The 72,089-nt window shown below is 38.8% G+C and overlaps 1 protein-coding gene, 2 long non-coding RNA genes, 1 other non-coding gene and 1 pseudogene across 24 annotated transcripts in view; 4 read left to right on the top strand and 1 right to left on the bottom strand.

The window, feature by feature from the left end:
• The window catches only part of LOC121744416, a 2,440-nt gene extending 81 nt beyond the window's left edge, over positions 1–2,359 (top strand). Inside the window, exons 1-3 of the long non-coding RNA XR_006038598.1 lie at positions 1–82; positions 1,178–1,250; positions 2,225–2,359. The exon at positions 1–82 is cut by the window's left edge and continues 81 nt beyond it. This is a non-coding gene — a long non-coding RNA (uncharacterized LOC121744416). The remainder of the gene's footprint in view (positions 83–1,177; positions 1,251–2,224) is intronic.
• A 9,580-nt stretch (positions 2,360–11,939) lies between these two features.
• On the top strand, positions 11,940–15,841 carry LOC121744796. 21 transcript variants are annotated; one of them, XR_006038675.1, is made up of 7 exons: positions 11,940–12,287; positions 12,382–12,488; positions 13,007–13,174; positions 13,549–14,409; positions 14,490–14,577; positions 14,656–15,086; positions 15,155–15,841. It is a non-coding gene; the product is annotated as an uncharacterized LOC121744796 (long non-coding RNA). The 21 variants fall into 21 exon arrangements; XR_006038672.1 differs by having other exon boundaries at positions 11,941–12,287; positions 12,387–12,488; XR_006038681.1 differs by having other exon boundaries at positions 11,941–12,287; positions 13,080–13,174.
• Positions 15,842–26,391: 10,550 nt separating this feature from the next.
• Positions 26,392–26,498, top strand: LOC121746308. Its single transcript, XR_006039008.1, has one exon. It is a non-coding gene; the product is annotated as a small nucleolar RNA R71 (small nucleolar RNA).
• Positions 26,499–35,723: 9,225 nt separating this feature from the next.
• On the top strand, positions 35,724–45,783 carry LOC121745405 (serine/threonine protein phosphatase 2A regulatory subunit B''beta-like). The gene is made up of 13 exons (XM_042139299.1): positions 35,724–36,117; positions 39,942–40,175; positions 40,295–40,400; positions 40,506–40,605; positions 41,989–42,091; positions 42,196–42,286; positions 43,023–43,164; positions 43,462–43,609; positions 43,728–43,837; positions 44,398–44,554; positions 44,638–44,763; positions 44,872–45,022; positions 45,309–45,783. Exons 1-12 carry the CDS (start codon positions 35,968–35,970, stop codon positions 45,010–45,012), a joined length of 1,608 nt encoding a protein of 535 aa, XP_041995233.1. The 5' UTR covers positions 35,724–35,967; the 3' UTR covers positions 45,013–45,022; positions 45,309–45,783.
• A 4,562-nt stretch (positions 45,784–50,345) lies between these two features.
• Positions 50,346–50,480, bottom strand: LOC121746243 (annotated as a pseudogene).
• Positions 50,481–72,089: the final 21,609 nt, after the last annotated feature.

The following is a 72,089-nucleotide window of genomic DNA, read 5'->3' as shown; positions in this document are numbered from 1 at the left end:
CATCCATTGGAGTTGTAATTTCAAGAGTTTCTGAGGAATCGCATCAATCCGTGTTTCTACCGTTTGATTTTGATTCAAGAAGGTATAAATTAAAATATTTTCCTCATCCTTTACATTGAATCGTTGTTCTTGAATCCCTCATGCATATAGTGAGTGTAGGAATCATAGATCGCAAAATTAATCGGTGGGAATTTATGTTTGTGTGAGAAAATTTGTGGATGTGCGATTTTGAATGAATATGTGTGAAGTTTGGATGATTTATTGGTGAATGATGTGTGAATATATGAGAACATGATTGTGAGAACTTTTTGAAGCAAGATTGTGTGTTGGAAGCATGAATAATTGTGTTTGGATGAATGAGGAATAAACCCTAATTTCGAAATTGTGAAGCCTGAAAACTGTGGCGTTTGGACAGTGGATTCCGACGTGTGTTTGACCAGCCAAATGCTCATATTTTGATACGAATTTTTAACTGAGTAAATTGTGAGATGTTTTCTGGGTTGTGTGTGAATTTCAGCCCCTTTTGACAAAAGATGAAGTTTTAATGAATTTTTGAAGTTGACTGTGCTATTCTGGCAGAAACTTGTATTCTCACCTAGAGAGTTTTGTTTTTTATTTGACTTACCAAATGGCCTTATCTTGATGTGAATTTCTGATGGGATGAAATTTGAAGAGTCTTCTGTGTTTTGTGAAAATTTCAGCCTCATTGAACATCGGATGAAGTTTTGGTAAATTTTTCAATCGAACCGCGCAGTACTGCCAGAATTTTTATATTCCGACCAGAGGGTTGCATTGTTGTTTTGACTGACCAAATGATATGATTTCGGTGTGAAATTTTAACTGGACGTGCTTGAATGTATCTACTGTGTAGTGACAAAAATTTAGCATCATATGAGGTCGGATGGAGTTTTGGTGATTTTTAAAAAACGACTGCGCAGTTCTGCCAGATTTTTGTTATGTCAAAATAATACTTGTTGTCATGTTTGGGTGAATTATATGATGCATGTATGATCAAGGAATGTATCTTATGACGTGATTATTTGTGATAAGTTGAGAAATATTATGGCATGTTTTTCCTTATGTTGATGAATGTTGGGGTGGGTAATTTAAGAGAACGATAGGACATGCATGATAATTTGTATTGATGGAAGACTGATTGTGTTGTGGTGTTGGCAAGGGGATTGTGTGTACGTGAGCACAAGGAACGAGGGTTGCTTTGAGTTGGGTATTGTGTTGTTTAAGCAAACGAGGTGGGCTTTCTTTTACAAATCTTTTTATTTTCCGAAAATATGATGTGGTGTTATAAGGGTGGTTTAACTTGTTATGTCATGCCATGTTGTTTTTGTTTGTGAGATTGTTGCCTGATGCCTAGTTCGTCTGAGCTTGCTCCGTTGGGCTATATGGCTGTGTTGTGAAACGAATTTGGGTCTGAGTAGGGCCGCAAACCCTATCAGGCTATGTACACTGGTGGGATCGTGAGCCGTCCTTGCTAGTCGGCCGGTCTCGTGGGCGAATAGTGTTGCCACACTTTCGTCGCACTGTGATATGATGACTATGATTGATGGATTTATGAGAAAGTGGGGAGATTGACTGTCTGACCAGACTTTGAAATATTTTTATGTTCTCATAATACTTTTTAACTACATGTAAAACACGAGATCACTGGTATGGATGACATAACTGTATAAAATGTTTTCGGCATGAGCCCATTGAGTACAACAAGTACTCAGCCCTGCATGTGTTTTCCCTATGTGCATGTTGAGCGGGATGTTGCGATGGATGTTGAGAGTCATAGGCGTCATCCTATGACTCTCTTGATAACCTATTTCCACTGCTATTATTGAAACTGTGTCGCAAGAATTTATTTTATTTCGTACGATTTTTGTCCTGTCAAATACTTTGAGACTTTAACCCGCTGCTTACTTCGTTACTCAAATGGTTTTCGTAAACTAAAACAAATGTTCTTTTAGGAGTTAATTGGATTTTTGATATTTATTTTTCCGCTGTTTTCTTTGAAAAATTGTTTGCTAGAAATCTCCGCACTATTTGATATTGTAATTATGACATTAAGTATTTTGAACTAAAATCTGTTGCTTAACTTTTTAATGAACTAAAATATTCTCCTTCTTAATTTAATTGGGTCTTTCATATGAACTGTCGTCCTTTAAATGTTGTCCTTTATTGCTTTCCCGTGGTCACGACCTCCTCGTTTTATTATCCCTAGTATGGGCGGTCGTGACAATGAGCATCAGTGAGTGGTCCGTGAGACTTGGCCTGTATACTCCAAAGGATGTTCCGGGATTTAACGAATAAGCTGCTTGGGAAGAGTTGGTTCCAAGGAGAACTGAAGCTTTTCGACCGACAGAATCCAGAGCCGACTGCATCAAATATCCCATCCTCAGATTAGCGCAAGCCTTTGTGGGCGCCAATCTGTTGGCCCAAGCCAACACGGTCGCCTCCGTCACAGAGGCCGAGTGGTACTTAATGTGGTGTATGCTAAAACAGAGGAAGGTACATCTGGGGTATTGGATCGCTAGGACCTGTCAGTCTATATCCAGCCGCGCCTCCGGCAACTTAAATTGTTGTCATGTACTGGGAGCTATCATTGCAAATTGTGTAGATATGACGTTGGTCGGAAGGATACCCAGGATGACTTACTGCCCTGATCAGGAGCTGTTTGGTACAGCCCCCTGGCGTGCGTAGTAGGTGGCCACATGGACGAGACGACTTCCACCCCATACCTACTAGCTTCAGGAGGGATCAGCCTAGGCGATGACCGCCCCTCCCCCAATGACCAAGTATTTTTAATTCTGTGTGTATATACTATTCTGTTGTTTTGTCTATCTTCTCCACACTTAGCCTGGTGTCCAGTCTATGTGTGAGATGTTTATACGTGCTTTGAGTGTCTTCTTTTGTGTTTTGGTGGTATCTTCTCCCACTTAGCCCGATGCTCGGTCTAAGTGTGAGAAGTTTGTTTTTGTGAATATAGTTGCCTATTATGTGTGTCGGCAACACTTACTCCTTTTCTTTCCACTTTATCGGGCGAGCTTGAGGGAAAGCTTTGATAAAGTGAGGGGGGGAGTAGTGTGGGGTATGTGGTCATATGCATGACTTAACTTGTTTGTTTTTACCTTTTGAGCCTGATAATCATCTGAATCAACTAAGCGAAATATGTCAAATCATAACTTGATTAGTTGATAGGTCAGTTGATAGGACAGTGAGTCATTAAAACAGAAAGCTTGAATGAAACAATATATGTGTTCGTCCATGTTATGTCAGGAAAACATGAATGATCTGGTAAAACAGAAAGCATAAAACCCTTAGTGAGAATGAATGAAGAAGAAAATGCATGTTGAATTGTGAGACCCCTATTTCTTAAAGTAAGTTGAAGTCAGGCTAGAAGAAGTAAGAACGATGGAAAAGCCTATACATTAAACCAACTGTGAAAGCCCTCCAAATGTGAGTTATAAGCCAGAGTAGAACACTTTCTACTGATACAAAAAAAGAATGAGAGAGGCTGCCACTTGATGCTGAAAGAGAAATGACACCGGATAGTGAGGACTAAAGGCAATAGGATATAGCCAGTTGGGCCTTTCTTCTTTCGAACCAGATAAACTTGCCTCATTGTAAGGGTGTCCCTTAGTTACCCCTTTTGAGCCTACATTTCAAAGTTCATCTTCCTTTTGGAAACCATTAGCCTTCATGCCATGTGAGTTAGGGGATAGAATGAAACAGCTAACTAATTGGGGTAGAGGGGACAAAAAGGAAGAGTTACAGCCGAGCTAAATATAAAAAAAGAAAAAAAGAAAAAAAAGTGAAAAAAAATAAGAAAGAGTGAAAGAGAAAAGGGCATGAAGTTATAACCTAACCTAGAAAAAGATATAGAGTTGAATGAAGGGCAGGAAAAAATGTAACCTGGCCCTCATAACAAAGAAAAAAAATACATATCAGCTAGATAGGGCAGGAAATAATGTAACATGGCCCTGTGGGAAAGGTTAGGCCAAAATAACCAAGGGATACTATTTGATTTTGGGAAATTTTGAAGATATAATAGGGAGGCTGCTCCAATTTTGTTCCCAAGTTCACATGTCCATTGTTGTCTTGAAGATTTCTCTGAACTTAGAAACTATAGGACCCTTACCTATTTACATCATAACCTCTGGCCCCATTACAACCTCAAGAAAGACCTTAAGGAACTAGCATATGTGAATGGAACTAAAGCATCGGTGGTATGGCAAAATGAATGAGTGAATGGTCCTAACATCTCTGGTGAAGAATGAGAGACCGAGTGAATCCAACAGTTGGCTAGAGTAGGGGCTATCTTGATGAACTAATAGGTTGATCAGACTGAAAAAAAAAGGGGGATGGGAGGAATTTGAGACTGCAAAATATTTGCCCGAAGTTGAGCCTGTTTCAAACATGGAAATGTAAATATTTGCTTAAGTGTTGCTTGTGTGTCTCTATCTGTGTTGTCTTTTGTTGAGTCAGTTTCGATTGTTTCTACTTTTCTTTAGGAGTCGGTCAGGGACCCATGCATGTAACTTGCCCCTTGTTTTCTTGTTGTTCTTTCATACTTGAGGACAAGCATGGGTTAAGTGTGAGCAGTTTAATAGGGCTCGTTACAAACATGGTTTTATAAGTGTGTGAAAAAATGTGTATTCGAGTATGCAAGGGCTGGAAAAGCGCTGAAGTAGTAGAGCGCATGGACGACTTGATCAACTTGGGAAAGAAGCAATGAAAAGTCAAAACTGAAAGCAATGGAGCTTGCCCGACCAGCGAGTTGATCAGGTGGAGTTCATCGCATAAGAGGATGAGTCATAGGAGAGAGAAAAGAAGATGTCGTCTCAAGGGCATTGTTGTCAAGACAGGATGAGCTTAACCTAGGGATTTGGGCCAAGGCCATCCTATAAATAGTACAGATAATACACATAGAGAGAGAGAGTTCTTTTGGGGGGTCCAGATTATCATCTCAGTTACAACACAGTCCATATTACACTTTACGCATGGAGCGCAGGAGCTAGGAGTCATCGTAGTCGCTGTACTACCTCAATCTTCCTCTCTTCTTCCTCATCAAGGAAGAAGAGACTCAGATCCATATCGAAGTCTTCATAGTTATTTTTCCTTAAACCCCGATGGGTCAAAACAGTTGTTTTTCAGTCCCGAGTTCATTATTTTTCTTATTTCAATTGTTATTCTGTTTTTCTCTTAGTTGCTACTCTAGTACCTTCGGTTGTTACTCGATCTTTCGAATCTGAATTTTGAATTCTATGTTATTTGGTTTATCGAACCATAGTCTATGAATTGTGAGTTGTTTTGGATCTAATGTTCTCCGATCTCGTTTCCTTTGTTTAGTTTAATTCCGTTATGGTTGGGAAGTTAACTCTGCGTATTTCAGTTGTTCGCGTTTAGATCTGAGCTTTAGTTTGTCAACTTGCATAAAATTAGGAGATATGCTTAGATTTGTTTTCTTTCTGTTAGAATCGCATGGATCCGTGTTCTAATTTGTTGTTTTCTCGCTTTTCCGTTATATGCTCTATTTTCATCTAACGTGCGTACTTTATTAGTTGCTTAATGAAGAAGAAGGTTGTAGTTCGTTAGGTTTGCGTTCTCTGTCACCTTTTCGTTATTTGCAGCTTTTGGTAGTGCGCAATTTTTCCTTCAGTGGTCCCAAGTACTTTATGTGCTGAGTCGTTTTACTTGAAGTTGCTCAGTTTGAGATATGTTGTTTCCATTTTATTAGTTGATCAAGTTGATTTGCGACTTGAGTAGTCTAGGTCTTAGTTAACCCACTTTAGTAAAGCGTGGCAGCAGCCAACCCCAATATGTCTCATTCACAACTCTACCTGCCTCTGTCCCTGTGGGATTCGACCCTTACTTCCCTACTAGTCTATAGTATTGTGGGTTAAGATTATTGAAGGCACTAAGTCTCTCCGTTTGCATACCAACAACCGGATACTCGCCAACTTGATCGTTTCATCATCTGACTTGATCAATTGTGCGACGTTTGCATGTTTTTAACTTGTTTGCGAACTAGAGTGCTTAGAGAATGACCTCTTCACTAAGCATGCTAAACCTCCCTTGCAGGCGAAGCCCACAAAGAAGAAGAAGGCCAAGAAGGAGCCTCAAACTCTAGTCGACCCCAAAATTTACGTGATCAAGACCTCGAACGGAAAATACAAGTGGTGGAGGGAGGTTTGCAACAAAATGGTCCAGTTCGCGGTCTTCAGCACTAGGGTCGTTGATCCGCCCACTTAGTTGGGTCACATCAAGTCGAGCCAACGACTTTAAACAAGGCGCTTGTTGGGAGGCAACCCAACTTTCTTTTCTTTTAGTTCCCTTATTTTTTCTTTTTCTGTTTCCGTGGTTTTTCTGTGCACATAAAAAAAGAAAAAAGATTTAATCGTAGCGACCGCTGCATAATCCACAGCGGTTGCTGCCAAATGTTCAGTGTGCAGGAATAGGTCGGGATCTAGGGCGGGCTGTAGCGGTCGCTCTGCGGGCCGCAGCGGCCCGTTGGAGATGCGCCGTTTTCACAACATGTGCAGCGGTTGCTGCACGTTGCGTAGTGGTCGCCACGGGGAGGTTAGAGAACATCACCAAATTCACGCATCATCTTCTCTAATTCTCCCTTGCACATGACCCCAACTACAAAACATCACCAAATTCACGCACCCACACTCTCATTCTCCCCTTCCACTCCTAAATTCAAGCTTTCATCGTTCAAATTCTCTCCAACTCAAAGTATGTATCCTACTTTTAATTTTTGAGTTTTCATTGAATTTTTCCATGGATTTTGTTCATTCTTGATGAATTTTTCGGTTGAATAGCATGCTTTAATATGGGGGATGAGTGTGATGATGTTTCTACTTGTGTTTCACGGTTAGATTTTGCATAAGGTGGTGGATTGTTGATTGTTGTTGGTAAATTCCCTCTTGTTCTTAGTTATTTATATGTTGTAATCATGTTCATAGCATTGTGAGGTTATTATTACTTCCATGAATTGTAATACATGTGTAGTCATAGAGATTGTTGATTTATGTTGATTATGTTGATATGTCTCTGCATGGGGAATGAATTCACGTTTAGGATACTTGTTACAGATTGTTGATAGTATTCTAAATTGTTGGTTTTGTTTTACATGATCACATGCTACAATTTAGGATGCTTGTTACAAACTTGCACATATTTTTTGATTTATGATGTATACTTAGTTGAGTGCAAGTTTGGGGGAACCCCGTGTTTGTCTATTATTTGGTGCTCTTTTAAGAGTTTGAATCTTCTTTTGTAGGACAATGACAACAAGAGGAAAGCCCGAGAATGCAAAGAGATACGGAGTTAGCCTTCCGACAGATGAGCACAAAGCTATGTGGAAGAGAGTCTCGGCAAGAGACACGGTGCCCTCACGATATCCCCACGAGCTTCCCCTGGGTACTTTGGAGATTTTAGAGGACTTTTGGGCATTGTGCAACATCGGGGAAGGGAATGGCCTCATCCCCATGTTTCAAGGAAGGTGGCCATCATATAGGAGACTCACTCTGGAGTTCCTAAGCACCCACAAGGTGCACAAGAACCGCCGTTCCCGCACCCCCGACTTCCGCCTTGGCAACCGCAACCATTCTCTTTCCATGGAGGACCTTTGTGAGGTGGTCCATTGCTTCGACCCCAACCCCGATGAAGAGGTCGACTATGAGTACTCCGATGTTTGGGGTGCGTTGACTACGGAAGGAGAAGATCATGAGTCGGGCTATGCCAAGTCCTTGTCCATCCGCAACCCCGTTCTACGGTACCTCCACCGGGCTATGACACAATTGATGTTTACAAGAGTAGATGGTGGGAGTGTGTCCCAAACGGAGATCCATGTCATGTGGTGTCTTCTCACCAAAAGGGGGTTCAATTATGGGATCCTCTTCACACCCTATGTTGACCAGATTTCCAAGAAGGACGAGAGTGATATTTGTTGCGGGGGATTGATCATGGCGCTTCTCGAACACCTTAGTATCTCGACTGTGGGGTTCGCCGAGGATATGGGGGACCGATTTATCACTTATGAGGTGCTCTTCTCGGTTGGGCTATTGAAGACTAATTCTAGAGGTCAAGCATTTTTCATGCAAGTGGATCGGGATCACTTTTCCGTTCTCATTCCTCATTTGACCAAGGTCGACATGTGAGAAAACCAAGTCATTTGGAAGCTCAACACTTCGGCCCACAAAAGAGCCATCGAAGCAACCGTCAATGGGGAGTTTAGGAGGAGAAACATTCCTTCTCGCATCCCCGCCTTCAACCCCGAAGATGACTCCACCTTCGACGCCATCGAAAACTATCGTTAGCTCGGACTCACTCATGCTTCTATTCTCTTATCGTTCTTGAGTTGCTCAAGTCAATTGTCAAACTGATCTGGATGCCCATGTGTACGCTTTCTTCCTGCAGATGCGGATGATTGGTTCCAGTGGAAATTCTGACTAATTAGCTTGATCCAGGTTCAACTTGAGTGAGAGATCGAAGCGCTTTCAAAACCTTAACCCACAATACTATTAACTAGTACAGGGAAGTAAGGATCGATCTCATAGAGATGATGTGTTTAACATTGTTTGCGGACACATTGGGGCTGGCTGCTGCCACGCTTCACTACGGTGGGTTAAGTTGGGACACTTGACTTGAAAACTAAACTAACTAAACTGAACTTCTCCATTTGCTAGACAAAATAAATCTACTTGATCAACTCATCTTATCATTTCCTGAAATGGACAAACAAAATAAAGCGATGATTGTCAGTCTCTTGCAAAATGTACGATAAAGTGAAACCTTCCCAACAACTTCATCTTCTTCGTAGGATTAACATGAAAAAGAGAGTAAAAGTAGATCTGAACATTTACAAGCAAGAAAACGTCATAGCAACTCATAAATTGAAATCTACTTCTCAGAATTAAACTTCATCACATGAACAACAAACTAACCTATGATAATGCAAAATTATCGACTAAGCTATCAGATCTAAACATCCTAAACATTTCTGCCATAGTTTCTTTCCTTGCAGTGAAACAAACATGAGTCGAACTCAGATCTAAACATCAACAAGACAATTTAGTGAGAATATGCATCGCAAAAAGAAAATCAGAACAGATCTGAAAGATCATGCATAACAACAGAGAAATCCAACAAGGTAACGAAAGCAGAATACTGAGATTACTGAATCTGAAGATCATAAATAGCAACAAAGCATAAACTAGAAATAACTAAGAAAACATGAAATTGTTTCATTGCTTCTTCTCGAAGCGGAATTACAGAGAAAAAGTTACTGACACCAAAGACTGCTACTAAACTAAACTAAGATAAGAACCAAGTGTGCGTGTGTGTGATTGAGATCGTGAAACGAAGTAAAACAGCTTCCACTTCAACTCTAGAAGAGAGCTGAATTCCTAAGATATTTCTTCATGTCGATTTGTGGAAAAGAGAAGAACCATCTCCTACTCGCGCTGGGCTTCCTATTTATAGAGAGGCGTAGGGCTCTGATCCTTAGGGTACCATCCTCTCGAATTGTCACTCCTGCCCACTGGCTTTTGGTGGGGTCCTCAGCTCAATCTTCTTGTTGCAGAAAACTCTTGCTGGCTCCAGTCAACTTCTGGCTTGCTTAGCTCAGTCTAGCAGGTTTTCAGCTCGTTTCTTGATCCATTCGTCCGCCCAGTTAATCAACTCATTTTCTAAAAATGGCGCACTTACACACATAACTGGCTCAAAATTAGACGTTAGTTCACAGAATTTGATGTAGTTTCAAGAGAGAAAACATGCATGAAACGAGCCTCATTAAGGAGGCGGAGAATTCTCAAGCTCAAGGGACTGTGCCGCTACCGCCACAACATGAAGAAGAAGAAGAAGAAGAAGAAGAAGTTGAAGCCCACCGCCACCGCACTAGAGCCAACTACCGTCGCGGAAGGCCTAATGCCAATGAAGAGTTTCAAGCCAACACCTCTGCCCAATTAGGAGATATGTTCTCCTATATGCAAAACATGTCCAACACTAGGGACAATAGATGGGCGGAGTAACAACAAGAGAATGCCTTCAACCGCCAAGGATAGACGGCACAAGGTGATTGGCGGATGGCGGAACAAGACTTTTGGGAGCGTCAAAGGCCAGAAAATGTTCATCAATGTCAACGAATCACCGAGCTCCAAAGGATGGCCGTCGAGGCTCGCGAGGAGCGCCAAACCATGAGTGGCTACATCACCTATCTCATTGGCGCTTTCGACGACCTCAACGCTCGCTTCCCTCCTCCTCAAGAATGAAGAAGTCAAGCTCATGACTTTGAATGAGCACTTGTATCATTATTTGTTTTGTTTTGGATTGAGACAATTTTTATTTTTTTCTTTTGAACATCTTTTTGAAGTAGTTTTTAGTTTAGTTTTCTTGTTTGAAATTTTTTTGCAGGTACTGGACTCTTCCCAGCGACCGCTGGCACTTGCGCAGCGGCCCGCTGGGAACGCACAGAAAGTCTCTGGACTCTACCCATCGACCGCTGGCGGTTCCACAGCTGTCCACTGGCCGATCACAGTTGTGACGACCGCCCTTTCTAGGGTTAATTTGACTTCAAGAAGGGAAATTATACTAGGGTTTCAATAAAGAGTTTGACTAAATAATTAATAGTGAAATAACGGAGGGAAAATCAGAGTAAATGCTTAAAATTTGAATCCAAGATCAACAACTTATCATCATTTATGATTCAAGAGTAAAAGGGTTTAAAACATAGTTGTGAAAAATAGTACTATCTCAGCGGAAGCGTTCAAGAGGAAGAGTGATGTCATGTGTGAAGACACAACGATAGTCAAAGTGCAAGGACAACCAATAAGACTTCAATTTATTTGCTCAACACCATCAATGCTCGTCGCCGCTCAACCTGCACATAAGGAAAACACATGCAGCGCTAAGTACTATAAAATACTCAGTGGACTTATGCCGAAAACAATTTATCAAAATATTTATATTTATCATGTCATTTTCAAGTAACCATCGGGGTTTTAGCTTTAGAAAGGCCGAGGCACCAAAATATTTCATCATTCAAAAATCGCGGTCGGCCGACCATTTTCCCATAGACATCAACCATATCTACTCATACATGACTTGGAATATGGCCACAAATCAAGTCACTAGACCGGCCAACCCGTACGCTGGAACATGGTCTACCATAGGTGTACACTAATCCAAGTAGGGTTTGTAGTCCTACAAGGACCCGAATTCGAATTATATAATAAATGGCAAAAGTCATTTTAGATAGGCACGTTAAAAACAAAACGCAGCGTGATAAACTAAATTTCATTCTCATAAATAAAATATTTAGGACGATGTCTTTATTTAAAGAGAACCCACCTCGAGTGCTTATTCCACAAATATATTCTTCCATTGCGATCACGATTCACTTGCGAGATATTACCTTTATAATTTAAATAACGCATAGATCAACACAAGGAATCAAGCAATAAAATAAGATGCATGCATCATATGTCTCCAATTATTTTCTCGATCAAGATTACAAATTCCTCTCAATTATAAGCTTAGGTAATTCGATTAATTCCGGCCACTCACGCCCCAACAAAAAGCAAAGAGATAACTTGACCCACAAGGATTTAATTAACTTCATTCCAACCTCAAGTAATTAATTTAAAACAGTCCTACTTAAATAAAATTGGCCCAAAAATAGTTACTAAATTAGTCCAACAATATAAACACTCCTAACCATATTAAATCAAAGTACTGACCCAATATACCAGTTAAAAAAACGTAGAGCCTCACTTCCATTCTTAATCAAATAACCAAAATTTTTTTTAAAGAAATAGGATATATATATATGTATATAAAATACTCTCATTCCAACCACACGTATTCTGCCATTCCATTTTAAATCAACCCCAAAATAATGTACATTACATAAACTAAAATAAAGAGTAAAATGTTTGCATACGGATTTTAAAATAAAAGAGGCAGAAGCTCCCACTCCAGAAACGAGCACCAATCTTCTCTCCTTTCTCTCTGAACCCCTCTTTCTTTTTCCCCGAAATGAAACTCAAGCATACAGCTTCAGAAAGAAACTTCCGTCGGCTCTCTCTCAAAATCAAAACACAAAATTGAAGAGAAATTAGGGCTCCGTCGCCCTACCCAAAGTCGACTCCGCTGTTGTCGTGCGTTGCCGGTCAGCCGTGGTCGGAGTCGAGAACCGCTATCAGAGCCGTCCGTCGGCTCGGCGGTTCCGATTGCTTACTCGGCAGCCCCGATTCCACCCCGAACAATCCCACGGATAAGTTATTAACTTTTCGATTAAAAGTTTGACCTTTCACTTGGTTTGCTTTGATTACGCGATAAATCGATTTGATTTCAGATTGTGTTAATCGGTAGTGTAGGATGTATGAATGCAGTAGCAAGAATTTGAAATTGGGTGAGGGATTTGATTCCGAACAAGATGCCTCTAACCTCCGGTCTCTTAGTCGGATTGGAAAGAAAAGGTATTGAACCAGCGTCTCCTTCTCTCACTCTCTTCTCTGTTGTATTTCTCTCAATAAGGGTGTTTAAGATTGGGAAAATCGGGTTTATGGGAGACTTTGCCACTAAAATAACGAAAATATACCCATTTTGTTATCTATTCCATATATGGGAAAAACGCCAATGAAACTGGCGTGTCTATAAGTAAAAACGCCAATGGTATTGGCCTGTCTACATAAAGACGCCAACAACGTTGGCGTTTTACACTTCCGTCGTATTTTACTCGTATTTTCTCCAAATACAGTTAACTTAAAACACGCCAATTTGGTTAGCGTTTTACGTGTTAACACGCCCACTTTGTTGGCGTGTTTAAAGTTATAGACGCCTATGTAATTGGCGTGTATACGTAAAAAACGCCTTTTAAGTTGACGTGTTTATGAAAAGTAAAAACGCCGAAATGAATGGCGTGTTTAGGAAAAGCCGCCAACAAGGTTGGCGTGTTTTACTGAAAGACGCCAATATGACTGGCGTGTTTATACAGATCTGATATACCAGCCTCTCCTCCCCCAAATCGCGAAAAACTCACGCCACACACTTTGCGATTTTATCCAAAGCAGGCTGCTCCACGCGAATTCGCCCTCCTCTCTAGGATTTCGCCCTCCATTCAACTATCGGACCTATTCTTCCCCAAATTCGTATATTTTTTTCGGTTAGTTTGCTTATATTTTACATTATTAGAGTAATTGTTGTATAGTAGCTAGGGTTTGTAATGAGTTGTGAATTGAGTTGAAATATTGTGTTGAATTGTTGCTTAGCATATTGGATTGTTAGAATGACCTTATTGTTGCTTAATAGTGGAGATATTAGTGTTTAATTAGGGTATAAATATGGATTTAAAACCTAAACCCTAGTGGGGATGTTGCTTAAAATTTGGCAACTTATTTTGCTTTATATGAGTTTTAAAGTGTATTGCATTATTTGGGTTCAATGGTGACAAATTATTGAAATTGTTTATGTTTTGTTTAGGTATTGAAATTGTTTAGGTTTGTAGATTGTTTCATTTGAATTGTGAATGTTGTGTAGGTGAACTATGACATCATCTTCTAGTGCTTGCAGAAGACTCTTATGTGGTCCTGAGGACCCCTTTGTATTATATTTTCAGAGATAACACGTCTCTAACAACATATGGGTTGGAGTTCCATCGGAAGACGTACGCTGCAGAAGGTACGAAGGTATCATTTGGGATGTTCCCATACATCCTCGTGTCCTGGCGGTTGTAGACATGATGGGGTTTGGGGGGATGTTGAGGTGTGGTAAATCGAAAGACATTGACCACCATCTCATCACCGCATTGATTGACCGCTGGAGGCCAGAGACTCACACGTTTCACTTTCCAGTCGGTGAAGCGACTGTGACATTAGAAGACGTGGAGGTCTTGTGGGGCCTCAACACTGACGGTGATGCTCTGACAGGTTTCATCCCCACTAAGGATGTAAGCTATTGGAAGGATGTTTGTCTGGATTTTCTTGGCTTTATTCCAGATGCTGTTGATTTGAAAGAGCTCAACTGGAAGCAGACAGCCTTATCAGCTCAACTGAGGATTGAGTTGGGTGATGACCACGACCAGTACGAATACGAGCAACGCGCCCGTGTGTATTGTCTGTTGTTACTTGGTGGTCTGCTGATCCCTAACGCATCAGGTAATAAAATTTCATTCTTCTACATTCAATTTTTCATGGATTTAGAACGATGTAGCAGCTATAGCTGGGGTGGTGCGACTCTTGCATGCTTGTACCACAATCTATGTGAAGTTGCACTTGCAAAGAGGACCGATGTCGGGGGAGCTCTTACATTGTTACGGTTGTGGGCTTGAGAGAGAATCCCAATTATTAGACCGAAGATGCTAAATCCTGTGCCTGTAGACTACCTACCATGTGCAATCGCGTAAGTTGTTCACTAATTAATTTTTAAAGCATATTTTTTATTAATTTCCGCATTATTCAGTCATAATTTATTTTTTGTAGATGGACTGGCCCGACCTCTTATGTAAAAGCACCCGGGCATTGCATTGAAACTTTCAGAGATCAGTTCTCTAGAATGCACGCCAACCAAGTAATTTACGTAACCTAAATTGGTGTTTGTATGATGTTTTGGTTGAACTTGTTTTGACTAAATTTGTTTCTTATGTAGTTTATTTGAGGCCATATGTCCATCGAAGCCTGCCGGATGCTTGTGTTGCCGGTCGTTCTATATGGACGTCGAGCACAACCCTTATTTGCTGGAATCTGGTTGAGCCACACGTGCCAGAGTGAGTGTTGCGACAATTTGGGATTGTCCAACCCTATATCCCGCTTGTCAACAGGTTCCACGGTGCTGATTTTTTGAAACAGGATCGACGTGGCAAAGCTGGACGGAATTGGGTTGACTGGCACTCCAATCATTTACAGGCTTGGGATAATAGGCACGACACGGTGTACGTGGATTTGGAGTACTCAATGGAGCCTATTGCACTTGATGAGTACATGGATTGGTTTCGCCGGATAACCGTGGTGTACATAACAAAACCTGGCGTGCATGCTCAGGAGGGCTTCCAGGAAACGGCAGCCTCTCGTAACTACGCGGTAAATTGAAACAAGTATTCATTATTTTATTTCATATGATGAAATGTATTTAACTTTGAAAATTGTAGGTGGAGACGCTTCACAAAATACGCCACTATCTTAGTGAGCAAGACATGTCAGGACATCAGCTTTGTACACAATTTCGAGTATGGTTGAAGACGGCCTGCACATATCTGGGGAACCTGAGATGATGGACTGCCGTCCTTCCCAGCGGTCTGAGATGGACATTGACATGCCCGTTAGGCAAAAAGGGAAGCGGCGTGGTAAGAAGGAAGCGGGTGAAGAGTCGTCATCCGCAAGGATGGTAGTGGATTCCGATGACGACTTTATGCCTCCACCTCCACCAAGCTCCGTCGTTCGAGGACGGCATTCAATTAGCCACACTGGTGGAACCGGTGAAGATATCGGTCTCAGTGATGTCCCCCAATCTCCACCTCATTCTTCTGTGCGAGGCGACTTCTTTGGGGTTGATGTAGAGAACACGGTTGTGCAAGATACTCCTTCGTCTCGTCTCCCTACCTCCAAAATCGGGAAGGGAATCTGTGGTCTGTTTATGCGGAAAAGGTGAGACGAGTGAACATTAACAAGTATTTAGTTGAATTGATCATTATAGCGTTTTAACAATTTTTGTGTTCATTTCTCCAGTTGAACATTGTTATGTTTTATTAGGAATTTGATACATCCTCTTGATATTGGTGTTTTTTCATTGATTTGAACTCTTTATATTAGTAATTTGATACATCCTCTTTATAAAACATGATAACTTGTTTTGGATAAATGAAATTAGTAGTTCCTAATTAAAATGGAAAAACGCCACTTTCACTGGCGTCTTTAAGATGGAGAAATTTTGGCCAATTTTTCCCACGAAGGAATCGGACATTCTGTAAAGACTCGCCAGCGCCATTGGCGTGTTTCATAACACGCCAACAACGTTGGCGTTTTCAATAACACGCCAACAACGTTGGCGTTTTTCTGAAAAACGCCACTCTGATTGGCGTTTCTAAGATGGAGAAATTTTGGCCAATTTTTCCCACGAAGGAATCGGACATTCTGTAAAGACTCGCCAGCGCCATTGGCGTGTTTCATAACACGCCAACAACGTTGGCGTTTTCCTGAAAAATGCCAATCTGATTGGCGTCTCTAAGATGGAGAAATTTTGTCTAATTTTTCCCACGAAGGAAGCGGACATTCTGTAAAAACTCGCCAGCGCTATTGGCGTGTTTTATCAAAAAACGCCAAACAAGTTGGCGTTTTTAGTGAAAAACGACAATCAAGTTGTCGTTTCATATAAAAAAACGCCAGCCATAAATACAGAAGTCCAAATATTACATAATGCATAAGTCCAAACAAAAAAAATTGTTAAAACGTTACAATGTTCAACTCAATAAATAACTAGGATTATAAACAAAATAATGTTCAATTCAACTAAATAGTTGTTAAACGTTCAATTGTCTCGCCTTTTTCGCGTAAAAAAGCTACGGATACCCTTCCCGATTCTGGCGATTGAGAGTCTAAACGGAGGAGTATCTTGCACAACGACATTCTCTAAATCAACCCCAAAAAAAGCGTCTCGCACAGAAGACCAAGGTGGAGAATGTGGGACATCACTGAGACCGATGTCTTCGCCTGTACCACCAGTGTGGCTGACAGAATGACGACCTTGAACTGCAGATCTTGGTGGAGGTGGAGGCATAAAATCGTGATCGGCATCATCAGTGTGGCTGACAGAATGACGACCTCGAACTGCAGATCTTGGTCGAGGTGGAGGCATAAAATCGTCAGCGGCATCATCTACCAACTGAGTATCCATCCTTGAAAGAGCATTCGGGCAGTTGCGCCTGTCGTGACCTGGTTGACGGCAATGTTTACATCGGCGTCGGGCTCGTGGCTGGTCAGCTTCACGGAAATCCATCTAATTAGGAATCCTAGTAGTACGGTATCGACCGCGACTTTTAGACATTAACTGAGCTCGTGAACATTGCAAAATCCATTCAGGCACGACCCAATAATCTTGGTGTCTGAGTGGATTGAACACCATAGAATATTGGTGTACCCAAACACTTGTGCGGTATACGGGATCAACAAGCGACAACATGTTTTCGTTTCTAAACCGTGCAACTGCCACTGCATGTGAACATGGAAGTCTCCACATCTGCCACTTTTGACATTTGCATTTCGACTCCAAGTACTTTATCTTCCACTTGTTATCACCCTTTCCACCAAGTCGACGTTTTGTTCAAACCACATAAATCCCTGCAATTGCGTTTGATGCTCTGACATTATGTAACTGACCTTTTACATCATGTTTGCACACTTTCTCATGCGCCCACGGGGTAAGTGGCATGAGGTTGTTGCAATTGACCTCTCATTGAACCATTCTATAGTCCTCCAAAATATCATGTCAATGCAAGCTTTGATTGGGAGTTGTCTTGCGCCTCTCAACACATTGTTGTAAGATTCCACAATATTAGTGGACATCTCACCCCATCTTTTGTGTTTGTCGTACGCCAAATTCCATTTTTCTAACTCCACGGCATCAAGGTACTGCAAAGCCTCGTTGTCGATGTCTCGAAGTAAACGACGTCTTTTCTTAAACTTGCGCTTTTTGGTAGCTATACCAATTTTTCAAACAAGTCTTTTAATCATGATACCTTTGTGACTCTGCATAACATTCTTTCTAACATGTACCAAGCAAAACCTGTGATGACTTAAAGGTTCTTCTTTCCATATGGGAGAATTCATTGCATCTATGATTCTCACATGCCTATCAGATATGACACTTATTTCATGCTTTGCTACATGAAATCTAATGCGTTCCATAAACCAATTCCAACTTTCTTTGGTTTCATCATCAACAATGGCACATGCAACAGGCAAACATTTCTTATTAGCATCAAATCCAACGGCAATAAGAATTTTACCGCAACATCGTATGAGTTCCATCAACCGTTAAAACTGGTTTGCATAGTTGAAAAACCTCCACAGCTGGTCCAAAAGCCCAGAATACTTACTTGAATACCTTGTTCATACCATTGCTTAATATGTCATCGTGCAACCATTCCACAATCGTGCCATGATTTTGTCTTTGCATTTCATTCAAATAAGCTGGTAAAACTTTGAATGACCACTCCCATCCACCGTATACAAGCTCAATTGCTGTCCTCCGAGCATACCATGCTTTCTTGTAACTAATTGTTCATCATCCGACGGATCACCATCTGAGTCTGTACTAACCGGGTCAGAATCTTCAGAATAATAAGGTGATTGTGGATCAAGAAAGTCGGCTTTATCAGGACCTATTATGTCCTCAACCACATCACAATTGTCACTTTCCCCTAAATGCACGCCTCCAGCTTCAAAATCTTGTGTTGCAACAAAATATGGTTCTTGGGCTCTTGTAGACGTCCCAACATCATAACTTATGACATGATGACTATGATGTTGAGTAATTGCCGAATACTCAACATATAATTCAATTAGACCTCCAATAACCATACTCTCACTAAACATTGATTGCATGCATACTTCTTCTAGTAGAACACCTATAAACGTGACTCTGGATCCAAAGCATATAGTACGTTTCCATATTATTTGAATTTTGTTTTCATATATGCTTATCCCCATCCTTTCACAAATTTTTTTCACAAGCTCATCGTACGAAATTGTTTCATCCAACATAATGAATCCTTTAGCAAAAGGAGGATCAAACGAAATAACTGCTCCGGGAATTATCTTTCCACCCCAATATAAATTGACACACCACGTCATACTATCAGCAATAATGTAAAACACAAATAAATATGTATTATTTTTACATTCATCATTATGTAGAAGTGAGCCAAAAATTTGACAAAATATTTCTATTAAATACACTACAATATATATTATCATAACAATCCATTAAATATTTGTAACAAAATTAGATATACTACAACATATAATAGCATAACAATTGGTCAAAATATTTCTATTAAAATATATACTATCATAATAATCCATCAAAATATTAGTGTGCCCATAACAATTGGTCAAAATATTATATTAATTACACTACAATATATATTATCACAACAATCCATCAAATATTGGAAGACTAATGTTTGGAAGAATGAGTCTAAAATTTGATATACTAACCGATAAGAAGGACTAATGTTTGGAAGAATGAGCCAAAATCGAAATCTCCACGCTCAAATCCACCACCGGGTCGACCCGAGCAAGGGTTTCCTTAAGGTTTTTCCGCCTTGGGAAGGGTTTTCGCGTTTTGGGGAGGGAAAGTGTTTAGGGTTCTCGATGTTGGGGGAGATCTGATTGGTATATGGCTCAATAGAAACACGCCGACCAGGGTGGCGTGTTTATGTTAAAAACGCCAACCTCATTAGCGTTTTTTAGTTAAACACGCCAACTACATTGGCGTTTTTAAAATTGAACATGCTAATTAAGTTGGCGTTTTTTCTTGTAACACGCCAATTAAGTTGGCGTTTTTAAACGTAGCTGTACTTGGAGAAAATACAGCTAAAATACGATGAAATTATAAAACGCCAATGCTGTTGGTGTCTTTACTTAAAGAAACGTAAATGTTGTTGGCGTTTTTCCCATATATGGAAGAGATAACAAAATGAGTACATTTACGTTATTTTAAACGTGAACTAGCCTAGATACCCGATTTTCCCTTTAAGATTTGTGAAAGAATTGTGGAAGCGGTGGGAGATTAGGGTAGAAAGACTAGGATTTATAAGAGAAATTGCGGTGATTGGTTCTCAAATAATTGGAATTAAAGGCTGATTGGTGGTTTAATTTTGGAAAAGGATTTGCAGATCATGGGAGGGGAGGAAGACGCGTGAAGATGGAGGAGAAAACTTCGCTAATTTAATTATTTTCTTCTTTTCACAATTGTAATCAAGGAAAGTCTTTCGGCTCAACACAAAGATCCAATGATTTTATTTAAAGTAATTTGGGGCCCAAACGCTTGTATTTTATTTAAATTGTGTAGCTACTGTTTATATTTCATAAAATTGGACTTGCTTTATTTATTTAATCTATTGTACTCAATACGGAATTGAGTCCAATATATATTACTCACGGGAGAGATTACTTTACTTCACCATCGCGATTACAACTTGTAAAACACATTCTCGTGCCTTGCCAAGAATTCTAAATATCCAAATAATAATTAAATCACAAATCATCAATTACTCAAAAAGCCACGTCATGAAAATGATATTAATTCAGTCGACGCACAGTCAAAAATTCGAAATCTCAATTAGGTCACTGAAATATCAAATTACAATTTCACTCGTCATTTAATTCACAGGCTTCACGGCATTAAAAGCATTAAATGCAAAAATTTTAGGATTCGAAAATTAGGGTTCAAAAAGTGGGGCGTTACAACAGTGCCCAGCCGTGAATTTTTGAAATTTTTCGAATTTTCACCATCCAACGTCTACGCCAAAAATTTCAAGGTATCTTTATTGCTTTCCTTAGTTTACTTACGTCCCTACCGACTCTACAAACTTATTTTACACTTTGTTGTAAATAAGTTTGGGGGGATGAAGTGGTGGACCGATGTAGCACCCTGAAAATTTGTGACTTATTTTGTTTTATTAATGGGGATGTCGATTGGGAAAATTCATTTGTGGAATTTGATTTCTATGTGATAAAGTTAATTATGTGAAATTAGTTGTTGTGAGTTATGTGGAATAATGTGATATATTTTCCAATGTGTGAATTAAATTAAATAGGATCATGCATAATTATTCTAGCCATTTTATTGGAATTTTCGGCCCTCCTATTTATTAGAAATAATATTATATTTCTTAGATTTAATTAATTATTTTGGGATATTTATCCAAATTAAATCCAAACCAAATTGTCCCTATGTTATTCTACATGATTTTCGACCCCTTATCCATCCCTTGAAATTTTCGAAATTCTCCTATTAATTAGGAGAATGAATTATTTTGTAGATTTAATTGGTATTTTGTTTATTTCCTTCCTTGAATTAAAATCCAATTAAATCTTACCATATCTTGCCAAATCTTTCTTTATCCTATTTTTGGTCCACCCCATTTTTCTAAAGGGGTTAATATTTTGTTCCTATTTTGTGGGATTCATTCTCTCCAAATAAATTTGATTTGAACTATATCTCCATTTAATTAGTCAAAAAAATCCCACAACCTTTTTATTTCTCAAAATTACACGCCTGCTTTCCCTATTTTTTTTCTCTCCACAATTTTTAATTGTTTTATTTAAGTGGGGGAAATAAATCCTTGAATATAAATAGAAAAAAAAAACTAACCCTAATCCCTCCCACAATTCACACGCCTCCCTAATTCTCTCCCTCTCCTCCGACACGTCTCCCTCCCCCTCCTTCTCCCTCTCAATCAATCCTTCACAAATTCTTCGTTCTTGCTTCGTTTTGGAGTTGGAAACTCAAGATCCATTGAAGAATTGAACCACTCGTCGTTTCTACCGATTGTTTTTCAAGAGAAAGGTATACTTTGATTCATCCTTCTCATTCTTACCATTGAATCCAGTTTTTTGAACCCCTCATGCACATAGTTGAGTGGAGAATCGTAAATCTAAGAATTAATTAGTTGGGAAGGATGGTTGCACAAGAATGTGTGTGTGCGTGTATGTACGTGTGTGTGTAAGTGTGTGGATGAATCAATTGTGAATGTTATGTGTGTTTAGGAAAGCATGGTTGTAATTTCATTTTTTAAGCATGAATATGTATTGCAAGCATGAGTATGTATGTGTGAATGTATGATAGACAAACTAGGGTTTGTGAATGTTGAGCATGAAAACTGTTGTGTACGGGCAGTAGGTTCCGACGTCTGTTTGACCAATCAAACGATCTCTTTTCGACACAAATTTTTAACTGGATGAAGTTTTGGATGTCTTCTGTGTTGTGTCAAAATTTCAACTTCAATTGATAACGGATGAAGTTTTAACGAATTTTTCAATTGAACTGCGCAGTCCTGCCAGAATTTGTTTTCCGTCCAGTGGGTATAGTTTTTGTTTTGATTGATCAAAAGATATGATTTTGGTGTGAAATTTTAACTGGATAAACCTTTATGTGTCTACTGTGTGGTGACTGAATTTTAGCTTCAAAGGATATCGGATGGAATTTTCATGATTTTTACAAAAAGACTGCGTTGTTCTGCCAGATTCATGTTTTGTTGAAATAGTCTTTGTTGACAAGTTTTGAATGAAGTACATGATACATGTGAGTAAGGAACTTATCCTATGATGTGATTATGTTATGTGTTGCACATTGATGTATGCTAAAGGGAACGTTTCGGTTATGATGGTGAACGATTAGGATGGGCAATGTTAGAAAACAATGAAAGGAACGATAGAGCATGCAGGATTAATATGTTGGTAGAAAACTGATTGTATTATGTGTTATGTTGTTGACAAGGGTTGTTGTGCGTACATGGGTACAAAGAGCAAGGGTTGCATTTAAGTTGTGAACTGTGTGGTATAAGTGAGCGAGGTGGGCTTTCTTTTACTAAACTCTTTTACGCTCTCAAAAGTATGATTATGGTGAAATAAGAGTGGTTTAAAGTGTTATGTCATGTCATGTTTGTTTTGATGATGAGATTGTTGTCTGATGCCTAGTTTGTTGAGCTTGCTCCATTAGGATATAGGGTTATGTTAGACTAATTCGGGTCTGAGTAGGGCCGCAAACCCTATCAGGCTGTGTACACAGAGGGGATCGTGAGCCCTCCTTGCTAGTCGGCCGGTCTCGTGGGCGAAAAGTGTGGCCACACTTTCGTCGCACTATGGAAAGAGGATGTGATTGAATGATTGTTGAGAAAGTGGGGAGATTGTTTTGACTGGTCAGTCTATGAAATTATTTTTGTGATACTCGATGATATTTATTTTCTAAATGTAAAACTCGAGTTCACTATGGTATGGATGACATAACCTTTATCAAATGTGTTCGGCATGAGCCCACTTAGTATATTAAGTACTCTGCCCTGCATGTATTTTCCCTATGTGCAGGTTGAGTAGTGATGTTGCGATGGATGTTGAGTCGGGCTTTAAGAATTTATGGATGCGTCGTGTCTGCATACATAGGCGTCATCCTATGACTCACTTTAGATAACTTATTTCCGCTGCCTCGTTTGAATTTGTTTTTCTAAAAGTCTTCCGTTTTACCCCATACTGTTTTATGACATTAAATACCTTGAGACATTAATCTGCTGTTAAACTTTTTAAATGATTAAAATATTTCTTTTGAAGTTTGATCGATTTTCTTGTTAAATATTGCCTTTTTATTGTTTCCCCCATTTCTTCCCCGCTTCTTAGTTCCTCTCCTAGTCACGAGTTCCCCGTCCTTACTATCCCTAGTAAGGGCGGTCGTGACAACCGTGAGTTTAGGTTTTTGAGTTTGTTTTTGTTTTTGAAAATTCCCGAAGGTGAATCCTTGACATGAACTCAACATGAAGAACTTAGAAACACGCATGCTTAGGGACACTTTAGACCGAGTTGCCTATGATATAAAGATCTCTCATCCTTGATTAAGTATGGCTTGACGTTTTGATTTGATAGTTTGGTTAAAAGGTGCATAATTAGTAGATTGCTTGTTCGCCTTGAATCATGCTTATACCTTGTGAGACTTGAGCCTTAATTTCTTTCATGTGTGATTTATCTGCATTCATGTATATGTTTCTAGAACTTGCTCCTAGTTTGCCTAAGTTTACTTAGTGTTTAAGTTGATTAAGGAGGATGTTAGGCCATCTTTTCATACCTACTTTTATATCCAAAATTTTGACCCTTTTTGAAAAATTTCTTTATCCATTTGAAGTCAGTTTTGAGCCTTTTAAGCCTATTCTTTGGAAGCCAAATCAACGAGGACAATTTCTTGAGTTAGTATAGTTATTTTTATCTTTTGTAAAGGAATTGGAGAGATAAGGGGAAATTGTGAAAAGTTAAATGTAGTGTGCTTAATGTTATAAAAGTGCATGTTGTGAAATAGAAAAATTCAAAAGTGTGCTTAATCTAGAAAGGATGCATATGAAAGATAAGAAAAAGAAAGAAAGGATAGAAAAAAAAGAGAAAGAAAGGTTGTGAAGAAAATAAATATAAAAAAAATTGGGAATGTGAGCTGAAGAATGAATAATTATCAAAAGTGTCTTGGGTTTATATGAAAAGTGGAGTCTACTTTACTCTACTTGGGATTTTTTATTTCTAGCCACTTTTTAGCCAAATATTCTTCACCTACCAAAGAGCCTACTTTACAACCAAAATTAAAGACCTTTCGGACTTTTGATGCTTAATCACATATAGTAGAGGAGGGATTAGACTTTGAGCAAGCTTATGGTAAACTTTGTATGATGCATGATTTGAGTACTTAAATACTTTACCTTATACACTTTGAGAGTGAGAGAACACTTCCCATCTTTGGAAGTTAGCCACATGTGAGTGCATGAATTCAAGGTGTTCCACGAGTTAGTAATGTAAGTGCACTAATAAGTCTTGCTTGATTTGATTGCGCCAATACATGCTTGATCTATCTATTCCATACTTTGAGGCAAGTATGACGTCTAGTCCTTGTGCATTTCGTGCGTCTATTCTTGTGTTTTCTATGTTTTGTCGAGGACAAACAAAAATGTAGTTTGGGGGGTTGATACACTAGGATCTTGCACGGTTTTAAGGCCATCTTTTGGTTCGTTTTCAATGTCAAAGTTGCATTACCATTATTTACATATTTTATCTATTTTGGTATTTTGACATGTTTTGTGAGAAATGTGCATATTTGAGCCTAAAAAGGGAGTCAAAATGCAAAGTTGGAAATTTGGAGATGTTCTGCATGTCAAGTGGTCAGCTACAACACAGGCGGCGACCGCTGGCGCCCAACGACCGCTAAGTCAGTACTGGCCTGCTCCGGGAAAGTAGTGCATAAAGTCAAGACACGCCCAGCGACCCCTGGGGAGTGCGTGGCGACCGCTACCGAGAGTCCAGAGAGTTACAAGATGATGGCTAGTGACCGCTGAAACAAGTGCAGCGGCCCGCCAGCCAAGAGACATAAGCCTCGGACCAACCCACAGCGACCGCGGGCCAAGGTGCAGCGGCTCGCTGGGAAAAAGCGGCGAGCAGAATATGCCCTACTTTCTCTCCAAGATTTACCATATTTTGCAACCCTTTTCCTTATATGATAAGGGCGATTTTTCCCCTATAAATACCCCCCAAGCTTCATCAAAAATAGATCTTCTCTTTGCCAAATATTTTCAGAGCTTAAAAGTTAGAGTGCTTCATTGTGCAAGGAGTTGAAGAAGGATTCAAGATCATCAAGGCTACAAGGATTCAACCTTTGGGTTTTATTGCTTTAGTTCTTATGTTTTCATTGTGTTCCCTTCAATTTATGTTTTTAGCTTATTCTATCATGTGTAACTACACTCACAGGATTCTAGGGATGTGTTAGTAACTTCTATTGGTTTATACAATTCCTACTTCTATTTAACATCCGTTTGTTCTTACTTTGTTTCCTCCTTAAGTTAATGGATAATGCTTCACGCTTGAGTGACACATTCAGTGATGATGTAATATAACTTGCTACATAATCGTTAGAGGAGGTTGGCGAGTTAGATCCACTTAATAGACACTACAATTAGCTTCCTTTAAAACGACACTGTTAATTGAGAGTGAGGACTTTTCAAGGGTATTAGGAGATTTTAGGAGCTACGTATTTAGGATTGACAACCCTAATGTTTGTAATCAACGTTTGCATTGTATGAGCATAACCTAGGTGACTCGTTCTATCAAAGTAAGAACTGTGCTAGGATGTTGTAGTTGGAATTTGTATAACCATAACTGTGAAAGCACATCCCGGGAATTCTCTAATCTCTATACTTTTATCTCCGTGCTTATTTGCAATAGTTGTTTCTTTGCTTTTAACTATTCTTTGTTTTCAAAAATTCCCAAAACTTTCAGTTCTTCCAGATAGTAATTGAGTTTTAGTAGAAGATAGACAGTCTGTGTTTGTTTTCCCCGTGATTGATATCCGGTACTAACCTTTAGCTATACTATTCCTACTCTTTATACTTGCAGGTATTTATAGTGCTAACAAAAAGTGCATCAATACGTCCGTCTTGTCAACCCTGACTCTCAACTCTGCCAGCTTCTTTGCAAAAGAGCTTTCCTCGGGTTCCTAAATATCGGCCACTTTCACTCCTCAATGACTACCATGACGTCTGGTCAACTCTTCCTTAGGAATCCTCCGTTAGCTCCTGAATCCAACATGGCATCAATCTTTTTAGTAAATCCATTGTATAAAATACCAACCTGATAGTCCACAGATAAACCGTGGTTGGGGCATTTGTGGATGAGGCCCTTGAAACGTGCGACGGCTTCAAAAAGAGGTTCATCATGTCCTTGCACGAACCGAAAGATTTTGTTTTTAAGCTTTAGGATGGTCCCCGGTGGGTAGTATTTGTCGAGAAAGACCGCCACTATGTCCTTCCGTGTGGAGACTTGCTCTATAGGTAGACACTCAAACCATTCTTTAGCAGAATCAATTAATGAAAATGGAAAGAGTCTTACCCTTATGGCGTCATCATCGACATCATTCATCTTGAGAGTGTTTACAATCTCCATGAACTTGGTGAGGTGGCTGATAGGGCTCGTTACAAGCATGGTTTTATAGGAGTTTATTACACTAACCATGTTGATAATGTGCGAAAAATGGTGAATTTAAGTGTGCATGGACTGGAAAAGTGCTGAGGAAGCGGAGTGCATGAACGACTTGATCAACTTAGAAATAAAGCAAGAAATGACCAAATCCGAGGGCAAGTTGATCAGTTCTGAACAAGCAAAGGAGTCTGCCCAACCAGCGAGTTCATCAAGTGAAGTTCAACACACGAGATGATGAGTCATAAGCGTTAATTAAAACGAGATACACCTTAAAGAAACTACCAAAATGAGTACCTTCTACAAAACATGAGTTGTGGACTAGAGTGACTCTAGTCTAGCACATCTCAAGGTGTAATGTTGTTCCAACACGTGTTGGAAAGGTTTCTAAATAATTGGAGTTGAATACTGAGGTACGTTTCAAGATTTTCCCTAATGATATAAGGATATAAGTTCCGTAATCTTCAAAGATAGAATTTTTGTATGAAGATCAAGAAATAAACTAAAAGCCTAACAACGTGATAACTCTCAAGATACAGAAAGATATCGGATTTTCCACATTACCAAGAAGGCATACCATTTGAAACTTGTGCAGTAATTAGATCAACTTCAGTACCTGAGATTGTAAGAACCATATCGTAGTGGGAGCGTTCCTAAGGAACATAACAAGTTCATGGGTCTAAGAGTGTCATAAGACTCAGTTTTAGATTAACTTGAGCATAATCCTTTTAACTACAATGTAGCATAGGTTTATTTGGATATTCAATCTTGAAAAGGTGATAGATTCCAAACTACAATCTAATATAGACAACATAATTTACAAGACTTGCAAATACTACTTGTAGGTTATGTCAGTCAGTGGGAGCTAGTAAATTTGCAAGTATAAATGTGGATCTCAAAAGGGCTAGACAATGACAATGGGCTATACCCAAAGAGAACGCTTTTCTCACTATCGTTGTGCCAGGATTTATTCAATCATATTGTCTATTAGAACTTACATAAATTAGAATGTATGTATTATGATTGTCAAGACAGCCTTCTATAAATAGAAGTCTTGAGGAGATAATCTACATAGAACATCCTAATGGGTATGTAATAAAGGGCCAGAAACACATGATTAGAAGCTTATAGAGACCTTCGTGGTCTTAGGAAAGCATCTAAATCAGAATATATGTGTTTTAACAAAATTGTCAAGTGTTTGAAATTTGACTTGTGCCCTAAGAGAGCTATAAGCACAAGGAAGTTGAAAATGCATTAAATATGGTTTTAATGGTACTCTACGATGATGAAATTTACAAAGTTGCAAACAACTACGATTGACATCTAGGATAGGAAACTGGTTGTCTACCCACTTTAAGATAAAGGATTTGAGAGAAACCAATTACATTCTGAGCATCTAAGTCTTTCAAGATCGCTAGAAAGAATGTTGAGATTGTCTAAGGAATCATATATCTGTACATTGCTTGGAACATTTTAGCATTAGAAATTCCATGAAAAGATTTTTACCATTCAGGATAGAATTGTCTTATCTCTAGTCAAGTGTCATTTAACACTTAGTGAGATCAAGAATAATGAGACTATTTTTTTAGCTAGATGTCTCATATATGCTATGATGTGTACTAAGTTTGATATTAGCTATGTTTTTGCATAACAAGTGTATATCATATTAACCATGGTAAAGGACTTTGATTGAGGTAAACAATATACCATAGTACTTGAGAAAGACTAATCGCTATATTCTAGTTTTTCAGTCATTCATGTAATGTCCTTGAGGTACACTGACTAAGTTTTATGACTGATCAGTGATCGAGTAAGTCATCCTCATAATATGTGTTTACCTTAGGAGTATCTTCCTAATAGCTTTGATCGTAAGTTTGAGTATGCCTATGAGTATTATTTTTAATTACTCTAGCGGAGGCTAACTCAAGGGACACACAAGATCATAAGCTAAGAAATAACATAGATAGATGAAATTAATTAAAGATCAAGTACGCAGCAAAGACATTATGGTGGTAAAGATATGATCAGAGAACAAACAAACAGATTTTTTCAAATAAAATGCTTTTGTGGCAACATGTTTCAAACATGATGTGAAATGAATGGTAGTTCGATATATCTAGCACCAAGACCTGCTTCGAGTATAAGTGGGAGAGTTTTTGGTAGCGGGTATACTCGAAAGCATGTTTTGAGTATAAGTGGGAGATTGTTAGGTTTGGTATACTGAAAAGCATGTTTCGAGCACGAATGAGCACGAATAGAATCTTGCTTGTATACGAAAACTCTACAATCCACTTTTAACTCGTTTCGGTATTATTCAAGCAGTTACGCACGAATAGAATCACCAATTATTACATTGTGTTTGCTTGTGCATTTATAAGATGTTTTACAAACATTTAAATGCATAAGAAGTAAACAAAGTCTAAGTCTTTTGCTTAGTAGACTGGTTGTGGGCGTCGTCCACTTTAAGGTAACTACAGTCAGATCTATGCAATGCTTTGCAAAAGAGAAAGAAGAATTTCACAACCTAGATAGGTTTTGGCAACCTATCGCGAAAGGTTGCAATGTCAGTCAGATTATTTCTAAGTCTTACTGAAATAAAATGACATTGGTGTGGTATAGCACTGAACGGATCTAACAGCAAGACATGTCTTTATGCTATCTACTGGAAGACTAGGTCTTGATAAACAACTATTTCTTAATCTACATACGTTAGCATTGAGCATACGGTATTGGTTATGCACTACTTTGACTTATCAAATGGTGGAGGTTTTTCGCAACCCAATAATCCTGATATATTGGGTAATGGTGTTTAATATCTAGCGGTGCTAGGATTGCTATTATGTTGAATCGTGCGCGAGGTGAGTCGTTTGATAATGTCCTCAAGAGGAGCAAGGTTTTATTATTTGAAAACTGGCCAGTTAGAATTTAATTATTCCATGAATAATAAATAAGTGTTTCTTGCTAAGTCCACTCTTGGAATTAATAAGATGTTAATTAATTAAGTCCATAGCAGACATTAATTAATTAATGGACATTTTTATCTTAAGCCCGAGAAATAATCATTTAAACAAGGAAGCCGGATTACTTATAATTTCGGATTTGGATGGACAGTGCAATATTACTACTGTAGTGGCTGCTCGTAAAATTCCAATATAAGCTTGTATTAAATTATGAGTTCAATTTAATTAGTAAAAAACTATTTGGGGGAGGCCATATCCAAAACCTTCCATAGATCCCTGACTGGACCCAATATGTAACTATTATAAATAGGAGAATAAAGACGACGGAAATTATTATTAATTTCACAACATAAATTTCGTCTCTCTCTCTAAGAGGAGAACGATTTTTTTAGCTCTCTCATCCATGAGATTTGCAGCTCTCCTCCGTGAGAATTTTCTTGTCGTCTTTATTCGAGTCATAGTATTTTGATAAGATCAGCCCACCCTGATATCGAGATACAGTTCGGGAAATAGTCAGAAGATCCGTGGTCTAGTATTGAAGATCATCGTGGAGAAGGCGCAAGCAATCGACGATTCTTTGGAGAATCAAACCGGTAACTCCAAACCGTAATATTCATGTTTATAATTTACTTTCTTTAAGCATGAATTATTTGTGTTCCAGCATGCACTTATCTGTTTAACATGTGAATTGATTAATCTCATAATCGGTCAAATAAATTCGTATCTGATTTATTTAAGCATGAATACATCTCTGGTGAGAAATTAGTGACCGAGTGAATCTAACAGTTGGCTAGAATAAAGGCTATCTTGACGAACTGATAGACTGACCAGACTGAACCAAAGGGGAGGGAGGAATTTGAGACTGCAAAATATTTGGAGTGACCTTAAGCTTGTGGGGAATACTGCCAAAAGTTGAGCCAGTTTCAAACATGGAGAAGTAAATATTTGTTTAAGTGTTGCTTGTGTTTGTCTATCTGTGTTAGTGTTTGTGGAGTTTGTTTAGTATTAGGAGTCAGTCAGGAACCCATGCATGTAACTTGCCCTTTTTATTTTCTTGTTCTTTCATACTTGAGGACAAGCATGGTTTAAGTGTGAGCAGTTTGATAGGGCTCGTTACAATCATGATTTTATAAGGGTTTATTACACTAACCAGGTTGATAATGTGTGAAAAAGTGGTGAATTTAAGTGTGCAGGGGCTGGAAAAGTGCTGAGGAGGCGGAGTGCATGGACGACTTGATCAACTTGGAATTAAAGTAAGAAATGACCAAATCCGAGGGCAAGCTGATCAGTTCCGAACAAGCAAAGGAGCTTACCCAACCAGCGAGTTGATCAAGTGAAGTTCAACACACGAGATGATGAGTCATAAGAGAGAGAAAAGAAAAAGCCAACTCAGGGGCATTAATGTCAACACAGGATAGGCTTAACCTAGGGATTTGAGCCAAAGCCATCCTATAAATAGTCGAGAGAAGGCATATAGCGGGAGAGTTTTTTTTCTTTTGGAAAGTCCATTATCATCTCAATCACTTTGCAGTCCTTAGTTACATTTAAGCATGAAGCACGGGAGCTAGGAGTCATCGGAGTCGGTTTCTACTTCAACTTTCCTCTCTTCTTCCTCGTCAAGGGAGAAGAGACTCGGATATGCCAAAGAAGCCTTCATAGTTTGTTTTCTTTAAGCCCCGAGGGGTCAAATAGTTGTTATTCAGTTTTAGTTCTTTGATTTTCCGCAATTCAGTTGTTCTTTCGGTTTTCTCTTAGTTGCTACTCCAGTACTTTTGTTGTTGATCGATCTTCTGAATCTGAAGTTTTGGAATTCAGCTGTTTGGTTTATCGGAGATCGTTTATGAAATGGAGTTTTCAGCGCAAGCTGTCTTGAATCTGATGTTTTCTGTTCTCGTTTTCTTTGCTAGTCTAGTTATGTTCTGATTTTGAAGTGAGTTCTGCGTAATTCAATGATTTATGTTTAGATCTGATGTTTAGGATGGAGTATGCGATGCATGTCTGTTGGAATTTGATGATTTCTGGTATAGATCTAGCTTAGATTGCCTTCGTTGCTCTGTTTTCGATTTCTCATAGTTAGATCTAAGTTTTTGCTCGTCAACTTGCATGAAATTAGGATAGACCTTTAGATCTGTTTCTCTTCGGCTAAATCACATAGATCTGTGTTTTGATTTGTTTGTTTCTCGCTTTGATGTCATATGCTCTGTTTTCTTTTGCCATGTGTGCTTGATTTGTTGCTCAGTGAAGAATAAGGTCATAGTTCATTAGGATTGCAGTCACTGTCACCTTTTCGTTTTGCAGCTTTTGGTAGTGCGCAAGTTTTCTTTCAGTAGTCCCCGTTTGTTTTATGCTTGCATGTGTTTCTATATGAGTTGATCAGTTTGGAGTTATTGTTGATTTCATGTTGGTAATCCAGTTGATCAAGTTAGTTTACAACTTGAGTAATCTTAGTTTTAGTTAACCCACCGGTAGTGAAGCGTGGCAGCAGCCAACCCCCACATGTCTCATACACAACTCAACCCGCCTCTGTCCCTGTGGTATTCGACCCTTATTTCCATTTAATAGTTAATAGTATTGTGGGTTAAGGTATTGAAGGCCCTTAGTCTCTAAGTTTGCATAACCAACGACCCGATAGTTGCCGACTTGATCAGTTCAACACCTGACTTGATCAGTTGCGTTGACTCCGCTTACCTAATTTGTTCTGCGAACTATAGTGCTTTTGCAATCACTAGAGATCTAAAGACTTTTAAGTGGCGATTAGCATCCTCAGTGGCTCTCCCTGCAAACGAATACTGTTCCACCTTTTGTATAAGGGACATCCGCAGCTCAAAGTTGTTTGCGTCGATACGAGGACCCTTGGGAAAAGTCACTGTATTCCCAAGATTGAACATATACATCCCTAGCCGCCTTCTCTGCAGCCCTTTTATCTAACAGGTTCACCAGGCCTTGCAGTCTTTCTACATAACTTTTCGATTTCTTGATTGATTGTTTCTAAGACCTCCTTCTCAGAACGTGTTCGCATGCACGACCTTTAAGACCTAGCATAAAGACTTGTCTCGCTGTTAGATCCAATTCAGTGCTCTACCACACCAATGTCATCTTATTTCAGTAAGGCTTAGAAATATGCGGACTGACATTGCAATCTTTCACGATAGGTAGTCTAGGCATATCTGGGTTGTGAGATTCTTATTTTTCTTTGTTCAGAACTGACCGTGTTACCTTAAAGTGGACGACGCCCACAACCAGTCTACTAAAACAAAGACTTAGCCTTTATTAAGTTACTTATACATTTAAACATGCAATAAACATCCATTAAATGTAAAACATAACAACATTATGACAAAAATAATCTGTTGCATCCATTGGAAAATAAAATAAGAGTTTTTACTGTATTCGATCACTAGAAAGGTGATTTCTAGTATACAAACTCTAACACCAACCAACTAAGAGCTTGTCACTCCAACACCAATGTTTGCTCGGGTAGTGCCTAGAGCGTCTCAAACCGTCATAACTAGATCATAAAAAGGAGTTCTTCTGACTATTCTATTTTTTAAAGGTACATAAGGTGTTTCCCCCAAACTTAAACAAAACTTACCACTAACAAGTCATTGTGATGCACAAATCAAAGGACTTTAATCATTTGATTGTAATGAGGCTTTTGCTCAAGGTGGGATCATATTTGGCTAAGTGACTCACCACCACTTTTATAGCACTAGCACATCCATTACAATTCTCACATCTCAATTACAACTCAACACACACCCCCAAAACTTAATATTTTTCATCATCTCAAAATTAACAAAACAACACTTTTATTCTATTTTCATTTTTCATTCTAACTTCTTCTTTTTTTGCCTTGGCTTTTTTTTTCAATCATAAAAGGCTGCCTTTTATTCTATTCACTATTTTTTTCTTTTTCTTTTTCTTTTTTTCCTTCTTTTATTTTACAACATCATTTGTGGCTCAAACACAAGCCTTTTATTGTCAAACAACAAACCCTCCCAAGATGTGCCTGCGCTTTAACCTTGGTGATAGGGACCGAGAATTAAGACTTAGCAAAGGATAAATTACATAGGCTCATTTAGTGATTCAAAATTTTCAACAAAAAATAAGGCTTCAAAGCTCAAAATTGGCTCACTTGGGGTTTATTAAGGGTAAGGCATGTGATAATATGGATATGAGGCCTAACGTCTTATTGCCTAATCCTTTTCATGCATCAACAATAACAACAAGTTCACAATTCTTCATGTTCAAGTCTAGAAGATCAACCTTAAGGCCTTTTTTTTTATCATTTTTTCAAAACCGGAATTATCCTCTCTCTCCTTAGCTCAAGAAATCGGACTCCTAAGGACACTACATTCACTTTGATCGAAATATGGAAGTTATAGCTCCCAAGCGGTTAATAAGTGAAAGATAGGTTCCATATTTGACCGGACACGAGTTTAAGAAATGTAATAGAAAGTGAGTTGAAAAAGTTAATAGTACGTGGGTTCTACTTAAAGTATTAGTTTTATAATAAAATGTGAGTGAGAATAAGTTAGTGGGAATGTGAGGTCCATTACCAAAAATGGTAAAAAGTAAAATGTGAAAATTTTTGTGAGACACATGAAAATGAAAAAATGTGACAAAATTTCAGGGACGGAGGGAGTATTACTTAATCAACAGAAACTCTAATAAACATTCAAAACTATAACAATAGATCTATATATATACCGAATACAAGTGATGGTGCCACTATTACAAGTTCAAGAACTTGATCATTTAAATCAACTGAATTTTGATCTATCTCAGTGTCAGTTCTTGTGCTGCAATCTCCCACCCTCTGCACTGATAGATGATGACATTTATAACTGTAGGTTTTCTCGCGGAGAAGGAATCAACAAGTATGGATTTCAACTCATCGGGAGTTCCAGTAAGATGATCCTTTCCCCCAAATATTTCGATGAGTATGTGATATGTTGCACCAGGAACAAAAGATGTCGGAGCAGATACATCTATATATTCACAACCAAATTATGCCCTACAATATAAATACGATGAAAAAAAGAAGAAAAGTAAGTCCTAGAGGGACTTGACAAAATGTATCAATTTGTAGCACTAATTAAATTTTTTATACTTCCTTAATCCCATAAAAATCTGTTCACTCTCATTTTCGTCCGTCCCATAAAATTATGAGCATTTCCATTAATAGATAGTTGTCCCCACTCATTATCCATACGCATCAATTTATTTAAGATTATACCACTATCGCCTACCATATGGAGACTTTGAACACTAAGAGTGTCCATAATAGAGTGGCACAGCCACGACGAATCCGCCCAAGGCACAGCTACAAAAACTTGTCATGCCCAATAGTGGTCACACCACAACCACAAATCACATTATTTTATTAATTGTTGGTATATTTTAATTAGATTGGAACAAAATTAATTGGACAAAAATAAATAGAATGGCATGGAATGAAAAAATGATTTGGGAATATATATTTTATAGATAAAGATTTTAAAAATAAAATAAAAAATCAGGAACCGCCACCGCCGCTGCTCTCAAAGCCGTGCAATAGACAGCCGCGGTCAGCGCTGCGACCATACCCCACTTCCCCTTCCTCGCCCCAAACGCGACTCACGCCTTTCTTCCCCACCCAGTCGCGCAGCCCTTGTCCACAGCAACAGAGTTTCACTATCCACTTACACTATTTTAACTATCTTTTTTCTAATCTCTCTTACTTTGCCAATTGTATTAATTCATGTATCATTTTATTTATATAATATTTTTATAGAACAAATAGAGTAATAATTGAAACAATGATAAAATATTTTTCGCTTAAAAAAAATCGTATAGTTACCCTGAATATATATACAAATGGACTTTAAAAATCGTACAAAACATTTTGATTTAATTAAGAGAATCAATAAACATGTATAGAAGTAGTAATTTATTACTAGATGAAAGGTTAAAAACATAAATTAGTAATTTAAGAATCTAACTAAATAATGAATTTATATATATATATATATATTCACTCTATTCACTCGCGCCCCTTTGGTCGATATTCCCACCTGCAAATGATCTGCATTCTCTATTCAGATCTCCATTATCAATTCATTCTAGTGCTTTCTTTCCCGCGCTACACAGATACCCATTCCGAATCTATTCTATTTGCCGATTTTTGAATTGATTAACATTCGCGGGCGACGGAAATTTGGGCTCCGCTTCCTGGTTGATGGTTCAACAAAGATCTGGTGGTTGCGAGTTGTATTGTATTGTGTTTTTTTTTTGAGGAAATAGAGATGGATTTGGATTTTAATGGAGATATCACGTGCCTCGATGCTGAACTATTGCAAATTCAGGATGTGTCGGCGTTGGCAATTAAAGCCAATCCATTTGTTGCCGAAAAGCTATTTGATCAGTGGCTTTCGCTTCCTGAAACAAATTCCTTGGTAATTGCTTTTTCATTCTATCATTTTCGTGTTTCGGGTTGTAATTTGTGCTCGGTTTGGTGGGTTAGAGTGAGAGGGAATGTTTGATTCCACATGCAAATTTAATTTCTGAAAGGAAGAGATAAACCATTTAGATTTGTATGCTTTGTAAAATATATCAAAATCATAATAAACAAAAATAAATTCAGCTACTGTGAACCAATTAAAAGATGATAGGGATTTCCGTCTTAATGTGTAGAAGGTGGTTGTTTAAGGTGTTAAGAGCCCTTATGGATATGAAGTTGGATAAGTGAGTAGATATATTGGTATTGCGTGGATATTAGTTACAGAACTGAACATAACTTTTGACTACCGGCATTGCGGCCTTTCTATTTGATCATATGCTGATCAACGCTTTTGTAATGTTATAGCTGTTCTGTTTTGTTTTCTGCTTTTATGTATCAATAGAAGCTTCATGTGGTGACACCTGCTCTTGCTCATTTGCATAATCAATTATCTGATAATTAGTAATAGCGGATCAATTAATTATTTATGAGCAAGATGCATTCATTCTTAGGACACTACAGAATTGAATGAAAGTGAGATAGGTGAGATTCTGGGTTTTCAATTGCAATGACTCTTTTGCTACACGGAAAATCCAATGTATTTGGCTGTGTAAACCATGATGCGTGTCATCATTTGCATTTGGTTGAAGAAGTCATGCTAGTCTAATCATTATACTTTGCGGTATTTTCTACTTGAACAGTGGAAATGTGTAATACTCCCTCCGTTCATGAAAAGTACGAATATTTTGTTCGGCACGAGTTTTAATGTATAATTGGTAAAATAAAAGAGATGGAGATAAAAGGTAGTGTAAGTAGTGTTAGTAGAGAGTGAGCTTCACATCATTAGTAATGAGTGTAAAGGTATAAGTTGTAGATAAAATGATATGTAGGGGTAATATATTGTTTAACTATTCCAAAATTAAAAAGTTCGTATTTTTCGGGGACGGGCTAATAAGGAGATAGTTCATACTGGGACAGAGGGAGTAGTATTCTAACTTCATATTTTCCTTATCATGACAATTTTCTGTGATGCATTTAGTTTACATTGCATAATTTGGGCTGATAACAATACTCACTAATATGTTCATGTTTAGATAAATTGAGATTTGAGAGTGTTGCCACATTTTTGGAACTTTTAGATTAATTGGATATTCAATAAAACCCTTTGATTCTGGTACCCTGTGTTGGATTTTAAGAACTGATTGTTCATACAAATTGGACTATCAAAACCTTTCTCTACAACAATGCAATATCTAACATCATAAGTCAAACTTTCGTCTGTTGCAGGTCATATCTAAACGAATAAAGCCCAACATTGGTCCCGTACATATGCTGAAAAAAACTTCTTGGTCCTACACATTAAGTGTGTTGGCTTTTAGTCCTAAACAATATGTTTGTGTTAGCTTTTGGTCCTAAACAATATGTTTGGTCCATATTTAATGGTTCGTAAAAAATTAACAGTCAAAAACGTTTTGACCTGTTTGATGAGTTATATATGGGCCAAACATATTGTCTAGGACCAAAAGCTAACTCACTTAAAATGTGTAGGACCAAATAGGTTTATTTTGCAAATGTACGAGACCAATTTTGAACTTGAAAACATGATTGACCGTTAATTTTTACAGAATCGTTAAATATAGAACAAAACATATTGTTTAGGACCAAAAGCTCTAACATACTTAATGTGTAGGACCAAAAAGTTTTTAGAGCAAATGTAAGGGACCAATTTTTGGACTTTGGTCCATCTAAAAAACATGTGATAAATCTGCAACCCTTTTGAATTTCAAATACCAACCATTTTTTATGAGAACAGTGGCCCTTTGATATTTTCATGACACTGGGAAGTCCATGGGAGTTGATTTCTTTCAAATTCAGAGCGGTAAATTTTACTAGTCGTGACCTGGTATTAAAAAGGATGTGCCTGCATGCCTATGCAGATTGGGTATGCTGGATAAACTTATATGCATTATTTAACATTTCAAATCAGTTGTTGCTCCTCATTTACATATGAGCAAGAGATTCCATGATTCATAATGAGCGTATAATAGGACAATATTGTTCAGCCTTGATATGAGATGTTGGATCTGGAATAGATTAGATTTTGCTTTTCATTAGCACTTATTCCTGCTAAAACATTCATATACACCGTTGCTTGGCAGGTGTAGGTTGAGATGTACACATTATTCCCAAGTTATGTTCCAATGCTCTTATAGTTCGGAATGCAACTATTTTCTTGTCAAATTATCGGTCTGTCTCCCCTAGGGGTTTGTAGTATTCTTCAAGTTGACAAAACATGGGACTAATTTGACTTGATTAAATTTTCCTATGTGAAGAAAAAATAAAAGTTTTGTCTGTTCTTACTCTATGAATTTGTATTAATTGTTTTCAGCTGAATTGAATATTTACTCAAGACCCCCCAGGATATATATATAATTTACATTTCACAATTAAGTTCCTAAACTAGATACAAATCTCAACACTCCCTCAAAAGATGGGCGAAAGATATCTGCTAAGCTCATCTTGTCTCATAATCTAACCAAGTCTAATGAACTAAGCCCCTAAGTGAGACATTTGCTACTTGCTCCCTAGTGGCGGCTACATGTCCCAACTTCAGTAGTTCGTCGATCAACTTGGTGGAACCGATCGAGCTGCACAGCTTGGTTCAGCCATGTTGCACGAGGTTGTTCGCGATACTGATTGCCGGCTTGTTATCAGACGATTCACACCACAACTTCATCTGAGCGCTTGGTCCATCTTGAGCTCCACCAACATGGATCTCAAGCAGAGATAATCTCTACAACAGACAGTGCCATGCTCTGCTTCGGCTGTGGAATGAGCAACGACCGACTGTTCTTACTCTTCTTGTCATAAGCTCATCCAGTCTGAATCACAGTAGACCTTGATGTTCAAGTGCCCATTCTTCCAAAAATTCAGAATCTGGTACACTGTGCTTGTGACCTTTCCCAAAATCATGCATGTAGTAGCTCACCATGCCCACAACAAATGATATGTTTGTTGAGTAACTGAGTCGTACTCCTATATTAATCGACCCACTAATATTTGGCACCTCTCATTGTCGACCAACTTGCTTTCCTCTTCCTCTGCACTCAGTGCGAGTATTCACAGGCTTGCAACCCAACATCCTTGTCTCCTTGAGATAGTCTAGCACATAATTCCTTTGGACTAAACAATCCTTTTTTCCACACAAGCGACATCAATTCAAAGGATATTACTCTGGCAGCAGTGGACTCTCCTTCGGGGGGCACTCTGAGCTTCCATTGGAAACCTGTAGCAACAGCTGCGGTAGCTGCTCAATCCAGCCTCCTTCACCAAACATTGCCTCCCGATCTATTCCTTCCTTTTTCCAGCAGCTGATGGCCTGATGCTTTGATACCAAATTGTTTTGAGCCGAAAATTGAATATACACTCAAAAACCCTTGGGGTATATCTGGAATTTACATTTATACTTAAGTCCCTAAAGCAGATACAAATGCCAAAAATATTCTTGCACCATTTCTTCTACCCGTATTGATTGAGAGTTTGCAGTGTCAGTAACTGGAATGACTTTGCGGAAATTCTTCATTTGTATATGAAATCGAAAAATTGGGATGAATGTTCTAGTATGTCTTTTCAGTCCTTTAGAATTTCCAAGTGCTGGTGGCATCAATTTATTTGGTTACTTTTTCCCTCAAAACTGCCCAGAATTTTAGGTTCAGTATTGTTAATATTGATAAAGGAATCATATGTATTTACATATTTATCCACATATAAATTATTCAGGTAAAATCGTTGCTCAATAAAGCTAAGGGAGGTGGCCCGTTGAATGCTTCTGGAACAGCAAGCACAAATACTGCAGCTAGCAATACATTGCCTTCTATGTTTCCTTCAGGTAGTAGTACACCACCACTATCACCCAGGAGTTCAGGTTCTCCTCGACTCATCAAACAGAGGACAGGTCCTTCTGCCTTAGGCTTGAAATCAGTGAATGAGCCTGTGAAAGAGCTTATACCTCAGGTTAAATTAGTTGATGTGTTGTTATTCTGTTTCCAAGTGTTTGTCTCAGAATCCTACAGCCCCCTCTTTCTGGGAAGTGAGTGGGTATAGTTCATTTGATAAAATTTGTGATTATGCAGTTCTATTTCCAAAATGGTCGGCCACCACCTAATGAAATGAAAGAGCGGTGCTTGTTTAGAATCAACCAATTTTTTTATGGTCATGTGGATGGACTGCAAATACATGGTGAAATTTGCTAATTATGCATGTGTGTAGTTTTAGAATGTGTAGTTTTAGAATGTTCACTTGTTCATTATCTACTAATAACATGTAAATTTGATGGAATTTCAGAATTTAAACCAGTGACGAAGGAAATTTGCAAGCTCCCGTCTTTCTTTTCTTCTGTACTGTTTAAAAAGATTGATACTGAGGGTGCTGGAATTGTGACCAGGTAATGTAATGAGTATTTCCCCTTTTCTCCATCTTTCTGTGACCTCCAGAGTCCAGTATATCTTGTAATGCTTCATGGTTAACAAGAAAGTTCACCTGAAGGATATTACTTAAATTAAACTATGTGTAATGCTACATGATATTACTAATTAGTCGTTGAACTATCTGTAGAGTTATCCTCCCTGCAAAGAGACAATTACTCCCTCCATCCCATTAAAAGTGATACGTTTTTCTTTTTGGTTTGTCATACTAAAAGTGACACATTTCCTAAAATGGAAATGGAAACTATATCATCTCTACTTTTTTTCTCTCTTACTTTATTCTCTCTCCACTTCACTCATGAAAATGGGACTATTTTTGTGTACATCCGAAAATGGCAAAATAAGACTATTTTTTGTGGACGGACGGAGTATAAGAATTTATTAGTCGGTTTATTGACAGTCAAATATAGTGAGAGTAGTGGAGTAAAGTCATGTCAATGACACAAATGCTTGCTTTGTTTCCGAATCTCTCATTATCACCATGTATTTATTGTGTTCACTTTTAATTATTAGTTAAAATATTGTAGCAATTGTTGAACCAATATATAAGGGAATTGCCATAGTGACAAATTAAGTTTGGTATCTACAATCATAAAAGAAAGCCTTATCCTTTTCATTTATTTTAAATGATTGGTTCACTATGTTCCTCCACTCTTCGATTATCTTAGAAACCAAGTAAGCTTCAAAATCTATAATGGTAAAAAGAAATACTCCCTCCGTTCCATAGAAATAGGCTGAATTTCCTTTTTCGTACATCCCATAAAAATAGTCCATATCCATTTATGGAAATATTTTCTCCTTTTGTTTGTCATTTATGGATCCCACCATCCAATACATTATTTCAATTACTTTTTCTCTTTCTCTCTTACTTTACCAATTATGCATTAAAACCCGTACCATCCCCAATTAGCCTATTTCTATGGGACGGAGGGAGTACAAAATACCAAGTAATAACTAAAGAGATCCTGATAAATCTGCTAACAACCAACAAGCTACCCCCACTTACACCCCCCACCCCCCCCCCCCCCCAAAAAAAATAATAATAATAATAATAAATGAAATGAAATGAAATGAAAAAGATGCTTGGATTTATATTTACCTATTAGTAGTGCAAGAAAAGAAATACAAATGCCAAAAATATGTGTCTTCCATGTGAAATCACTCTTCTTGAGCTGAAACTATAAGTTTGTAATTACTGGCAAGTGGCAACATTTTCTAGTGGAAACTTTACTTGCTCATCATTAAACTTCTAGATAGTAAGATGATTGATGATTCTATTTCTCTTGTTGTCATTTGATGTAAGAAGTAAGAACTCTCACCTGGGGGCTTATTTGTCCAAACAGAGATGCATTTGTTGATTATTGGATTAATAGAATGTTAACCAAGGATCTGGCTACACAGTTATTTACAATCTTGAAGCAGCCAGAGAACAGGCACTTGGTCCAGGTTGAACAAATTTCTTAGTAATTTTAAATCTTTAGTGCATAAAATTGAGTCAGCTAGTTATTAACATTTCTTCATATGTTGGTAATCATATTACCTTGAAATAGGATGACTTTAAACCTGTTCTTCGAGAACTTTTAACCACTCATCCTGGGCTGGAATTCCTACAGGGTACGCCTGAATTTCAAGAAAGATATGGTATGTCATGTCTCGATTTTGCAGTTATTTATTGTTACTGAATCATATTGGTTAAAATTTAACTGGTCAGTTTTATTTTTCCAAAAGTTCTTTTCTATGCTAGATCCTTGAATACGATTTCCTATTGGTTGATGCTGCTCTTAAATTTACTGATTTGCACTACAAATCAATATCTTTTTTTTTAAATCACTGTTACTAAATTTATTTACCTGATGAACAGATCTTATCTAAACATTCTACTAGGGTCCACCTTTTGTTAGTTTTGTTTGATCACTTTTACTTATATGAGCATGAAGGTCTAGATAGCAATAGCACTATGTCTTGGTAGATCTATGTGGACAAATGCTACATGTTCTAGAACCATTATTCTCTTGTTGTATGAATTTTGGTTTAACCTTGTTGGGTAACTTTATTCTTATTAGAAATGGGTCACTCACCCCCTTAAAAGGCCTTATAAGGGGGGAGAGTTATCCACACTTATATAGATGAGATAGAATCATCACCAAGTCAATGTGGGACAAGATTTGAGAGATTATAACAATTTTTTTATCTAGTTGAAAGTTCTATGAAGTTTTACTTATATGTTATGTACCTTTTCTTTTCCTCTTCCCCTGAAAAGATATTCTAAAAGTAGCTTATTGGATTTTGTTGAGTGATCTTCTCATATTTTCAACATTTGTTTGAGCTGTAATTTTTGGGCTGAGATTAAGTAATAGCCCTTTTCATCTATTTACAGCTGAAACTGTAATATACAGAATATTTTACTATGGGAATAGAGCGGGTAATAATCGTCTTACACTAAAAGAGCTGAGACGCTCAAACTTGATTGCCGCAATGCAGCATGCAGATGAAGAAGAGGATATTAATAAAGTCTTGAGGTAATTAAGGAGTATCTTATTTTGTCATATGACTTTTATTTTTCTTGTCCATCTGTTTGGTAATAGATCATGATGATCTTCTTCTTGTTCTTTGAAAAGTGAATAAAAGGTAACTTATGGATGTTCAAGACTCTCATTAGATTGTAGTCATTATACATGTATTAGCATTTGTAACATTATATATCATTTTTATCAAGCATCTATATTGGACTAGGGGCATTGTAATTGCTTTGGTGTTCACTGTTTTGCATTTCACTAGCATATATTTGCTACCACATTCTGTTCCCATTTCTTCAGGTACTTCTCATATGAGCATTTTTATGTGATATACTGCAAGTTCTGGGAACTGGACTCGGATCATGATTTTTTGATTGACAAAGAAAACCTCATCAGATATGGTAACCACGCACTAACCTACAGGATTGTTGATAGAATATTTTCTCAGGTTTGCTGTTCCCTCATTCTTCTTACTATTCGACGAGTTGGGTTGCGTGCATTGGAACATTTGATCCATTTATGATGTCTTGAGTATCTTTTTAAGCATTGTTGCTTGAATTTGCAAGGTTCCGAGAAAGTTCACCAGTAAGGTTGAACGAAAGATGGGCTATGAAGATTTCGTCTACTTCATATTGTCAGAGGAGGATAAATCATCTGACCTTAGTCTTGAGTATTGGTATGCACAAGATCTAAGCTGTCAAATAAAAACTAGGCAGCACAATAAAATATCCTTGAACTTTTGTTGGGTTCTTTCTATTATATATTTATGATTTTGTCATTTGCTGAAGGTGTGACCTCCATGTTGCTAAAGGATGGATAATCAGGAAAATGGAGCCTGAATATTTTTTTTCTGTTCTTTATACATGTGGGTTGCAGGGTTGTGAGTTTGGGTGCTACTGAGCCCTTTCATGAAATAACTAAATAAAGATTTTACTTATTTCGGTAGTATCTAAATAGTGGATTTGTGGAAGATGTAATTATACTTTTTCATCCAAGGAGCACAGTACATTCATAGTTAATCCTGTAGGGGCTCAATATCAATGACAAGGAGAGCAAATCCTGGATTTGAGTGTTTCTGTAATAGGTTTTAAATGTTTCTTAGTTATGAGTAGTACCTTCTGTAAATGCCCAGATACTATACTTGGACTAATGTGTTAGGTGCTCTTTTAGCTCAAAATATTTGGTTGATGATTTCTTTAACTTTTATATGCAAGTCAATAATGTAGTCCTTTTCAGGTTCAAGTGCATAGATTTGGATGGTAATGGAATTATAACGAGGAATGAAATGCAATTCTTTTATGAGGAGCAGTTGCATAGAATGGAATGCATGGCCCAAGAGCCTGTGCTTTTCGAAGATATATTGTGTCAAATTGTGGACATGGTTCATCCAGAGGTGATCTTTATTGTAGATTGCATATGACTTACTTTTCTTACATATCTCTGTTGTGCTTATTACATTCAAATTATGACGTGCAGGATGAGAGCTATTTTACGCTGCGAGATATAAAAGGAAGCAGACTTTCTGGCAGTGTTTTCAGTATCCTGTTTAACCTTAATAAGTTTATGGCTTTCGAGTCTCGTGATCCTTTTCTAATTCGGCAGGTAAAATGCAAACTTTCAGTTACTATTGTACTTATACCATGCTGCAATTTAAAATACGGTCCAAGAACTGAAATGTTCATTCTCTTCTCAACTATTTAAACTGGACAGGAGCGCGAGAACCCAAATTTGACAGAGTGGGATCGATTTGCTCACCGGGAATATATTAGGCTCTCAATGGAGGAAGATGCAGAAGATGCCTCTAATGGAAGTGGAGATAATTGGGATGAACCACTCGAGGCTCCTTTTTGACTTCTGTTTGGTAAGATTCTTGTTAATTTAATCACAGATTTTTCTGCTATATCAAATAAGTCTCATTCATATATGTATCTGTGCTTAGCTAGATCATTATCCTGGTGACTGCTATACATTTGTCACCTGGATAGCGGACCTACAGAAATCTTGTTTCATGTGTGCGTTTAGTGTGCTTGAAGTAACGTAATATCAAAATCTAACATGCGCGCTGATATGTAATAGGATTTGTCCTCAGAAGGGTTATGTATAACTTCCTTGGCATTACTAATTATGTAAGGTTTGCATATTTTCAGGAGTAAACTATAAGTTCCTCGTATATAGCCGGATACGGAGCATTATAACCTATATAGAAAGGGATTTAGCCATCCTGCTCACTCTCACTCGCTCTGCTGTTACATTTTGGAGACTTGTTTTAGAAATTTTGAGCTCTCGCCTTCCGGTAGAAATGTTACCGTGGTGCACAGGGAAAGGCTCGGCCAGATAGCGCGGTTGTTGATTTGATGCCAACAAGGAGTACATAGGTTATGTTAGTCCACAGCCTTTTTTAGCACTGAGTTCTTGTGAGGTGTAAGAATAATTTTTATTAATTATTAGTTTTTTGTTTTTTTTTTCTTTTTCTTGATTTCCTCGTCTCTGTAGTTTGTTGTTCCCCCTTTTTAGAATCCATTTCCCTTGTGTTGAAGACTGTATTTTGATGACATTGTTTTTTATATCCATGCTTATCGACTATGTTTGGAAACACGATATGAAGTGAAGGTTTTAATTAAAGTGTGGAGTTGCATTCCTCTGATCAATCCAGACAATGGACTTGGAGCAATTTTGTATTCTTTGTTAGAGTAAACGCCGAATAACATTTGAAAGAAACTATAAACAAAAAAAAATGTATTCGATCTTTATTTCTTTATTTCTATCTTGAATCTCTCTCTCGTTCTCGTCTGTTATGAGAAAGAATCATCAGCTTATATACTCCAAATACATATCAATCCAGCTGGAACTCTATTAGCTCATCCTCCATCTTCAAAACAGAATTACATATATATGATAAGAATGGACAAAGAACAGAATGTGCAGCAAGATGTAAAAGAAGACATTGCAACTTGAGTAAGAAGAGAGTTTTCGCATTAAGCTTTCATTGAAAAGATGCGGCTGTTACAATTTTGTCTCTATATATACTATGCTAGAGAACAACCTAGGTTCAAACCCTTAGTCCCTGACAAAACAAGCTGTAAAATCTGAACTACATGACAATATTCATTAAGAGAAATAAGGTGTGATCCATCATTTTCTAGGTGCTGAGAAAAAAGCCTGTTCCTGGACCAATCAGCCGATGCCACCAAGCAGCACTTCCTTCCATGTAGGAACAGCTAGCATCGGCTCCAACGTGGCACAACTAGATATTATCTTTGGCATTGGATATGTAGCATCACAACTTCCCTTGGCTGACTTCTCTTTAGCAACTTCAGTTTGGATCACCATGTTAACACTTCCCCTCAATTCGATCCAAGACATAGAACAAATGCCAAGCTTGTTTTGAAGTCGGGGAGAAGAATTGGTAGCCTAAAGGCTTGGTCAAGAGGTCTGCAATCTGATCAGTAGAAGGGACATATCTCAACTCAATTTTCTTTTCTTTTACCTTGTCTCTTATGAAGTGTGCATCAATCTCTATATGTTTGGTGCGTGCGTGCAGCACAGGATTGCTTGCTAAGGCGATCGTGCTCATGTTATCAACCCAAACAACTGGAGTCTTTCAACAATCCACTTTCAACTCATTAAGCAAAGATGTTACTCAACCAACTTCACAAACAGCTTGAGCAAGACTCCTATATTCAGCCTCTGTGCTTGATCTCGAAACAATGGCCTGCTTTTTAGAAGACCAAGATATTAAATTCTTCTCAGAGTATACACAGTAGCCAGTGACTGACCTTCTATCATCAAGATCAGCTGCCTAATCGGAGTCTGAAAAGGCAGTTAGAGTGAAATCTGACTTTTGTATATGTAGGCCATAATCCATAGAACCTACTAAATATCTCAAAATCCTTTTTACTGCTTTCCAATGTGAATCAAGAGGTGCAGCCATAAACTGACTCACGTTATTAACACACAAACCTATTTCTAGTCAGGTAATTGTAGCATATTGAAGCATATTGAAGTGCTCCAACAGTGCTTCTGTAAAGCATGCCATCCATAAAAGGATCTCCATCATCTTTGGACAACTTGAGATTACTCAACATAGGAGTAGGATAGGGCTTGCAGTCTTGCATTTGTACTTTGTTCAAGAGCTCCTTGATGTAGGCTGCTTGGCAAAGATGGATGCCTTGTGTTGTGTGAGTGACTTCAACTCCAAGGAAATACCTCACTTCCCCTAGATCCTTAAAAGAAAAATGGTGGCTGAGCTTTGAAATGACATATTTGAGAGCAATATTGGAAGAACCAGTGATGAGCATGTCAGCAACATAGATAAGTAGATAGACCGTCTCCTTGCCAGAAATCCTGAAAAATAGGGAAGTATGTGCTTCGGATTGGGAGAAACCAAGAGATAAAAGTACAGACTGAATAGTTAGGAACCAAGATCTAGAAGCCTATTTTAAGCCATACAATGCCTTGTTGAGTTTGCAGACAAGAGAGGGGTCACCTTGCTCAAAACCTATAGGTGGTCTCATGTAAATGTCCTCTTCCAAATCACTATATAGAAAAGCATTATTCACATGAAGATGCGAAATGCTCCAGCCAAGAGAGATAGCAATAGAAAGAATTAACCTGATAGTAGTAGGCTTGACCAAAGGACTAAACGTTTCACCAAAGTCAAAACCAGGTTCTTGTGAGAAGCCTTGTGCCACTAATCTCGCTTTGTGTCTAGCAATACTTCCATCAACATGTTTCTTCAGTCTTAAAACCCAAGTGTTACCAATCAAATTCTTGCCTGGAGGCAGCTTGGTCAGAATCAAAGTATTATTTCACAACAGAGCCAAAAATTCCTCTAACATGGCTGCTTTCCAAATAGGAATCAACAAGGCCTCAAGAGCAGATCTAGGTATACAATCAAGAGAAATAGTGAACACTTTAGGCTTAAAAATGCAGCTTTACCCCGAGTTATCATTGGGTGAGATGGTTTGGCAGAAACATCAACAGATGGTAAATGAGAAGATGAATGAGTAGGAGTATTAATTGGTTGAGTGGAAGAAGAGGAGTTGTGAGAGTGATGAAGCAGATATTGCTGGAGGAGAATTATAGGGAGAAGATGAGTTACCATCAGCAGTAGGAAGGACTGGAGTAGTACATTCAACTGGTGCAGGAGGAGAATTTTGAGGAGAAGAAAAATCACCATCAATGAATTCAACTGGTGGAGGTGACTGAGAAGTAGCAGAATTGACATGAGCATGTCGTCAGCATGGAGAAGCAGGTTGAGAGGGATGTGAAGGGAAAACTTGAGGTGGGACTGGGGAAGGAGGAGGGGAGAATACAGGAGATGAAGTAGCTTGAGCATTAGTAGTCACTGACTTAGGAAGATGTGGGAATGATAGTGCATCAAAAACAATATCTCGAGTTATGATGAGCTTTCCAAATGGCAGCAAGGCTTTGTATCCTTTATGAGTGTTACTGTATCCAAGAAAGGTGGATGGATAGGATCTAGGTTCAAGCTTATGTTTATTATACGGCCTCAAAAGTGGGTAGCATAGGTAGCCAAAGGGCCTGAACTCTAGATAATTTGGTTTGGTTTTCAACAGCTTTTCAATAGGAGAGATATTTTGCAGAAGTGGGGTAGGAATTCTATTGATGATATAGGATGCAATGATTACAGCATCATCCCAAAATTTGTAGGTTAAACCAGATTGAGAAAGCATAGCTAAAGCCATTTCTATAATGTGTCTATGCTTCCTCTCGGCCAATCCATTTTGTTGAGGGGTATTGGGACATGAGACTCTATCTGCAATACCAAATTCTTGCAAGAGAGTGGAGAGACCAAGAAACTCACCTCCCCAATCACTTTGCAAGGTTTTGATTTTAATATTCAGCTAATTTTCAGCAAGAGATTTTAATTGCTTGAAGGCAGAGTAGACATCACTCTTGGATTATAGGAGAAAAAAACCAAGTAAAACAGCTATAGTGATCAATGAAGGTTACATAGTACTTGAAACCATTTCTTGAGAGTGCAAGTGATGGACCCCACAAATCACTATGCACTAGTTCTAATGGATTATTGCAAACTGTAACAGAAGCTTCATAAGGTAATATGTGAGACTTAGCAACACAACAAGATATGTAGAGAGAATTTGATTTTATTGAATCATAGGGAATATTACAGTGTACTAAAGCCTTCTTGATAGTGTTAAATGCACAATGGCATAGGTGCTTGTGCCACAAATCTAGGCTAACTACGACTGAATTAGAGGAAGGTAAAGTAGAAGCTGAACAAATAAGAACATCTAAAGACTTTGAGCTGGTAGCAGGGACACTGCACTTGCTCTTATGAAAGGAGAAAAGATCATCTGGTCTGGATGTCTTGGTGCTGGAAGTAGGTTTATGAAGGAAGAAATGGTTAAGTCCATGGTCAAGGGTGCCCTCGAGAATGATTTCCTTGGTGCCCTGCTCCCTCACAAAACAAAAGGTAGGATGAAATTCAAAAACCACTCCATTGTCTTTAGCAAATTGGGAGACACTAAGAAGATTTCTAGATATTTGGGGAACATGAAGCAGATTATTAATAAAAAGAGATTTGGATAAAGGGTTAGAGTTTGGCTTGAAAACAGAATTACCAACATGTTTAATCTTAATGCCTTTACCATCACCAAGATGAAGAAGTTTACCTCCATTTTACTCAGAGGCTGAGTTGAGATTTCCAATATCATTAGAGATATGATTAGTTGCCCCAGAATCCGGGTACCAAGATGTGGATGAGGAGGCATCAACATCATATTCTGATGGAGCATACTGAGGCGAAGCAGTGTGTTGAACAACATTCTGGTTCCTGGCTTGGACAACATTAGCAATAGGATTCATTCGATTGAATCCTCATTGGCCTTGCAAATTTGGATTTCTCACTTGAGGAGGAGTTGGCACAAAGTTTTGTTCAAAACGATGCCAACATTTATCAGCACCATGGCCTAGCTTTTGGTAAAGTTGGCAGATGATTTTGCCACCAGATCTTCCTCCTCTGCCACCTCTTCCCCTGAAGTTGAAGGATCTGCCTCCATCTCCTCTGTAGTTGTTGTTGTCATTTCTGAAGTTGTTGTTAAAGTTGCTCCTTTGATTTTCAGCTTGTACAAAATTTGCAGTTGGGATGGAGCCTTCTGTGTTGATTGAGCTATTCTTCACGGATGAATCTAGCCTTGTCTCAAAGCTCGTCAAAAGTGCATAAACTTCTCGCACAGTCAGCTCTTCTGACTTTGAAGTGATTGTGACTACAGCTGGGTTGTAATCAGCTCCTAAACCAGCAAGAATGTGCAAAATTTGATCTCCTTCAGAAACTTTGCAGCCTGCTGCTCCCAACAAATCACATCAACTTTTTACTTTGTTCAAGTATGCTCTCATTGAGAGTGATTCCTTTCTTATGGATTGAAGCTGCAGCTAATACTGCATCACTTTTGCCTTTGATTGATGGGCAAAACTCATTTCTATGGCTTACCATATCTCTCGGCTGGTGCTTAGTCCCAAACCAAATCATGATGCTTTCTGAAAGTGAAGATTGGATCCACTAAGAGCATCCACAATAGGAATAGCCCAGCAATAGCCCAGCCATAGCCTAGCCACAAACTCCTCCTGCCACATCATCAATACTAAAAATCCTCCTGCCACATCATAAATAGCCCAGCCATAGCCTAGCCACATCATAAATAGCCCAGCCACATCAATAGCCACATCACTAATAACACAATATACGGAATTTAATTTACGAGACATATAAGGGAAACATTAATAATATTATTTTAATTTTAAAAAAAAGTACAATAAATTAAAAAAAGTACAAAAATTTTTAAAAAGTACATTAATAAAAAAAATCACTCGCCGGCTCCCTCGCCTCCGTCGTCGCCGTCGCCGTCGCCACCGCCGCCTCCGTCGCCACTGTCACCGCCGCCTCCGCTGCCACCGCCGCTGCCGCCTCCACGCAGATCATCATTCATGCTCTCGAGCAATGTGAAGAGAAATCTCTTCTCCTGGGGGTCCGTCGCCGCTCGCCATTCGGCTAACGTCTTCACCATCATCTGGCGCGTTTGTTGACGCGCGAATTACTTGAGATCCTCTGTAGACAGGCGGTCAAAGGGGGATGCCGACTGGCTGGGAACCCCCGGCGACCCCCTCGCCTCCCGTTGAACCCGCTATTGCCCAGCGGGGCGAGGTCGGCGGCCGAACGAACGAGGGTTGGGGAGCACCTGGTCCGTCTCAGGGAGGTCGTGGGAACCACCGCTGCTGCCGCTGTAATCCCCGGTATAGTTCAATCGTTGCTTCTTCGGCCAGCCAGCGTCGACACCTACTCGGAATTTCTCGGAGTCGTTCAGCACTAGATAGCAGTTCCAGTAGGTGAAGTTCTTATACAACCCGGGCTGGGGGAAGGCTTTCTCCGCTATTCTCCTGCAGTCGTCCTCCGTTTGGCCACTACTCTGCATGCGGAGGGCGTTGGCGTACAAACCCGAAAATCGAGAGACGGCAGCCCTAATTCGGTTCCATGCCTTCCGGCAATCCTCCCCGTTGTGTGGCCTCCCCTCCGGGCAAAATAGCTGGTAGGCTGCTGCTACCTTGCCCCACACGTTGACGATCCTCTGGTTATTAGAAACAAGAGGATCGTCGCAAACACTCACCCACGACTTTGACAGCGCAACATTCTCCTCATCCGTCCACCTTCTCCGTACCGTGGGGTCATCCCCACCCGGCTGAGACGACTCCCCGACCTTCTTTCCCTTGCCCTTCTTCTTTGGGGCGCCACTACCCTGCACTGCTCCCCCCGTTTGAACGGGAGTTTCCGGAACTCCGAGACTATCAAACCCCAAATCCGACAAAGCAAAATCATCAAAACCGCTCGGCGTGAACTGCGCATCTGTTGGGGTCGATGTGTGCGATGAAGCAGTCAAAAAATCAAAACTGGGGCGATAGACGTCCCCCCGCGTCACCTGCGTCGCCGGCACGCCCCCCGGTGTCCCCTGCGTCGCCGAACCTCCCCCGGGTATCATCTGCATATTGGGTACCCACCCCGGCATCATCTGCATATTGGGTGCCCAACCCCGCATAGCCGGGAACCCCCCCGGCGGACTCCCTCCGGTCGGCATCCCGGGTATCATCTGCTGCCACGGGTACATGTTGTAGTACCCGGGCATCTGATTCCATCCGCCTCCAAAGGGGATTGGGGGAGTTTGAGAACCGCTCGTCCCTGAACTAGGCTCGTTGTTCAGATCCATTTCTCGGTGTTGATCTTGTACATAAATTAAGATAGAGAGAGTACTCGTTAATACAAGTGGTGCGAATGAAAATGAAGTGCAAATCGCATATATATAGTGTTTCGAAAATTAAAAATAAAAAATAAAAAATCCGCTGGACAATGCGCTGGGCGATCCGGGCGCTGCAATGGAGCCGAGCGGATCGCCCAGCGCATAGCCCAGCGGTTTTTGACCGCCGAGCGCTAGGCGAAATTGATATCCGGAAAACCGCTCGGCGGTTTTCGGATCCTCCAATGGTTCGCCTAGCGACCGCCTAGCGCCGGCGCTCGGCTAGGCGGTGCGCTAGGCGCCATTGTGGATGCTCTAAGCTAACCTCTGGTCATGCATATTCCAGTTTAAATAATTTAGATTCACTCTTTCTTGAGTGGAGTTTGTTGAGGTAATTACTCGTGGTGGAGGGATCTGCTCTCCGGTCAGAAACCTTTCAAAGCCATACCCTCTCACAGCTGACAATACATGATGTCTCCATATGAGATAGTTATCCTCAGTGAGCTTAGCTTAATACTATTGGGGTTTGGTGTCCCTTGCACAGCGGAAGTCATGCATAAACAAATAAATCATTCATACATATCTATTTGACTGATTATAGGATCAATTATTCACATGTTAAACAATCAATTGCATATAAGAACACACATTAATTCATGCTTAAGGAATTTAAACCCTAATTCATAAATTCCTACGGTTTAAAATTACCGATCTGATTCTCCAAAGAATCGACAATTGCTTGCGCCTTCTCCACATGAAGATCACTCAACCAGGAATCTTCTAATTTGTATCCCGAACTCAGAATCTGACATTTGGATGAGCAAAGCTTGTCAAAATCGAAAGGGACTTGAAGAGAAAGAAGAAGAATTTCAGTTCTAGGAAGAACTGAAAATATTGTTCACTCCTAGAAGGAGGAGAACGAAAATTATGAATTAATTAAAACTAAATCTCCTTTCTAATCTCCTTTTATATTGAGTTATAATGGGCAAGATTAGAGATTCATGGAGTTTGGATTTAGGCCAAACCTGTTGGACTTTTACTAATTAAATTGAGTCCTAATTTAATACAAGTCCGACAGAATATTATTATCAGCCACTACAGTAAAATAATATTGACTGCCCGTCCAATCTCAAATTACGAGTAATCCGAGCTTTACCTCTTTAATTTATTTATTTCTCGTGTTTAAGATATAAATATCCATTAATTAATTTAAGTCTGCTATTTGACTTTAATTAATTAATATCTTTTTCCAAGAGTTGTCTAGTTCAAAATCTTTATTTATTATTCTGGAATAAATTCCAACCGGCCGGGTTTCTGAATAATAAAACCTTTTTCGAACACCTCTTGAGGATATTATCAAACTGGACTCACCCAACACACGATTCAATGCAATAACAATATTAGCACCTCTAAACATTGATCACCACTACCCAAGATATCATGATTCTTAGATTACGAAAAATCCGCACCTTTTGATAAATCAAAGTAGTGCATAATCAATATTGTATGCTCAATGTTATATTAACAATGATTAAAAAATAACAATTACTGAGACCTCGTCTTTCAGTAAATAACAAGAAAGATTTATCTCAACTGTTAGATCCTTCAGTGCTATACCACACCAGTGTCATTTATCTCCTAAAGTAAGGAAACATGCGGACTGACACTGCAACCTCACATCATCACATCACATAAATCTCATCACATCATCGATCTTCGTCCACAACATGCCCCTCTACCTCATTTTATGATACAATTTTCGTCGAAAAGTGAAAACAAAACAAAACAAAACAAAACACACAACCGCAATGAAAATACAACAAATTGTAAACCTGAAATTGTACTAATAACCCTCACCTCCTTAACCATTGCACCAAACCTTGTGTGTAAACTTCATGGAAAAGTTGCTTGAATACTAACGTCCTGAGGGAAAGAAATTCTATAATTAATGATTTTATGTAATTTGCATACAAACAAAAAAACAACCATTAAACAACATACCACACGGTAATAAAATACACACTATAAACTGAGGATATTGTTTGGCTCTATGAGCAGTAGCTTCATAAACGTGAATACAACGAACGTTGATTACCGAATAAATTGTGGAAGACTCTAGATCATTAAGCAATGTGTGGATTGTGGAATGGTTCCATGATGTCGACCTTTCTTCCTATGGTATGACCTAAAATATAAAACTTGAGTTCTGTAAGATAAGTAGGAATGTGTGGATTAAGCCTTCTAATATCATATTTATAGGTCAAATAGTATTAATATAATTATGACATTAACAAATAAAGTTGAAGGTAATTTAATAAAAAAATTTAATTGCATTTACATCCCTAGCATAAAATGATTATTCAAAATATCCCAAAACTCAACTTCTATATACATGTATAGATGTATAGATATGAATGTCTATTCAACCTAAATTCGATGGGCTAAATTTAGGGTTAGGGCTAAAATATAAGAACCTTATTACATAATCGGGCTAGCCTACTCAAATTGGAGTTAAGCCAGAAGCCCGGCATGCTGGAAGAAAATATATATGATTTCTTAGTTGTTTTTCATTTGTCTAGCAGTGCACTCATTTGAACCATTCATTTACATTTTTTTTTCTCTTTTGAAAAATATAATGTATGGACATAAGTTAATAATTGTCCCAAACTAAAAAAAAAGATAAATACGAATTTTCTATATAATAAATACTTAAGATTTGATTTTATTTCCTCGTTTTCCTATGAATTTGATATTTTGTTATATCCACATTATACTTTTATTTTTTATTTTTAATTTATGCTAAATATATTTACATTTATAGTGTTGATTATGTTAATGACGTGAATGTGGTGCGTTATATTGCTAAACAATTAAATTGCTAATTACAACTGAATGATAGACATTAGATCTTCAAATCAAGGGCAATAATCGTTTAACTCCGAGTATCGATACATTGAAAAAAAAACGTCAATCAAGGTATTTATGTGAATTAACAATAAATTAGGTATAACTAACTTTTAAAAAAGATCTCAAAACTTTACATGCGTGTAACTATCTCAATTTAAATTATTTTTTCATACAACATATATCAAATTAAAGATAATTTTGATAATTTTGTAAGGATACTAACGAGATCTCACTTGCATATGTTCTAATGTCAAAATTCGAAAAAAAATCTTGAATTTTTGGATTTTTTTCAAGAAGTAGTTAATATCAACACAACTATCATAATATTTCAACATAATATGTATAAAATGTTAATTCAAAATTGTGTTGACATATTCAAAGCTTCATATTGATATGTTTAATACAATATGGTGGGATTCAGTTGCATCTATTAAATAGTTGTAAGATATAGTATGGGATTGAATAATGGTTGACACAAAACTGTTCGGTTAATATGACAATTTTGATTTGAAATATTAATTTATAAAAAATTACTGCTTATTTACTAATACTAATGTCACACTAATAATGCTCGTTTCATGCATAGTTTTCATGGTGGTTAATATACTAACTTGGGGAGATAACACGAAAAGAAGTGGAGTTTTAGTGTGCAGGATTGAAAAATTGTTAAGTGATGATGCGACTTGATCAAGTGAGAGCAGAAGCGAAAAATGGCCCAGAGGTGGAGCAAACTGATCAAGTTGGCGAGAAACTGAGCGACTGTGCCTAGCGGCCGTGTGGATTGATCAAGAGGATCTAATATCAATGAGCTGCGAATGATGAGTCCGAGGAGAGAGAATGCAGAGTGCCTTCTTATGCAAGGGTATTACTGTCAAAGGGATTGGTGCTGAAGTCGTCCTATACATAGAAGGAGGGACTCCGAAGAAGAGGACACGATGAGATCACCGAGAATCACGATCATTCCTCACCACTTAGCTCACTTATACACCACTTCACGGAAATTAGCAGCAACCATGGGAGAAGGAAGCTAGAAGAAGCAGGAAAAGTCAGTTTTACTGGAAGAATACTGTCACGACCGCCCTCTAGGGTTAATAAATGCGGGCGATCGTGATTAAAAGGACTTAAATGACAGACATAGAAGACTAGGGTTTTCAACAAGAGTTTGACCAAGAATTTAAGTTTGATAAATAAAACGACCAAAAGTATTTATGTTCAACAAGTAAATGACTAAGGGTTTAACATTTATTCAAAAAGAGTAACGAGTTTGCAAATATCCCAAATAAAACAGTTTTAGAATTTAATAAAAAGTATATGTAAAGAAAACATCACAGCGGAAGCATCCAAGAGAAGAGTAACGTCATGTGTGAAGACACAACGACACTCGGAGTTTCAAAACGACCATAGTTTATTATTAATTCCTGCTCAACACCACCAACTGCTCGTCGCCGCTCAACCTGAACATAGGGAAAACATATGCAGGGCTGAGTACTATAGAAATAATACTCAGTGGCTCATGCCGAAAACATTTTAAATAAAAGTATATGTTATCATGCCATACGTAAGTAACCATCGGGGTTTTACTTTAGAAAGGCCCGAGGCACCCAAAATATTTTTCATTATTCAAAATAGCGACTGCGCAGTCATTTTCCCATAGACGTCAACCATATCTGCCAATACATGACAAGGAATGCGGCCGCAAACCAGGTCACTAGACCGGCCAGCCCGTACGCTAGCACGCAATCTACCATAGGTGTACACTAATCCAATTAGGGTTTGCAGCCCTACGAGGACCCGAATTCGATATATATAATAGTGGCAAAAGCCACATCAGATAGGCACGTAAAAACAAACCAAGGCATGATAATCATAGTTATTTCCATCGATAAAACATTAGGACATAGTCCTTATTTAAAAGAGAGCCCACCTCGACCGTTTAAAATCTCAAGTACTGCTTTCCCTTTGATATCACGCTTAGCGCACGAATTTTCACCTTTAGATTATTCCCAATCAGTCACCAACATGGACTTAAAATTTATGCATGTCCCTAATTTCCCTTTTTCCCCATCAACATATGGAATTCACATCATGGCATACCTCTTTGCATATCACATCACTCCATCACATATATAATTCATGTATATCATTCATAACATAATAATATAGTTGTTTTTGTAAAGGTAGAAATCTGGCAGCACTGCGCAACCACTTTATAAATATCATTAAAAATTCACCCGACTTTCGTTGGGGCTAAAACTTTACCACAATACAGTAGACTCATCAAATAACTTTCAGTTTAAATTTCATGTCAAAATACCCCTTTTTGGTCGGTCAAATCAACAACGTAACCTACTGGTCGAGAAAGCATTTTATGGCAGTATTGCGCAGTCAACTTTAAAAATTCACCAAAAGTTCATCTTTAAACCAAAAGAGTTGAAATTCACACACAACACAGAAAACATCAAGAAGTTAACTCAGGAAAAAGAATCGATTAAATCGGAGTTCATTTGTTCAGTCAAATACATGTCGGAATATACTGTCCGAACTCACAGTTTTTCAGGCCTTTAAAAAGATTCGAATTAGGGTTTATCCCTATTTATTCAAAATCAACCTTTTCATGGTTTTTACACACAAACATGCTCAAAAGAGTCCTTATACTCATGCTTTCGTAACATCACATATCATTCACCATAGATTCATTAAATCATCAAACAATTTCATTCAAAACGCAATCACACATACAAAAGCAAATTCCCACCGATTAACCTTTGGATTTGAATTCCCTACGCTCTCTACATGCATGAGGGAGTCAAAGAATGTTTAGATGGAGAGGAATGAAGAATAGGGTCTGATTTTTACCTTTCTTGGACGAAACAATCGGTAGGAACGAATAAAAGTCTCGATTCTTCAACAATCTCTTGGAAATTCGAAAGGATCTTGAGTAGAGTGGAAGAACAAGTGGGAGAGGAGATGAAAAAGTGAGAGTGGGCGTGTGGTGTGGGTGGCTAGGGTTAGGGAATGGTGTTTGTCTCTATTTATAGAGTTGAGAATAAGAATATCTCCCAATTAATTAGAGAATAAATGGAGAATAATTAAAATAAATATTGGAGATTTGGGGGGAGGAGTTGGCGTGAATTTGGGGGAAGAAATAAGGAGGATTTTTGAAATTTAGAGCTGTTTAATTAGCCTCTAATTTAATTTGGGTATCTTCACGGAGCAGAATAAAATAATACGGAGCAGAAAAATAAATAAAATCCTCCCACAAATATAGGTAATAGGCGTGTATTATTCCCCCTCAATAAGGAATAATTTAAAATCTTTAATAAAATAAGATAAGGCAAGATTTTCTAGGATATTCCAATTAAATCATGGAAAGAAATAATTAAGGGATCAAAATAAATAATGAATAATTTCCTTCTCCCACAAGTTAGGAGATTTCGAAATCTCCCTAAGGAAAATAGTAGGGGCCGATTTTTATCAAGAAGGAAATAAGGTAATTAGGCTTTAGGATTTAATTTGGATAATTATCCCAAAGCAAATAATTAAATCCAAGAAATAAAATTCCTCTCCAATAATTGGTAGTGGTCGAAATTTCCACAATAAAAAGAGCAAGGTAATTATTTATGATCCTAAGTAAAATCTCACTCTCCTTGAAATATAATTCACCGCAATCTATATATTATTCCCCATCAATTAATTTAAGCCACGTCATAAAAATCAACGAAATTGACTCGGTCAATTCAAATTAGGTCACCAATTCAAACACGTAGCAATTCATCAATTAATTCGACAATAAAAGAAAGTAAATGTAATTGTCTTAGGGTTCGAAAATTAGGGTTCAAAAAGTGGGGCGTCACATCCTACCACCCTTAAAAGAAATTTCATCCCGAAATTTGGTACTCTCATGGGAAGAGTTCTGGGTATAACTCCATCATCTTGTCCTCGAGCTTCCACGTGGCTTCTTCATGCCCGTGGTTTCTCCAATGTACTTTCACGTAAGCAACTGGTTTATTTCTCACATTTCGGACCTTTCGGTCTAATATCGTTTGGGGTCTCTCTTCGTAGCTCAAGTCCGGGTTCAACGCGACTTCCTTGTAGTGAATCACATGCTTTGGGTCAAACACATATTTCCGTAATTGCGACACATGAAAGACGTTGTGCACGTTCCCAAGGCTTGGGGGTAGCGCCAAACGGTATGCAACAGGGCCCACTCCTTTGAGGATTTCATAAGGCCCAATAAATCGCGGCTTCAACTTTCCCTTGACGCCGAAACGTGTTATTCCCTTCGACGGGGATACTTTGAGAAAAAACCTTGTCGCCAGCTTGAAATTGTAAGTCGGTTCGTCGTACATCCGCGTATGACTTCTGTCTGTCTTGAGCTTCCTTTATCTTCTTGCGAATTTGTCGGACGATTCTAACCATCTCTTCAGCTGCATCGGGGCTAAGTACTCTTCTCTCACCAACTTCATCCCAGTAGAGCGGGGATCTACACTTCCTCCCGTACAAGGCTTCGTACGGCGCCATGTTTATCGTTGCCTGGAAGCTGTTGTTATAGGCGAATTCGATCAGTGGTAGTGCGGACTCCCAACTTCCTCCTCGGTCCAACACCACGGCTCTCAACATATCCTCGAGAGTTTGGATCGTTCTTTCGGACTGCCCATCTGTCTGCGGGTGAAAAGCGGTGCTAAAATTAAAACGAGTTCCTAGCTCACGTTGTAGGCTGATCCAAAATCTTGATGTGAATTTCGGGTCACGGTCAGACGTGATCGTCACTGGGCCTCCATGCAGTCGCACTATTTCCTTTATATACACTTGAGCTAGCTTGTTTGATCCATAGGTTATGGGTATCGGTATGAAGTGTGCACTCTTGGTGAGTCGGTCTATAATTATCCATATGGCAGTATTCCCTCTTTGCATTTTTGGCAGTGTTGTCACAAAGTCCATGGCAATGTGTTCCCATTTCCACTCGGGGATTTCTAGTGGTTGTAACTTTCCGTACAGTCGTTGATGGAGAGCCTTCACCTGTTGGCAGGCTAAGCAGCGGTCCACGAAGGCCACTATATCCCTCTTCATACCGTTCCACCAAAAGGACTTCTTCAAGTCTTGGTACATTTTCGTACTTCCTGGGTGGGCGGTGTAAGGAGTCTCATGTGCTTCGCTCATCACTTCATTTTTGAGCTCCTCGTTGTCCGGCATGCATAGTCTTCCTTTGAAGGTAAGAGCGTTGTCACCTTCTTCACTAAAGTTTCCAGATTCGCCGGTTCGCACCTCTACACGTATTTCCTCTAGTTTCGCATCCATCCGTTGAGCTTCTATAATTCTCGACCTTAGGTTAGGTTCAACAACTAAAGTGGCGATTCGCGCTTCCACCGTTTCAGGTGCTCTCACTACCTCCAACCGCATCTTACTAAACTCGCGGACCAGGCTTTCTTCGTTGGTGAGAAAGGTGGCCAGTTGGGAATGACCTTTCCGGCTCAAGGCATCTGCCACTACATTTGCCTTGCCAGGGTGGTAATTGATGCAACAATCGTAGTCTTTCACCAATTCGAGTCATCTTCGTTGTCGCATGTTTAGATCCTTTTGCTCGAAGAAATATTTCAGGCTTTTGTGGTCCGTAAAGATCTCACATCGAACTCCGTAGAGATGATGTCTCCAAATCTTTAAGGCGTGTACCACTGCTGCTAACTCCAAATCGTGGGTTGGATAGTTCAACTCGTGCGGCCTCAATTGTCGGGATGCGTAAGCAATCACCTTGTTGTTTTGCATCAAAACACATCCAAGTCTCACCTTCGAAGCGTCCGTGTATACCTCGTAGTTCACTCCAGGTTCTGGTACAGCTAAGATCGGTGCACTAGTTAGCTTTTCCTTCAAGAGTTAAAAATTTTCCTCGCACTCGGGAGTCCAATTGACTTTCACCCACTTCTTGAGTTGTTGTTTCATGGGTCTCGCTATCTTGGAGAACCCTTCTATAAACCTTCGATAGTATCCCTCCAAACCTAGGAAACTCCGAATCTCGTTTGGTGTTGAAGGTGCTTTCCACTGTTGCACCGCCTCAACCTTAGCGGGATCTACTCAAATTCCTTCTGCCGACACGATGTGACCAAGGAAATTTACTTCCTTAAGCCAAAACTCACACTTACTGAATTTGGCATACAACTTCTCGCTCCTCAAAGTCTCCAAGGTGATTCGCAGATGTTCCTCGTGCTCCTTCTCATTCTTCGAGTAAACTAGTACGTCATCTATGAACACCAAAACGAACTTATCCAAGTACAATTGAAACACTCGATTCATCAAGTCCATGAATACCGCAGGTGCATTCGTCAATCCAAACGGCATCACGACAAATTGATAGTGACCATATCTCGTTCGAAAGGCCGTCTTTGGTATACCTTCTCATCGGACTCTCAACTGATGATATCCGGACCTTAAGTCCATCTTCGAGAATACACCGGCTCCTCGAAGTTAATCGAATAGGTCATCTATCCTTGGCAGTGGATATTTGTTCTTGAGAGTCATCTTGTTTAGCTCCCGATAATCGATACACATTCTCATCGATCCGTCCTTCTTCTTTACAAAAAGCACAGGCGCGCCCCACGGTGAAACACTGGGTCTAATGAAACCCAGGTCCATGAGCTCTTGGAGCTGTATCTTGAGTTCTTCTAACTCTTTAAGCGCCATTCTGTATGGTGCCTTGGACACAGGTGCCGACCCTGGTGCTAGGTCGATTGTGAACTCCAATTGCCGATCTAGCGGTGGTCCAGGCAATGCTTCGGGAAAAACGTCTGGAAATTCCCGTACGACGGCTACGTCTTCCATTTTCCTTTCTCCTTTCTCCTCTCCTTGTAGATAGACGAGATAAGCAGGATGTCCTTTCCTCACCATCGTACTAGCTTGAAGCGTGGAGATGATAGAGATTCGCCGGTTCATCGAGATTCCATGGTACACGATGGGTTCCTTTCCCAGGGTTTGTAGAGATATCTGTCTCTCCTTACAACGAATCGTTGCAAAGTTCGAGGTTAACCAATCCATTCCTAAAATTACGTCGATGTGCCCAATCGCCATAACTTGCAGATCATGAGCGACTATCTTAAGGCCTCCCATAACAATTTCTACGTTCGGGCATGTTCGTGAGATTTCTATTGTCCCACCCACTGGTGAAGACACTACCATCTTATGTTCAGATTTGCTAACAGGCAAGCTCAAAGTATCCACACACAAATCAGATATGAATGAATGCGATGCGCCCGTATCAAACAACACAACGATAGGAGTGTCGAGGATTTTGCCCATACCTGCCAGGTTTCCGTTTTCTTGATTCTCTTGTTCAATCTTGGGTTGTTTCCGACTCAAGGCACATGCTCTAGCCTGAGAGGGAAGTCTTTGGCGGTAGGGCTGCTGCTGTCGCGGAGGTTGGTCGCGATTTCCCCTTGGTTCTATTTGTGGCGCCCTTGGCTGCATGCGGGGTCCTTGAGTATTCTGCCTCGACTCCGTTACCACCCTCTTACTAGGACACTCTCTACAGAAGTAGCCGCTTCCCCCACAGTTAAAGCACTTAGCAGTGCTCTAGATTCTACACTCTCCAAAGTGATACTTGGAGCACACATTGCATTGGGGTGGCTTGGGTCGGAAGTCGCCTCTCTGGTTAGATGAGTTTTGACCTCTCCCATACTGCGGTTGGTTCGAGGTGTGCTGGTACCTCTTGTTGTCATATGGGATTCTGTTTCCCTCCAACTTCCTCTTCTCTCGGGAGTGGTGTGGTGGAGGTGGTGCCAAAGCGGTGTTATCCTTCACCGTCTCCTGGGGCATTGCTGCCTCAATGTCCAGTGCAAGGGCCAAAGCTTCTGCGTAGGGTAGTTTCCCACGACTAGCCAACGACATTCTTATCTCAGGCCTTAGTCCTCCATGGAACTTTTTGGCCAGCTTTTCGTCGGTATCGGCTTGATCAGGTGCATATCGAGTCATGCTGCTGAGCGCACAGTCATGCGCCCTTGGGTCAGGTTGTAGAATTCAGACGCCTTCGCCTTCCGATAGCTTTTGGGTACATACTTATCGTATATCTCTGTCTTGAAACCCTCCCAAGTCATTCCCGCTGCTTGCTCTCGGGGCATTGTCTTCATCCGTGTGTCCCACCAAAAGTCGGCAGCCTCAGTTAGCTGGTAGGTCACACAAGTCATTCATTCTCTATCGTTGCACCCCAAGATTGCAAAAACGCGCTCTAATGAGCGTATCCGAAATTCGGCCGTGGCTGGCTCCCCCATTCCATCAAAGACGGGAGGTTTCTGACTTAAGAACAACTTTATGATCTCACGGTCAACCGGAGGTGGAGAAGGTGGTGGAGGGATGGGTTGTGTCACACTTCCTTCTATCGTCTGAGGGGTAGGTTCTGGGTTCTCACGTCTTACGTTACGTCTTGGCGGCATTCTGACTTATCACAAGAATTATTATTATGCATTTATTCGAAATCCCAAGAATAGTTGTGTGGTTTTGGTGGAATGGAATCAAGGGACAATTACATCATAGAATAACAAGGAGCTTTTGCAGGACAAGGTATCGAAATACAACTGCACAAATGATAGTAAGGGAGCAATCATGGAACGGTATAGCAAGAGGCAATTGCATCGCAAGGTCGCAAAAGAGTGATTGCTCAACAAGATAGTAAAGGATAGGAGACAATTTGTACAATAGAGTGGAAATCATAGGTATTTAAGAGAATGGTAAAAGACAACGGTAGTAGGATATGATTGTGCAATAGGACAACAAAAGACAGTTGTATAATGAGATGGTTAGGATGGTTTCAAATTATTACAAGAAACAATTGTACAATCGAGTAGCAAAGGTAGTGTGTCAAAGATAATTGTGCAATTAGAAAAAGGACGATTACAATGTAGTATAGCAAAAGGTAATTGCACAGTTGAATAATAAGAAAATGGTATCGAGTTATTGCACAATAGAATAACAAAAGACAAAAATTTCCATAGAATTATCAAACGTTGCCTCCAAGAGGTCTTAGTTCCATCATCACGAAAACAAAAGGGTAAAACAACATGGAAAGAGAAAAACTAGAGTCAAGCAAAAAGGTAAAGTATCAAAAACGTGGGAAATCAAAATAAAAGTTCTAGAACCATTGTGTCTAATCCTGTCCACCCTCATCATGTTTCTCTTCGGTTTCTCCAACACCTTCCTCATTTGGGTCCTCCTCCTCCTCGAGATCCTCCTCCTCACTTTCCTCCTCGGCACCCACGGGTGGAGGGGTCATCCCGAGCATCCCATCGACCTCTCTGTCGATTCTTAGAGGGGCTGAAACACGCATCCCGAGTCTCATTCTCTTAGGAATACGGGAGACATGTGGCTCCCTGTCGCAGCGATTCCTCCGCATGCGGGCTTGTATCTGCGGATAGATATGTGGAGGTGGAGCACGTGGCCGTCCGTCAAAAGCAGCTGTCATAGCCAGGAAGTAGCACCTCTATAAGGCCAACCAAATCACCCCGTGCGGTGTATTCGGGCGGGCTATACCATATGAAAGACCGAGATGCCTGAGCGGTCCACTCGTCCCAAGGCGGTGGTAAAGTGTGGATGAGCTTTTGGATTCCCTCGTGATGGGTGGCTCCCCCATACGCGTAAGCATTCATCCCACTCGGTGACATAGGACATAAGGAAAAGCTTCCCATCCCACTCGTAGTCTCGGTAGCGCTCAACTGGATGGTCCCTATTGCTGGAGTAACGATTTCGCATCGGGGCATAATATTGATGGACCATCTAAAGGGAAAAACAAAGAAAACTCAGCATCAGTCCAAGGATAGAAGGAAGCAACGGGGTTTAAGGTTCAAAAAGAGATGCTGAGAACATGATGCCTATGAAGATGGCTATATATATATCGAAAGGTTTAAGCATGTGATCGCATCATGTCAAAGTTCTGAATATTTCAAGGTTATTGGTTTGCGTGTTTTCGCATTTCGTCGAGTCGTAGTATGCCGACTTCCCCATAGGCTACTTGCCTTGCACTAAGCATTCCGCATCTCTACGTTCATTATTATCGCAAAGTCTTGCATTCATCGCACAATTTACAACTAGGTACAGAAGCATGCTCAAGATTACTATCATAGATATGGTTGTATAATGTAATCGCATAAATCATCATCATATAATTTCATCCAACCCATCGGGTTAACACATACTCGAGTAAATCATACGAGTTCATCTTCATAACAACATTCACCTCGGCATAAGCGCAAATATCAATTTCATATCCATGCCTTTTCATCAATTCATATTTTAAGCAAAAATTTTTCAACATGCTACATAAAATCTCAAATCCCCATAGAAGTACTCTCATGCCAGAGTAATATTCCCATCGATATTTCCAATATTTCACAAGTTCATATAAAAATCCATCAACATACTTGTTACCTCATTCTTCGTGGTTGGGCGGGGACGAGTTGTGGTGTTGAGCTTCCGATGTTTATCATTTAACCAAACTACACATGCATAGATTTTGACTTAAACAAGACTCTTGGGTCCAGAGCGGAAAGAAACTGAGGCTCTGATACCAAACTGTCATGACCGCCCTCTAGGGTTAATAAATGCGGGCGATCGTGATTAAAAGGACTTAAATGACAGACATAGAAGACTAGGGTTTTCAACAAGAGTTTGACCAAGAATTTAAGTTTGATAAATAAAACAACCAAAAGTATTTATGTTCAACAAGTAAATGACTAAGGGTTTAACATTTATTCAAAAAGAGTAACGAGTTTGCAAATATCCCAAATAAAACAGTTTTAGAATTTAATAAAAAGTATATGTAAAGAAAACATCACAGCGGAAGCATCCAAGAGAAGAGTGACGTCATGTGTGAAGACACAACGACACTCGGAGTTTCAAAATGACCATAGTTTATTATTAATTCCTGCTCAACACCACCAACCGCTCGTCGCCGCTCAACCTGCACATAGGGAAAACATATGCAGGGCTTAGTACTATAGAAATAATACTCAGTGGCTCATGCCGAAAACATTTTAAATAAAAGTATATGTTATCATGCCATACGTAAGTAACCATCGGGGTTTTACTTTAGAAAGGCCCGAGGCACCCAAAATATTTTCCATTGTTCAAAATAGCGACTGCGTAGTCATTTTCCCATAGACGTCAACCATATCTGCCAATACATGACAAGGAATGCGGCCGCAAACCAGGTCACTAGACCGGCCAGCCCGTACGCTAGCACACAGTCTACCATAGGTGTACACTAATCCAAGTAGGGTTTGCAGCCCTACGAGGACCCGAATTCGATTTATATAATACTAGCAAATGCCACATCAGATAGGCACGTAAAAACAAAACCAAGGCATGATAATCATAGTTATTTCCACCGATAAAATATTAGGAAATAGTCCTTATATAAAAGAGAGCCCACCTCGACCGTTTAAAATCTCAAGTACTGCTTTCCCTTTGATATCACGCTTAGCGCACGAATTTTTACCTTTAGATTATTCTCAATCAGTCACCAACATGGACTTAAAATTTATGCATGTCCCTAACTTCCCTTTTTCCCCATCAATATATGGAATTCACATCATGGCATACCTCTTTGCATATCACATCACTCCATCACATATATAATTCATGTATATCATTCATAACATAATAATATAGTTGTTTTTGTAAAGGTAGAAATCTGGCAGCACTGCGCAACCATTTTATAAAAATCATTAAAAATCCACCTGACTTCCGTTGGGGCTAAAATTTACCACAATACAGTAGACTCATAAAATAACTTCCATTTTAAATTTCATGTCAAAATACCCCTTTTTGGTCGGTCAAATCAACAACGTAACCTACTGGTCGAGAAAGCATTTTATGGCAGAATTGCGCAGTCAACTTTAAAAATTCACCAAAAGTTCATATTTTAACCAAAAGAGTTGAAATTCACACACAACACAGAAGACATCAAGAAGTTCACTCAGGAAAAAGAATCGATCAAATCGGAGTTCATTTGTTCGGTCAAATACATGTCGGAATATACTGTCCGAACTCACAGTTTTTCATGCCTTTAAAAAGATTCGAATTAGGGTTTATCCCTATTTATTCAAAATCAACCTTTTCATGGTTTTAACAGACAAACATGCTCAAAAGAGTCCTTATACTCATGCTTTCGTAACATCACATATCATTCACCATAGATTCATTAAATCATCAAACAATTTCATTCAAAACGCAATCACACATACAAAAGCAAATTCCCACTGATTAACCCTTGGATTTGAATTCCCTACGCTCTCTAAATGCATGAGGGAGTCAAAGAATGTTTAGATGGAGAGGAATGAAGAACAGGGTCTGATTTTTACCTTTCTTGGACGAAACAATCGGTAGGAACGAATAAAAGTCTCGATTCTTCAACAATCTCTTGGAAATTCGAAATGATCTTGAGTAGAGTGGAAGAACAAGTGGGAGAGGAGATGAAAAAGTGAGAGTGGGAGTGTGGTGTGGGTGGCTAGGGTTAGGGAATGGTGTTTGTCTCTATTTATAGAGTTGAGAATAAGAATATCTCCCAATTAATTAGAGAATAATTGGAGAATAATTAAAATAAAGATTGGAGAGATTTGGGGGGAGGATTTGGCGTGAATTTGGGGGAAGAAATAAGGAGGATTTTTGAAATTTAGAGCTGTTTAATTAGCCTCTAATTTAATTTGAGTATCTTCACGGAGCAGAATAAAATAATACGGAGCAGAAAAATAAATAAAAATCCTCCCACAAATATAGGAAATAGGCGTGTATTATTCCCCCTCAATAAGGAATAATTTCAAATCTTTAATAAAATAAGATAAGGCAAGATTTGCTAGGATATTCCAATTAAATCATGGAAAGAAATAATTAAGGGATCAAAATAAATAATGAATAATTTCCTTCTCCCACAAGTTAGGAGATTTCGAAATCTCCCTAAGGAAAATAGTAGGTGCCGATTTTTATCAAGAAAGAAATAAGGTAATTAGGCTTTAGGATTTAATTTGGATAATTATCCCAAAGCAAATAATTAAATCCAAGAAATAAAATTCCTCTCCAATAATTGGTAGTGGTCGAAATTTCCACAATAAAAAGAGCAAGGTAATTATTTATGATCCTAAGTAAAATCTCACTCTCCTTGGAATATAATTCACCGCAATCTATATATTATTCTCCATCAATTAATTTAAGCCACGTCATAAAAATCAACGAAATTGACTCGGTCAAATCAAATTAGGTCACCAATTCAAACACGTAGCAATTCATCAATTAATTCGACAATAAAAGAAAGTAAATGTAATCGTCTTAGGGTTCGAAAAGTGGGGCGTCACAAATACTCTCTACCTCCTCACTTGGAGGGAGAGAGCTTAGTTTAGCAGAAATCACTACTCTGTTTCTACATTTTAGCTCCGAGAAGCCGATACAATCTTTCTATTTTTGCATTCCGTTTGTTTCCAAAGATACTTTTGTTTTGAATCTTGTTATTCTGAGTTTCCTTAGTTTAATTTCATTTCGCGAGTTTGTGATCGGTGCATTTGTTGAATCTGATATTGATTTCTGTTTTGAATCTGGAATCCCATAAAAGGTTTGATGCCATGAAGTTATCAGTTGGAAGTTGGGTTGGATCTGGAGTTAGAGAGCTTGATTTGGTTTTGCGCATGGTTGATCGTGTTTGATTGTTGGTAGATTGCTTAGATCTAGTTAGCTGGAGTTTAGTTTACGTCAGATCTGAAGTTTGGTACTGAGTTTTGCATGGAATAGATTAGTTATTGTTCGATCTAATGTGTACGTTATTTAATTGCATGGATCTCGTTTGAATTTAATGATTTATTCTTTTGAGGCATATGCTCTTTTTCCGATTTGAAATGACGTTCCAATCCATGTTTGATTTGGCTTGTTTAGATAAGAAGATATGTAGAGTTAGTTAGGAAGTAGTATGTGTCACCTTTTCACTTTTCTACAACTTTATTTACTCATACGCCGTGGTCCCATACTTCTCGGTTAGCTTGATCCGTTTAGAATGTTAATGTTTTCATCGCATGTTTAGTTTAGTTGGTCAGTTAGTATTCTGTTACTTGGTCAGTTCAGTTCAGTAGAGTAGAACTTAACCCACACAGTTGCGTGGCAGCAGCCATTCCGAAATGTCCACAATGCATGTTTAAACACCTTCATCTCTGTGGGATTCAACCCTTACTTCCCTTTACTAATTCATAGTAAAGGTCTTGAAGGTCCTCGTCTCTGTTTGTGCACCCAACGACATGTTTAGTAGCCTGCTAGATCTATCAGCCGACACTTCTTGATCAGTCTATGTTGAACTTTAATTGCTTTTACATTGTGCGTGATCAGTTTGTGATAGTTGAGAGAGACAAATATTATTAATAAACAAAACAGAATTCATATAACAAAATAACTAACTTTATGTTGTAACAATATTGATGAAGAATCGGAACAATACCTAAACGTGATTCAAATTTCTCCAGAATGTTGACGATTATTGTAATGGTACAGTCTACACTCATCTTGCTCATTCCTTTTTGTACCCGGCCATTCTCGTCAACCTACAAGGATTACGAAATCATTCCGACGCCGAGACACAACAACAAAACCACTGAAGCCAATTCCATTTAGGAATGTGTTAATTATAAGATACGAAATGTCATATATTTATAATAAAGAAACGAATTATAGGGCTTGTCACGACCGCATTTTCTAAGGATAGAAAGCCCGGTTGATCGCGACTAGGGGAGGATGAAAGAACCGGGGAAGAAAGAGGAAAATTGTGGCACAACTAAACATGAACTGAAATAACTCGATTTTATCTATATCAGAGTGCATGATACAAAGATTGTAAACTCGACTTTTACATTGCAGCGAAAGAGTCAAGAGTAGATGACATCATGTATGGAGACACGATGCATCCAAGTACTATTCTATTGAAGGATCTTCATCGTCTATGCTCAACACCGCCCTCCGTCATCACCGCTCAACCTGCACATTTTTAAAACATATGCAGGGCTGAGTACTTAGTGTACTTAGTGGACACGTGCCGAAATATATTATACTGAAAACTAATTTCGTCAAGCCACTCTTAAGTGAACTCGGGGTTTTACTTAAAAGATCCGAGAGCACTAAAACATTTTCCGTTTCCTTTTTCAAAAGCGATATGTCGATCCATTTTCCTGGAACATATGCCGTATCTGACTAACTCCTGGTGAAACGGAATGTATGGGCTCATCCCACTTACACCCGAATTCACTGACTCCCGGTGAAACGGAATGTATGGGCTTATCCCACTTACAAACTCGAATTCACTAACTCCTGGTGAAACGGAATGTATGGGCTCATCCCACTTACAAACCCGAATTCACAAGTGAAACAAATTCACAAAACTCTTTGTCTAGTAGGGACATCGCCCTTGCTAGATAGTTAGATAGGCAAAGTTCAAAACAAAAAAAAATGGCTTGACATAACCTTTGCAACTTTATTTTTCTCATAAAACATTTTTGAAACATAAACTCATTTTTCTTTTATCAAAAGCCGAACACAAAATCGACAAAGGCTAACAGTTCATAAGCACTCGTTAAGTAACACATAACATCATAAAATATAAATCACATCACTTTCACTTTATGTAAATAGCACTTTTCATAAAAACTATAATCTAACAGAAAGCCCACCAAAAATACTTTAGTTTGAAAGCCCACATAATCATGTAAGATAGAAAGCCCACAAAGTACTTCTCGTAAAAACTGTAACTTTAACAGAAAGCCCACATAACATATTATCATAAATAGAAAGCTCACTAAAATACTTGGTTACGAAAGCCCATGAAAATACTTTTCTCAAAAACTTTATAGTAAACAGAAAGTCCACCTCGTTCGCTTAAAACTTCTTAACTTGGATTTTTCCTGACTCCACCCTTAACTCGCGGAGATAGCCTTTTCAAAGCAAACAACGTACTAATAAGACTCAAGAAGTTCTTATACTTTAATTAGAATGCATGCCCCTAATTAATCATCGCCTAAGAACTTAATTAGAATCTCAGCCCAAACACTTTACTTACACTAGCCCAAAACATAGCTCATTCCTTGACTTGAGTTGTTTGGTCCATTAATAAAACTCACATCTCATTTCTTCCACCCGCAACATCAGCCCACAATCTACTTCAATAAAATGGGACTAGCCCAAATAACTAAAGTAGCCCAACCTCAATTAAAATCAGCCCCAATTTGTGAATAAAAGTGATGGAATAGGCCCACTTTAAACAAGGACCTAAACAATTCAATTAAAGTGGCCCAGAACTCAAATCAACAAAATGAGCCACCCATTCTGAGGATTTCGGAAAAAAGGTTTAAATTCGCAGGCCTTTCGGAAAAAGGGATTTCATTCGCTGACCTTTCGAAAAATGGGATTGTGACATGCGAATTTTTCGAAAAAAAGGAATTTTTGAATTTTTATGTATTTTATTTCTTTTTTGTTATTATTACTTTCACAATATTTATAAACGAACCAAATTACCCATAAGATTTTCACTACATTTTTTTAAATTTTATTCCAATTCTAATTCTGCAAATCACCTCCAGTCAACCACCGCCTCCACCGTCATCCTCCTCTTCCCCCTTCACCACCTCCACCACGAAACTAACTATGGTTGTTGCAGCATCCGTATCCCACCACTGTATCCGCTTGGATCAATCTGATCTATTCACCAGATTATTCCAATTGCTTTGGAGAACCATAATACCTGAAGTTCTCTTC

Source organism: Salvia splendens, chromosome 8, assembly GCF_004379255.2.
Source record: "Salvia splendens isolate huo1 chromosome 8, SspV2, whole genome shotgun sequence".
In the NCBI taxonomy this organism is placed as follows: domain Eukaryota; kingdom Viridiplantae; phylum Streptophyta; class Magnoliopsida; order Lamiales; family Lamiaceae; genus Salvia; species Salvia splendens.
The sequence above is the reverse complement of the archived record's forward strand: the minus strand, read 5'-3'. Positions and strand labels throughout refer to the sequence as shown.

Excerpts from the sequence above, each read along its gene's own strand:
- LOC121745405 (XM_042139299.1), top strand. The coding sequence starts at position 35,968 with ATGGATTTGGATTTTAATGGAGATATCACGTGCCTCGATGCTGAACTA. Across the intron at positions 40,401-40,505 it reads GGATGGACTGCAAATACATG|AATTTAAACCAGTGACGAAG; the intron begins GTGAAATTTGCT and ends ATGGAATTTCAG. Across the intron at positions 44,764-44,871 it reads ATCCTTTTCTAATTCGGCAG|GAGCGCGAGAACCCAAATTT; the intron begins GTAAAATGCAAA and ends TAAACTGGACAG.